General features: G+C 36.8%; 1 protein-coding gene across 1 annotated transcript; it reads right to left on the reverse strand.

Moving 5' to 3' along the window:
- Positions 1-30232: 30232 nt before the first annotated feature.
- RNPC3 (RNA binding region (RNP1, RRM) containing 3) lies at positions 30233-56465 on the reverse strand. The gene is made up of 15 exons (XM_068965690.1): positions 56274-56465; positions 55078-55125; positions 49885-50003; positions 48906-48989; positions 48369-48480; positions 47240-47308; positions 45302-45444; positions 40464-40589; positions 37672-37823; positions 35587-35748; positions 34445-34539; positions 34299-34357; positions 32102-32234; positions 31332-31403; positions 30233-30348 (listed from the first exon to the last, which is right to left on the reverse strand). Exons 1-14 carry the CDS (start codon positions 56463-56465, stop codon positions 31344-31346), a joined length of 1554 nt encoding a protein of 517 aa, XP_068821791.1. The 3' UTR covers positions 30233-30348; positions 31332-31343.
- Positions 56466-72089: the final 15624 nt, after the last annotated feature.

Raw genomic sequence — 72089 nt, forward strand, 5'->3', positions numbered from 1 at the left:
AGAAACACACAACCTATTAAGACTGAATCAGGAAGAAATAGAAAATCTGAACAGACTAACAGCAAGTAAAGAAAGTGAATCAGTAATCAAAGCCCTTCTAAAACCCAAACCCCAGGACCAGACAATTTCACTGGCAAATTCTACTGAACATTTTTAGAAGAATTAACACCATCCCTTCTTGAAACTCTTCCAGAAAATTGAGAAGGAGTACCTTCAACTTATCCCACGAGGCCCATGTTATCCTGATATCAAAGTCACCCAAGAACACCACAAGAAAAGAAAACTAGAGGACAGTATCTCTGTATATAGATGTAAAAATTCTCAACAAAATATTAGCAAATTCAATTAAAGAATACGTTAAAATGCATATACATCATGATCAAGTAAGATTTATCCCTGGGATGCAAGAATGGTTCAACATACACAATAAATGTAACTTTTTAAGAAAATTAAAGACAAATATCTCAATCATCTCACTGGATATAGAAGAATCATCTGACAAAACACAACATCCTTTCATGATAAAAATACTCCACAGATTAGGCATAGAAGGAATATACCTCAACATAATAAAGGCCCTATACAAGAAACACACAACTAACATTATACAAAAAGGAAAAAAATTGAAAGCTTTTCATCTAAGATCAGTAACAAGACAAAGAGGTCCTCTTTTATCACTCTTATTTAATACAGCAGAAGTTCTAACTGGAGCAATTTGGTGAGACAAAGAAACAAAAGATATTCACATCCAAAAAGAATAAGTAAAACTGTAGTTTTTTGCAAATAATATGGGCTTGTACATTGAAAATCTCAAAGACTCAGCCAAAGAAAGTATTGTAACTAGTCAGCAATTTCAGTAAAGTTGCAAGATATAAAATCAACATACAGAAATCAATTATATTTCTATACATTGATTTAATCATGCAACATCTAAAAAATGAAATCTATCTCATTCAAAATAACAAAATATTTAGGAATAATTTTAACCAAGAAAGTGAAACATCGGTACAATAAAAATCATCAGTTTGCTGAAAGAAACTGAAGAAGACACAAACACATGAAAAAATATCCTGTGTTCATGGTTCGGAAGAATTAATGTTACTAAAATACCCATACTACCCAAATCCACCTATAGATTCAACACAATTCCCATCAAATGTCAATAACTTTCTGTATAGAAACAGAAGAAAGCAATCTTAAAATCTATATGGATCCCCTGCTGCTGCTAAGTCGCTTCAGTCGTATCCGACTCTGTGTGACCCCATAGACGGCAGCCCACCAGGCCCTCCTGTCCCTGGGATTCTCCAGGCAAGAACACTGGAGTGGGTTGCCATTTCCTTCTCCAATGCATGAAAGTGAAAAGTCAAAGTGAAGTCACCCAGTCGTGTCCGACTCTTCTCGACCCCATGGACTACAGCCTACAAGGCTCCTCTGTCCATGGGATTTTCCAGGCAAGAGTACTGGAGTGGGGTGCCATTGCCTTCTCCGGTATGGATCCCCAAGAAACCCTAAATAACAAAAACAGTACTGAGGAAAAAAGAACAAAACTGAAGGTATCACATTTCCTGATTTTAAATCAGCTATAAATCTATAGTAATAAAAACAAAAAACAGTAGAAAATGGCACAAAAATAGACTAGTGGAGTGGATCAGAAAGCCCAAAATTTAAACCTCTAAATATACAGTCGACTATTATTTCAAAGGAGAACAAAGAACACCCAAGGAGAAAGGATAGTCTCTGCAACATCTGGTATTGGAAAACTGGATAAACACACAGAGAACAATAAAATTATATCTCTATGTTGCAACCAATGGGAGCTCAATAAAGATTTATGGAACTTTTGAAAAGATTACAATAGATATTTCTATCACACCTCACAATTCTCTTCGTAGTCAACTCATCTACCCAGACCTGGCCCCTTGGCAACCATTCACCAGGTTATCCAATTCACTAGCTGTTCTATAATTTTAATTTTATATTATTATATAAAAATGTAGCCACATAGTATGTGATTTTCTGAGTCTGGTTTATTTTACCAAACATGATGAACTTGAGATAAATCCATACAATTCCATGATCAGTTGTCAATATTTTATATAGATGTAGAAAAACAATTGAAAAACTTTCGGGTTGTTTCCAATTTGGAGGATGATGAATAAAGCAGGCTATTTATTTATAGGCAGGTTTTTTTAATTGTTATAAACACATACATAAAAATTTACCATTAATTTTTAAGCATAGTTCATTAGTATTAAATTCAAACATAACATTGTACAACCATTGCCACCACTGATTTACATAACTCTTTTTATCTTGTAAAATTGAAATTCTGTACCAATTCAACTCCCCATTCCTCCATCCTTGTGTCCAACTCTTTGTTACCCCATGGACTGCAGCATGTCAGGCTCCTCACCTCCACTGTCTCCTGTAGTTTGCTCAGATTCATGTGCAGTGAGTTAGTGATGCTATCTAACCATCACATACTCTACAGTCACCTTCTCCTTTAGTCTACAGTCTTTCCCAGCATCAGAGTACTTTTCAATGAGTCAGCTCTTTGCATCAGGTAGCCAAAGTATTGGGACTTCAGCTTCAGCAATAATCCTTCCAATAAGTACTCAGGGGTGATTTCCTTTAGGATTGACTGGTTTGCTCTCCTTGCAGTCAAAGGGACTCTTAAGAGTCTTCTCCAATACCACAAATAAAAAGCATAAATTCTTCAGCTCTCAGCCTTCTTTATGGACTAATTTTACATCTGGACATGATAATTGGAAAAAAAAAAACTATAGTTATGACTATATGGACTCTTGTTGGCAAAGTGATGCCTCTGCTTTTCTATACTCTGTTTGTCATAGCTTTCCTTCCAAGGAAGAAGTGACTTTTTATTTCATAGCTGCAGTCATAGTCCACAGTGATTTTGGAAACCAAGAATATAAAATCTGTCACTGCTTCCACTGTTTCCCCTTCTACTTTCCATGAACTGATGTGGCCAGATGCAATTTTCTTATTATTATTTTTTTAACTATAGAGTTTCAAGCAAACTTTTTCATTCTTCACTTTCATCTTCATCAAGAAGGCCTTTAGTTCATCTTCACTGTCTACCATTAGAATGATATCATCTGCATATCTGAGGTTGTTGCCATTTCTCCTGGCAATCTTGATTCCAGCTTGTGATTCATCTAGCCCAGCATTTTGCATGATTTACTGTGCATACAAGTTAAATAAGCATGTGACATTATACAGTCTTGTCATAATTCTTTCCTAATTTTGAACCAGTCAGTTGTTCCATGTTGGGTTCTGTTTTTTCTTGACCTGCATACAGATTTTTCAGGAAACAGGTAAGGTGGTCTGCTACTCCCATCTCTTGAAGAATTTTCCCAATTTGTTCCAATGCACACAGTCAAAGGCTTTAGGGTAGTCAATGAAACTGAAATAGATATTTTTTCTGTTAACTCCCTTGCTTTCTCCATGATCCAAAGAATGTTGGCAATTTGCTCTCTGGTTCCTTTACCTCTTCACACCCTGTCTTGTTCATCTGGAAGTTCCCAGTTCATGCACTGTCAAAGCCTAGCTTGAAGGATTTTGAGCATAACTGTGCTAAGTTTGTGGTTGGTGGTTTACTTGCTAAATCATGTCTGACTCTTGTGACCCAAAGGACTGTAGCCTGGGAGGCTCCTCTGCCCATGGGATTTTCAAGGCAAGAATACTGCATTAGGCTGCCATTTCCTTTTCCAGGTGATTTTCTTGACCTAGGGATTGAACCCATATCTCCTGCACTGCAGGCAGATTCTTTACTACTGAGTCACCAAGGAAGTCTTTAACCTTGCTATAATGGGAAAGCATGTGAAATGAGCACAACTGTATGGTTGTTTGAACATTCTTTGGCATTTCCCTTCTTAGGGACGGGGATAAAAACTGCCCTTTTCCAGTCCTGTGACTATGGCTGAGTTTTCAAAATTTGCTGGCATACTGAGTGCCACAGAATTGATGCTTTCAAACTGTGGTGTTAGAGAAGACTCTTGTGAGTCCCTTGGACTGCAAGGAGATCCAACCAGTCCATCCTAAAGGAGACCAGTCCTGGGTGTTCATTGGAAGGACTGATGCTGAGACTGAAACTCCAATACTTTGGCCACCTCATGCGAAGAGTTGACTCATTGGAAAAGACTCTGATCCTGGGAGGGATTGGGGGCAGGAGGAGAAGGGGACAACAGAGGATGATATGGCTGGATGCCATCACTGACTTGATGGACATGAGTCTGAGTGAACTCTGGGAGTTGGTGATGGACAGGGAGGACTGGCGTGCTGCAATTCATGGAGTTGCAAAGAGTTGAACACGACTGAGCAACTGAACATAACTGAACTGAGTGCAGTACTTTAACAGCATCATCTTTTAGGATTTGAAATAGCTCAGCTGGAATTTTGTCACCTTCACTATCTTTGTTTTTAGTAATGATTCTTAAGGTTCACTTGACTTCACATTACAGGATGTCTAGGTGAGTGACCACACCATTGTGGTTTTCCAGATCATTAAGACCTTTTTTGGTATAGTTCTTCTGTGTATTTTTGCCATCTCTTGTTAATCACATCTGCTTCAGTTCAGTTCAGTTCAGTTCAGTTCAGTTCAGTTCAGTCTCTCAGTCGTGTCTGACTCTTTACGACCCCATGAATCGCAGCACGCCAGGCCTCCCTGTCCATCACCAACTCCCAGAGTTCACTCAGACTCATGTCCATCAAGTCAGTGATGGCATCCAGCCATATCATCCTCTGTTGTCCCCTTCTCCTCCTGCCCCCAATCCCTCCCAGCATCAGAGTCTTTTCCAGTGAGTCAACTCTTCGCATGAGGTGGGCAAAGTACTGGAGCTTCAGCTTTAGCATCATTCCTTCCAAAGAAATCCCAGGGCTGATCTCCTTCAGAATGGACTGGTTGGATCTCCTTGCAGTCCAAGGGACTCTCAAGAGTCTTCTCCAACACCACAGTTCAAAAGCATCAATTCTTAAGCACTCAGCCTTCTTCACAGTCCAACTCTCACATCCATACATGACTACTGGAAAAACCATAGTCTTGACTAGACAGACCTTAGTCGGCAAAGTAATGTCTCTGTTTTTGAATATGCTATCTAGGTTGCTCATAACTTTTCTTCCAAGGAGTAAGTGTCTTTTAATTTCATGGCTGCAATCACCATGCAGTGATTTGGGAGCCCAAAAAAATAAAGTCTGACACTGTTTCCACTATTTCCCCATCTATTTCCCATGAAGTGATGGGACCGGATGCCATGATCTTCGTTTTCTGAATGTTGAGCTTTAAGATAACTTTTTCGCTCTCCTCTTTCACTTTCATCAAGAGGCTTTTTAGTTCTTCTTCACTTTCTGCCATAAGGGTGGTGTCATCTGCATATCTGAGGTTATTGATATTTCTCCCAGCAATCTTGATTCTAGCTTCTATTTCTTTCAGTCCAGCGTTTCTCATGATGTACTCACCATGTAATATAATAAGCAGGGTGACAATATACAGCCTTGACGCACTCCTTTTCCTATTTGGAACCAGTCTGTTGTTCCATGCTCAGTTCTAACTGTTGCTTCCTGAGCTGTATACAGATTTCTCAAGAGACAGGTCAGGTGGTCTGGTATTCCCATCTCTCTCAGAATTTTCCACAGTTGATTGTGATCCACACAGTCAAAGGCTTTGGCATAGTCAATAAAGCAGAAGTAAATGTTTTTCTGGAACTCTCTTGTTTTTTCCATGATCCAGCAGATGTTTGCAATTTGATCTCTGGTTCCTCTGGCTTTTCTAAAACCAGCTTGAACATCAGGAAGTTCACGGTTCACGTATTGCTGAAGCCTGGCTTGGAGAATTATGAGCATTACTTTACTAGCATGTGAGATGAGTGCAATTAGGTCCTTACAATTTCTAACCTTTATTGTGCCTGTTCTTGTATGAAATGTTCCCTTGATATGTCCAATTTCTTGAAGAAATCTGTAGTATTTCCTATTCTATTGCTTTCCTCTATTTCTTTGTATGGTTCATTTAAGAAGGCGTTCTTATATCTCTTTGCTATTCTGTAGAACTTTGCATTCAGTTGGCTACAGCTTTCCCTTTCTCCCTTCCATTTCATTTCTCTTCTTTCCTCAGCTATTTGTAAAGTCTCCTCAGACAACCAGTTTACCTTCTTGCATTTGTTTTTCTTTAGGACAGTTTTCATCACTGCCTCCTATACAATGTTACAAACTTCTGACCTTAGCTCATCACACACTGTCGGTCAGATCTAATTCCTTGAATCTATGTATCACCTCCACTTCATAATCATAAAGGATGTGAGTCAGGTCATTCCTGAATGGCCTAGTGGTTTCCCCTACTTTCTTCAATTTAAGTCTGAATTTTGCAAGAAAGAGCTCTTGATCTGAGCCACAGTCAGCACATATCTTCTTTTTGTGGACTGTACAGAGCTTCTCCACCTTTGGCTGCAAAGAATATGATCAATCTGATTCCAGTATTGATCTTCTGGTGATGTCCATTTGTAGAGTTGTCTCTTGTGTTGTTGGGAGAGGGTGCCTGCTATGACCAGTGTGTTCTCTTGACAAAACTCTGTTAGCCTTTGCCCTACTCATTTTGTACTTCTAGGCCAAATTTGCTTGTTACTCCAGGTATCTATTGACAACCTACTTTTGTATCCCAGTCCCCTATGATAAAAAGGAAATGTTTTTTAGTGTTAGTTCTAGAACGTGTTGTAAGTCTTCACAGAATCAGTCAACTTCAGCTTCTTCGGCATCAGTGGTTGGACATAGATTTGGATTACTGTGATATTGAATGGTGTGTCTTGAAAACAAACTGAGATCATTCTGTCAGTTTTGAGATTGCACCCAAATACTGCATTTTGGACTCTTCTGTTGACTATGAGGGCTAATCCATTTCTTCTAAGGGATTCTTGCCCACAGTAGTAAATATAATGGTCGTCTGAATTAAATTCGCCCATTTCCATCCATTTTAGTTCACTGATTCTTAAGATGTCAATGTTCCATCTTGCCATCTCCTGCTTATGCGCTCTCTCACTCAGCTGTAACCAAGTCTTTGCTACCCCATGGACTGTAGCCCAACAGGCTCCTCTGTCCATGGAATTTTCTGGGCAAGGATGCTGGAATGGGTTTCCATTTCCTGCTCCAGGATATCTTTCCAACCCAGGGATTGAATCTGGGTCTCCTACATCTCTTGCATTGGAAAGCAGATTCTTTACTGCTGTGCCACCAAGGAAGCCCAGAATACTAGGATGGGTTGCCATTTCCTTTGCCAGGGGATCTTTCTGATTCAGGGATTGAAACTGAATCTCCTGGTTGGCAGGCAGGTTACCACTGAACCACCTGGGAAGCCCATCTCCTGCTTGACTTCATCCCAATTTACCTTGATTCATAGACCTAATACTTCAGATTTCTATGCAATATTGTTTTTTACAGCACTGGAGTTTACTTTCACTGACAGGCACATCCACAACAAAATGTCATTTCTGCATTGGCCCAGTGCTTCGGCCCAGCTGCTTCACTCTTGCTGGAACTTTTGGTAATTGGCCTTTGTTCTTCCCCAGTAGCATACTGGATACCTTCCAATCTGGGGTTGGGGAGGGGGTTCATCTTCTGGCATTGTATTTTTCTGCCCTTTCATACTGTCCATGGGGTTCTCTGGGCAAGAATACTGGAGGAGTTTGTAATTTCCTCCCCCAGAGAACTACATTTTGTCAGAAATCTTCACTATGACCTGTCCATCTTGGATGGCCCTGCATGGCATAGCTCATATGTTCAGTGAATTACACAAGCCCCTTCACCACCACAAGGCTGTAATCCATGAATTGTCTAGTAGTCTCCTCCTTTTCTGGGGTTTAAAGTGAGATTATTATTTCATCTCTTCCAAATCTATCCTACGTTTGTCACTGTTGAATAGCAGCTTCTCCTCTCCAATAAGCCTCTCCATAAAGTCTCTCTAAATGATAGCTTCAAAGTCACAGGTCTGTCACAGAAGTTCCTGACTCCAAATGTATATGCTCTCATTAAATTTTCATTGAGGCTTTCACCTCTGTGTTTCCTTTGGGCTGGGAACCTTACCTTCTTTATCCTTCTGTTGTTAATGACATTTCAGCACTGAGGATGGAATTTTGACCCTTACTAAGATATGTGAAGATGACAGTACTTCAAAAAATACCCAGGAAGCTTTCTGTTCTGAGTGTGGAAACATAACTCCATCTCACTGACAACCACAAGATAGAGAAGCAACTTCAGGGAAGAGAGGTGAGGCTCAGAACCTGTCTAACTGTTCTTTGGATATTAATCCATTATTAGATACATGACTAGCAAATATTTTCTCCCATTCTGTGGGTGGATTTTTTTTCTCTATTGACAGTTCTTTTTTTTTTTTTTTTGACATTCAAGTTTTAAATATAATCATGAAATCCAATTTGACTGGTTTTTGTTACTTGTGTTGTTGGTGGCATATCTAATAAATCATTGTCAAATAAAACAAGACTTGTGAAGTCTTTATCCCATATTTTCTTCTAAGGTTTCATTGTTTTAGCTCTTAAATTTATACCTCTGATCCATTTTGAGATAATTTTTGTATACAGTGTTAGGTAAGTGACCAAGTGCATTCTTTTACATGTGACTATTCAGTTGTTTCAGCACCATTTGTTAAATAGAATAACAGGTCTTGGAAACCTAGTAAAAAACCATTTCACCATTTCATTCATTTCTGGGCTATTTTATTTCATTGGTTTATATGTTTGTTTTTATGATATTATCACATTTTAGGTTTGTAGTAGGTTTTGATATCAAGAACTGTGAGTATTCCAGCTTTGTTCTTCAAAAGATTGTTTTGGCCATTTAGGGTCCCTTAAAATTCCATATAGATTTTATAATGAAATTTCCTATTGCTAAAAAAAAATGGGGGATTTTGATAAGAACTGCATTGAGTCTGTAGATCTCTTTCTATAGAATTTATATTTCAACACCATTAGATCTTCCAATCCATAAATATGGGATGTGTTTCCATTTATTTATATCTTCTTTCTTTCAGCAATGTTTTGTAGTTATTACTGTACAAGCCTTCATCTTCTTTAATAATTCCTAAACATTTTATTCATTTTCATGTTATTTTAAAATTTATTTTAATTGAAAGCTAATTACTTTACAGTATTGTAGTGGTTTTGCCATACATTGACATGAATCAGCCATGGGTGTACATGTGTTCTCCATCCTGAACTCCCCACCCACCTCACTCCCCATCCCATCCTTCTGGGCCATCCCAGTGCACCAGCCCTGAGCACCCTGTCTCATGCACCAAACCTGGATTGGCAATCTGTTTCACATATGATAATATACGTTTCAATGCTATTCTCTCAAATCATCCCACCCTCTCCCTCTGCCACAGAGTCCAAAAGACTGTTCTATACATCTGTGTCTCTTTTGCTGTCTCACATGCAGGGTCATCATTATCATCTTTCTAAATTCCATACATATGCATTAGTATACTGTATTGGTGTTTTTCTTTCTGGCTTACTTCACTCTGTATAATAAGCTCTAGTTCCATCCACCTCATTAGAACTGATTCAAATGTATTTCTTTTAATGGCTGAGTAATACTCCATTGTGTATATGTACCACAGCTTTCTTATCCATTCGTCCGCCAATAGACATCTAGGTTGCTTCCATGTCCTGGCTATTATAAACAGTGCTGCGATGAATACTGGGGTACACGTCTCTTACAATTCTGGTTTCCTCAGTGTGTATGCCCAGTAGTGGGATTGCTGGGTCATATGGTCAGTTCTAGGCTTCCCTGGTGGCTCAGACGGTAAAGCAGCTGCCTACAATGTGGGAGACCCAAGTTCGATCCCTGGGTTGGGAAGATCTCTGGAGAAAGAAATGGCAACCCACTCCAGTATTCTTGCCTGGAAAATCCCATGGATGGTGGAGCCTGGTAGGCTACAATCTATGGGGTCGCAAAGAGTCGGACATGACTGAGCGACTTCACCTTCACCTCATGGTCAGTTCTATTTCCAGTTTTTTTAAGGAATCTCCACACTGTTCTCCATAGTGGCTGTACTAGTTTGCATTCCACCAATAGTGTAAGAGGGTTACCTTTTCTCCACATCCTCTCTAGCATTTATTATTTGTAGACTTTTGGGTAGCAGCCATTCTGACCTGTGTGAGATGGTACCTCATTGTGGTTTTGATTTGTATTTCTTTGATAATGAGTGATGCTGAGCATCTTTTCATGTGTTTGTTAGCCATCTGTATGTCTTCTTTGGAGAAGTGTCTGTTTAGTTCTTTGGCCCATTTTTTGATTGGGCCGTTTATTTTCCTGGAATTGAGCTGCAGGAGTTGCTTTTATATTTTTGAGATTAATTCTTTGTCAGCTGCTTTGTTTGCTATTATTTTCTCCCATTCTGAAGGCTGTCTTTTCACCTTGTTTTATAGCTTCCTTCCTTGTGCAAAAGCTTTTAAGTTTAATTAGGTCCCATTTGTTTATTTTTGCTTTTATTTCCATTACTCTGGGAGGTGAGTCATAGAGGATCCTGCTGTGGTTTATGTTGGAGAGTGTTTTGCCTATGCTTTATTCTAGGAGTTTTATAGTTTCTGGTCTTACTTTCATGCTATTGTAAACTTAATTGTTTCCATGTACAAATTGATCAGTCCTTTTCAGATTGTTCATTATTCGTGTATAGAAATGCAACTGATTTTTGTATGTTGATTTTGTGTGTGTGTGTGGGGTGGGGGGAATCTTCAGGATTTTCTAAATAAGATCATATCTACAATTAAATAGGAAAAAAAAACCAATATCAAAATAGGCAACGGACTGGAACAGATTTTTTTTTTTTCAAATGAGACATACAATGTGCAACAGGTACATGAAAAAATGTGCAACAGGTACATGAAAAGATGTTCAACATAACCAATCAACAGAAAAATGCAAACCAAAATCACAATGAGATCACCCACCTCACACCTGTTTGTATGACTATCATCAAAAAGGAAAGAGGTAGGAAATGTTGGCAAGAATATGAACAGAAGAGAAGGCTTATACTCTGCAGGTGGAAATGTAAACTGGTAGTCACTATGAAGAACAGCATGAGAATTCCTCAAAAACTTAAAATCTATCTACTATATGATCCACTAATTCCACTTTTTGGTATATATTCAAAGTTAAAAAAAATATTTAGAAGAGGTATCTGTACCCCAATGTTCATTGCAATAGAACCTACAGGGCTATCAACAAATCAATGGATCAAGAAAACATGATATAAGTATATATGTATGCACACATACACATAAATACATACACTTATGCATAATATTTCAGTGTGTGTGAATGAGCTTGGAGGCATTAAAGAAACCAGACAGAAGACGACCAAATACTGCATGGTATCATTTCTATTAAAAAAAAAAAGTTGAGCTCATATCCAGAGAGTAGGAAAGTGGCTGCCAGGGGCTGGGTGGTGGGAAATAGGGAAAGTTGGTAAAAGTTACAGACTTTGTTATAAAATGAATAAGGACTAAGGACATGATGTATAATGACTATAGTTGGTAACAATGTAATCTATAATTGAAATTTGCTAAGAGAGTAGTTGGAGAAGGAAATGGCAACCTACTCCAGTGTTCTTGCCTGGAGAATCCCAGGGACGGGGGAGCCTGGTGGGCTGCCCTCTCTGGGGTTGCAGAGTCGGACACGACTTAAGCAGCTTAGCAGCAGCAGCAAAATAAATGTGGATATTCTTTCCCAGTGTATACATATGTTAAATCACTGTGTTGTATACTTTGAGAATATATACTTTGAATTAATATATCAACTATATCTCCCTAAAGCTGGAAAAAAAAAAAAAAGATCAGTGAACAGAAATAATTTTACTTCTTCCTTTTCACTTTGAATTCTTTTTATTCTTTTCTTGCCAGATTGCTCTAGGTACAACTTTCAGCAATACATTGAACAGAAGTGGCAATAGTGGACTTCTTTGACTTGTTTTGGTTCTTAGTGGAAATGCTTTCAGTCTATTGCTATGGAGTATGATGTTATGAGTTTGTCATTTAAGAATATTATTATACTGAGGTAGTTTCCTCTGTTCCCAGTTCATGGAATGCTTTTATCATGAAAGCATATTGAATTATGTCAAATTATTTTCTGTCAATTAAGGTGATAGTGTAGTTTTTGTCCTTCATTCTGTTAGGTTTGATAGATTTTCAGTGCTGAATCATCCTTATATTGCAGTATAAATCCCTTATGGTAATGAGGTAAAATCCTTTTAATATGCTCCTTTTAAGGAGTTTTGCATCAGCATTGAACCAAAGGTATATTGGCCTGCAATCTTCTTTATTTGCAGTGTCTTTCTCTTTATTTGATATTAGAGTAATACTGGTCTCATGGAATTAATCAGGAACCTTTCCCTCCTCTTCAATTTCTGTGAAAAGTTTAAGAAAAATTAGTTTGAATTATTCCTTAAATGCTTGCCAGAAATCAATAGTGAAGCCATAAGGTTCAAGGCTTATCTTTGTTGGGAGATTTGTGATCACTGACTCCATCTCTGTCCTAGTTACAGGTCTATTCAGAATTTCCATTTCTTTGCAGTTTAGTCTTTAGTAAGTTTGTGTTTCTAGGAATTTGTCCATTTTATCTAGTTATATATTTGATTAGTGGAGAATTGTTATAGTACTTTTATAGTCCTTTTTATATCTATAGACTCTGTAATGTAGAATGTCTCCAATTTCATTTTTTAGTGATTTTTTTTTTCCTTTGTTGCTATAGGTATAGGTTTGTCAATTTTGTTGGTCTTTATGAGCAATCAGCTTTTGGTTTTATTGATTTTCTCTATTTAATTCTTTATTTCACTTATCTCGACTCTAATTTTTATTATGTTCTACACTTCCTATTTTGGGTTTAGTTTCTTATTTTTCTAGTCCTTTAAAGTTATAAAACTAACTCATTGATTTGAAATCTTTGTTTTTTAATGTTAGTGAGTGTAACTATAAATTCTCCTCTAAGCACTACTTTTGATACATCCCATAGTTTTGGTCAAAGCAACCAGTCAATCTTTAAGGAAATCAACCCTTGAATATTCATTGGAAGGACTGATGCTGAAACTGAAGCTCCAGTACTTTCGCTCCCTCATGAGAAGAGCTGATTCACTGGAAAAGATTTTGATGCTGGTAAAGATTGAGGGCAAGAGAAGGGGGTGACAGAGGATGAAATGGTTGGATGGCATCACTGACTCAATGGACATGAGTTTGCACAAATTCCAGGAGATAACAAAGAACAGGGAAGCAAAATTGTGCTGCAGTTCATAGGGTCACAAAGAGTTGGACACAGCTTAGCGATGAACAATAGTTTTGGCATGTTGTGTTTCTGCTTTTGTTTCTAAGTACTTCCTAATTTCCCATGTAATTTCTTTGACCACTAGTTGTTCAACAGTGTACTGTTTAATTTCAACAATAGTGTCGATTTTCCAGTTTTTCTTCTTTATTTCTACCATTATCCCATTGTGGTTGGAGAAGATACTTTGTACATCTTTTTACAAATCTATTGAAACTTAATCTGTGGTGTGACATATGGTCTATTCTGGAAAATGTTCCATGGACACTTGAGATAAATATGTATGCTATTGTTGGCTATGGTGTTCTGTATATGGCTGTTAGGCAGGGAGTTACTTAGTCATTTATTTCCTTACTTCTGTTTGACTGAACTACACATTATCATTACCAGAGCCCAGCAGTTTCCAACTGTTATTGTAGAATTATCTGTTATTCTCTTCCAACTGTCAGGTTTTTATTCATATATTTTGATAATCTGTCAGCAGGTCTGTAAATCATAATTATTATAATATAATAATTATATTAAATGTATTATTAATTATATCAATATTAAATAATTGTTATTATATATTATATATTAATATTAAAATATTAATTATATTATATATTATATTATTATATCGCTTTTCTCTTTTGAAATTTGTATTAATGGTTTTGTCTCTTCCAACTTTTTAGACTTAGTCTACTTTGTATATTAGTCTATTTTAATATAGCTACTCCTGCACTTTTTTGCCTTTTATTTGCATGGACTATTATTTTCAAAACTTTCAAACTATTTCACCTTTGGATCTAAAGTGAGTGTTGTGGTTAGCATACACAGTGGATTCCAGTGTTTAAATCCATTTTCTCAATCTTGCTGTTTTGCTGGGAGAGTTTAATTCATTTATACTTTAAAGAGACTATTATTTGGTTTGTTTACTATATGCCTTGTAGTTGTTGTTTTAAGGTGGCGGGGCGGGGGGGAGCTCATTATTTCCTTTAGTGACTTTTCAGTTCAGGTTAGACACTCAGTTGCGTCCAACTCTTTGTGACTGCATGGACTGCCGCACACCAGGCTTCCCTGTCCATCACCAACTCCTGGAGTTTGCTCAAACTCATGTCCATTGAGTGGGTGATACCATCCAACTATCTCATCCTTTGCTATCCCCTTCTCTTCCAACCTTCAATCTTTTCCAGCATCAGGGTCTTTTCCAATGAGTCAGTTCTTTACATCCGGAGAAGGCAATGGCAACCCACTCCAGTACTCTTGCCTGGAAAATCCCATGGATGGAGGAGCCTGGTAGGCTGCAGTCCATGGGGTCGCTAGGAGTCGGACACGACTGAGCGACTTCACTTTCACACATTGGAGAAGGAAAGGCAACCCACTCATTTTCTTGCCTGGAGAATCTCAGGGAAGGGGGAGGCCTGGTGGGCTGCCGTCTATGGGGTCGCACAGAGTCGGACACGACTGAAGTGACTTTGTAGCAGCAGCAGCAGCAGCAGCAGCAGCAGCAGCAGTTCTTTACATCAGGAGGCCAAAGAACTGGAGTTTCATCTTCAGCATCAGTCCTTCCAATGAACACCCAGGACTGATTTGCTTTAGGATTGACTGGTTGGATCTCCATGCTGTCCAAGGGATTCTCAAGAGTCTTCTCCAACACCACAGTTCAAAAGCATCAATTCTTTGGTGCTCAGCTTTCTTTATAGTCCAACTTTCACATCCATACATGACTCCTGAAAAAACCATAGCTTTGACCAGATGGATCTTCACTGGCAAACTAATGTCTCTCTCTACTTTTTAATTTGCTGTTGAGGTTAGTCATAACATTTCTTCCAAGGAGCAAGCGCCTTTTAATTTCATGGCTGTAGTCATCATCTGCAGTGATTTTGCAGCCCCCCAAAATAAAGTCTCTCACTGTTTCCATTGTTTCTCCATCTATTTCCCATGAAATGATGGGACCAGATGTCATGATCTTAGTTTTCTGAATGTTGAGTTTTAAGCCAACTTTTTCACTCTCCTATTTTACTTTCAGCAAGAGGTTCTTTAGTTATTCACTTTCTTGCCATAAGGGTGGTGTCATCTGCATATCTGAGGTTATTGATATTTTTTCTGGCAATCTTGATTCCAGCTTGTGCTTCATCCAGTCCAGCATTATTCATGATGTACTCTGCATCTAAGTTAAATGAGCAGGGTGACAATATACAGCCTTGACGTACTTCTTTCCTGATTTGAACCAGTCTGTTGTTCAATGTCCAGTTCTAACTGTTGCTTCTTGACTTGCTTACTGATTTCTCAGGAGGCAGGTCAGTTGGTCTGGTATTCTGGAATGTGAAGAACATTCCACAGTTTATTGTGATTCACACAATCAAAGGCTTTTGCATAGTCAATAAAGCAGAAGTAGATGCTTTTCTGGAACTCTATTGCTTTTTTGATGATCCAACGGATGTTGGCAGTTTGATATAGGTTCCTTTGCCTTTTTAAAATCTAGCTTGACCATCTTCAAATTCACCATTCATGTACTGTTGAAGCCTGACTTGGAGAATTTTGAGCATTACTTTGCTAGCATGTGAGATGGGTGCAATTGTGCAGTAGTTTGAGCATTCTTTGGCATTGCCTCTCTCTGGGATTCGAATGAAAACTGACCTTTTCCAGTTGTGGCCACTGCTCAGATTTCCAAATGTGCTGACATATTGAGTATAGCACTTCCACAGCATCATCTTTTGGGATATGAAATAGCTCAATTGGAATCCATTACCTCCACTAGCTTTGTTTCTAGTGATGCTTCCTAAGGCCCTCTTGACTTGGCATTCCAGGATGTCTGGCTCTAAGTGAGTGATCACACCATTTGGTTATCTGGTTCATAAAGATCATTTTTGTACAGTTCTTCCGTGTATTCTTGTCACCTCTTCTTAATATGTCCTGCTTGTTAGGTCCATACCATTTCTGTCCTTTATTGTGTCCATATTTGAATGAAGAGTTCCCTTGGTATCTCTAATTTTCTTGAAGAGATCTCTAGTCTTTCCCATTCTGTTGTCTTTCTCTATTTCTTTGCATTGATCACTGAGGAAGGCTTTCCTATCTCTCCTTGCTATTCTTTGGAAATCTGCATTCAAATGGGTGTATGTTTCCTTTTCTCCTTTGCTCTCCACTTCTCTTCTTTTCACAGCTATTTGTAAGACCTCCACAGAGAGCCCTTTTGCTTTTTTGTATTTTTCTTGGGGATGGTCTTGATCCTTGTCTCCTATACAATGTCACAAACCTCCATCCATAGTTCTTCAGGCTCTCTGTCTATCAGATCTAATTTCTTGAATCTACTTGGCACTTCAACTGTATAATTGCAAGCGATTTGATTTGGGTCATACCTGAATGATCTAGCAGTTTTCCCTACTGTCCTCAATTTAAGTCTGAATTTGGTAATAAGAGTTTATGATCTGAGGCACAGTCAGCTGCTGGTCTTCTTTTTGCTGACTGTCTAGAGCTTCTGCATATTTGGCTGCAAATAATATAACCAATCTGATTTCAGTATTGACCAGTTGGTGATGTCCACGTGTAGAGTCTTCTCTTGTGTGGTTGGAACACGGTGTTTGCTATGACCAGTGCATTCTCTTGGCAGAACTCTCTTAGCCTTTGCCCTGCTTCATTCTGTACTCCAAGGCCAAATTTGCCCATTAATCCAGGGAATTCTTGACTTCCTACTTTTGCATCCATTCCCCTATAATGAAGGGGACATCTTTTTTGGGTGTTAGTTCTAAAAGGTCTTGTAGGTCTTCATAGAAACACTGAACTTCAGTTTCTTCAGCATTACTTGTTAGGACATAGACTTGGATTACTGTGACATTTAATGGTTTGCCTTGGAAATGAACAGAAATCCTTTTGTATTTCATGAGACTGCATCCAAGTACTGCATTTTGGACTCTTTTGCTGACTGTGGCTACTCCATTTCTTTTAAGGGATTCTTGCCCACAGTAGTAGATATAATGGTCATCTGAGTTAAGTTCACCCATTCCAGTCCATTTTAGTTTGCTGATTCCTAAAATGCCAATGTTCACTCTTGCCATCTCCTGATTGATCACTTCCAATTTGCTTTGATTCATGGACCTAACATTCCAGGTTCCTATGCAATATTGCTCTTTATAGCATCAGACTTTACTTCCATCACCACTCACATCAACAACTGGGTGTTGTTTTTGCTTTGGCTCTGTCTCTTCATTCTTTCTGGAGTTATATCTCCACTGATCCCCAGTAGCATACTGTGCACCTGCTGACCTGGGGAGTTCATCTTTCAGTGTCCTTGCTTTTTGCCCTTTTCATACTGTTCATGGGGTTCTCAAGGCAAGAATACTGAAGTGGTATGCCATTCCCTTCTCCAGTGGACCACGTTTTATCAGAACTCTCCACCATGTCCCATCCATTTTGGGTGGTCTTGGACAGCATGGCTCATAGTTTGATTTAGACAAGGCTGTGGTTCATATGATCAGATTGGTTATTTTTCTGTGATTGTGTCTCCTCAGGAGATACTCAGACAGTTCTATCTCAGTCTCTGTGTTCTGGTGCACACAAAGTACATTTGATCCCTCTGAGCATCTTTGGCAGGTATGGGGTTAGATTCTAAATGTGATTTCACCCCTCCTAGCATCTTACTGGGGTTTCCCCTTTGTCCTTGGATGTGGGGTTTCTCTTCAAAGTCACTCAGTGCCACACTGCCACCACTCCAGCACAGCAGTGTCTTTTATGTTGACATATTCTGGTAGTAAGGTTTAAATACTTCATTTTTTTGTGTGTATTCCATAGCTCTTTTCCTTGTGGTGGACTTGATGGACGTGAGTCTGAATGAACTCTGGGAGTTGGTGATGGACAGGGAGGCCTGGTGTGCTGCGAACTTAACATACTAGTTATAAATTCTAATTTAATTTATACTAACTTATCTTCCCTGGTGGTTCAGAGTGTAAAGCATCTGCCTGCAATGTGGGAGACCCGGGTTCGATCCCTGGGTTGGGAAGATCTCCTGGAGAAGGAAATGGCAACCCACTCCAGTACTCTTGCCTGGAGAATCCCACGGATGGAGGAGCCTGGTAGTCTACAGCCCATGGGGTCGCAAAGAGTCGGACACAACTGAGTGACTTCACTTACTTTTAACTTCAATAACATATAAAAAATGTCTTTACATTTCTGTTTCCAATCTTCAGTTGTTGAGGTTCCCTGAATTACATCTTTATACACTGTGTGCCCCTAAACATAGACAACTATTTTAAATGCATTAGTCCCTTAAATGAAGTAGAAAACAACATGTAGATTTACAGACCACATTTACAATAATACAAGCTTATTGACTAAACATTTTCTATTCAACATATGTCTATTAAATCCTGTAGATAACAAATGTAGTAATTGACCACTTTTACAATATTAGCTTTTATATTTGTTCCTATATTTCTCTTTATTATGATCTGTATTTATCCATATGGCATTAGTTATGATCTAGTGTCCTTTCATTTGACCCTTGCAATATTTCCATGAGCATTTCTTGCAAGGAAGGTCGAGTGGTAAACTCTCTGAGCTTTATGTAGGAATGTCAATATCTCCTTCACTTTTGAAGAAACAAACAAACAAAATGGTCTTGCCAGATAGGGAATTCCTAGTTGAATTTTTCTTCTTTTAGCACTTTATATCAGCCCACTTCTTTTGGCCTCCTAAGTTCCTGATGGAAAATCTTCTGATAATCTTTTAAAATCCCTTTTAGGTGGGTATTCACTTCTCTGTCTTATGCAATTTTATTATGTCTTGATATGGATTTTTGAGTCAGTTTTATTTGGAATTCATTGAACTTCTTGGATATGTATAACTTTCATTTCATATTCATAACTTTTCATCAGATTTGTTTTCAGCTATTACATCAATTATTCTTTCTCTCCTGTGATTCAGTGTGCCTGCTGGCCTGTTTGATGGTTTTCCACAGGACACTTAGCCTATGTTCATTGGCTCCCCAAAGTGGGAAAACTAAAGAGGAAAGGAAAAAGGGGGGACCTGGCTTATTATTCTCCTGTAAGTCACTTCACTGGGGGTGGTAGAGACAGGAGACATGGCTTACAAACATGGGAGGTGTAACAACCATGGCTGCCAATCTATGCACCTCTGTGATCAAAAGCGGCATAAATAATTATGGCATAGATTCCTCAATATTAAAGAGTTCAGTGTTCTTTTTGCTCACCTTGACTCCTATCAGCAAGGTGCTCCAGGATACATATATGGCTGCCTGCCACATGGTTGGGGTTGGAAGACTGGTTGCTATTACTGTGCTAAGAGCTGAAACTGGCCTAAATTAACAATTTACTGTCCAAGGCTTCATCTGGAAGTTGCAAGCCCTATACTCCAGAATTCCAAAATAGTGACTATAGTGCAACTATATTAGGTGCTAAGTTGGACTCCTGTTACTCCCTACTCCATCATCTTCCCAGAAAACTCTTAGGTATAGATTTTTGTGTGAATATAATTTTTGTTGTTCTTAGATAAATACTCAGAAGTGTGGTGGATAGGTCACATGTTAACATTACTACAAACTCCCTCAAAATGTTTTGTAAAACAGGTTGTACCATTTTGTAATTTCACCAGCAATGTATGAGAGCTGTAGTTGCTCCACATTCTTGACTAATCTTGGTACTATCAGAGTGTATTTTAAGCCATTCTAATAGGTGTGTGGTGCCATCTTATTGTGGTTGTGTTTTGTATTTGTCTAAATAGATCAAATTGCCAACATCTGTGGGATCATCGAAAAAGTAAGAGTTCCAGCAAAACATCTATTTCTGCTTTATTGACTATGCCAAAGCCTTTGAGTGTGTGGATCACAATCAACTGTGGAAAATTCTGAAAGAGATGGGAATACCAGACCACCTGACCTGCCTCTTGAGAAACCTGTATCCAGGTCGGGAAGCAACAGTTAGAACTGGACATGGAACAACAGACTGGTTCCGAATAGGAAAAGGAGTATGTCAAGGCTGTATATTGTCACTCTGCTTATTTAACTTATATGCCAAGTACATCATGAGAAACGCTGGGCTGGAAGAAGCACAAGCTGGCATCAAGATTGCTGGGAGAAATATCAATAACCTCAGGTATTCAGATGACACCACTCTTATGGCAGAAAGTGAAGAACTAAAGAGCCTCTTTGAGTAAAAAAGTTGGCTTAAAGCTCAACATTCAGAAAACGAAGATCATGGCATCCGGTCCCATCACTTCATAGCAAATAGATGGGAAACAGTGGAAACAGTGGCTGACTTTATTTTGGGGGATTCCAAAATCACTGCAGATGGTGAATGCAGCCATGAAATTAAAAGACGCTTACTCCTTGGAAGGAAAGTTATGACCAAACTAGACAGCATGTTAAAAAGCAGAGACATTACTTTGTCAACAAAGGTCCGTCTAATCAAGGCTATGGTTTTTCCAGTAGTCATGTATGGATGTGAGTTGTGACTATAAAGCAAGCTGAGGGCCGAAGAATTGATGCTTTTGAACTGTGGTGTTGGAAAAGCCTTTTGAGAGTTCCTTGGACTGCAAGGAGATCCAACCAGTCCATACTAAAGGACATCAGTCCTGTGTGTTCATTGGAAGGACTGATGTTGAAGCTGAAACTCCAATACTTTGGCCACCTGATGTAAAAAGCTGACTCATCTGAAAAGACCCTGATGCTGGGAAAGATTAAGGGCAGAAGGGGACGATTGAGGATGAGATGGCTGGATGGCATCACCAACTTAATGGACATGAGTTTGGGTAAACTCCGGGAGCTGGTGATGGTCAAGGAGGCCTGGTGTGCCACGGTTCATGGGGTCAGAGTTGAACATGACTGAACAGAACTGAATGGATGATGACGTGAAGTATCATTTCATGTGCTTATTTGTCATCTGTAAATCTTTGGTGTTTACAAATTTATTGATTTTTACAGTTCTTTATATATATCCTGGATATTCTTTTGTCAAATATATGCTCCCCAAAGATTGTCCCCAGTGTGACTGCCTCTTAATTTTTCATAGCATATTCTGAATAAGATTTTTATTGGATAACATCTAATTTATTTTCAATGGAGGAAACTTTTGGTGTTGTATACAGGAATTCCTTTGCAAGCAATGTCACACAGATATTTTTTCCTTTAACTTTTGGTCTGTATTTCAAATAAATTTTGTGTGAAAGAAATTTTTTAAAGGTTTCCCTTTTGTGTGTGTTTGGGGGGGTTCAGGTGTCCAATCACTCCAACATCTTAAAATAGCAATCCTCTCCACCGCACTGTCTTATTTTTGTCAAAAATTAACCTGCCATACATATGAGGGTATATTTGTGGACTTTTCTATTTCAGTGATCTATGCATGTATCCTTCTGCCAAATACACTGCTATTCTAAGTTTATAATAAAACTTAGAAGTATGTAACAAGTTATATAAATTGCTTTTTAATTGTGCTGGACATTCTGGTTGCTGTTTTTCAAAAGAGCTCTGAAAGTCAGTTTAGCAATATCAACAAATTATCCTGCCACAATTTTCAATTTGAAATGAATCTATTTGAGGTGACATCACAATAACCATGACTCTTTCAAGTCATGTATACAGTATAGTTCTGTTTACTTCAGTTCAGTTCAGTTGCTCAGTTGTGTCCGACTCTTTGCGACCCCATGAATCGCAGCACGCCAGGCCTCCCCGTCCATCACCAACTCCTGGAGTTCACTCAGACTCACATCCATCGAGTCAGTGATGCTATCCAGCCATCTCATCCTCTGTCATCCCCTTCTCCTGCCCCCAATCCCTCCCAGCATCAAAGTCTTTTCCAATGAGTCAACTCTTCACATGAGGTGGCCAAAGTACTGGAGTTTCAGCTTTAGCATCATTCCTTCCAAAGAAATCCCAGGGTTATCTCCTTCAGAATGGACTGGTTGCATCTCCCTGCAGTCCAAGGGACTCTCAAGAGTCTTCTCCAACACCACAGTTCAAAAGTATCAATTCTTCGGCGCTCAGCCTTCTTCACAGTCCAACTCTCATATCCATACATGACTACTGGAAAAACCATAGTCTTGACTAGATGGACCTTAGTCGACAAAGTAATGTCTCTGCTTTTGAATATGCTATCTAGGTGTTTACTTAGATCTTTATTTTTTATCAAAATTTGGGGAAGGGTCTTTGGCATAAGTGTTTGGTACACATTTTGGTAGACTTATACCTAATTATTTCAATTCTGGTACTACTGCAAATGTTAATTGTAGAAAAAAATTTCAAGGTCTAGTAGTCCATTGCTAGTTTATTTACTGATTTCTACATATTTACTTTTAATCTTACAATCTTGTTTAACTCAACTGTAGGAGCCTTTAAATTTGGGGGATTTTCTACATAAACAATCATATCACCTCTGTATAGGAATAGTTTTATTTTTAAATTTCCAATTTGTATACTCTTTCTCATTTTATGAACTGGCTGTCAGTGAGATGTTGAATAGTAGTGAGTGTGGCCTTCCTTGTTTCCCCTCCCTTTGGGAAAAACATTTAGCCTTTTGGACTTCTCTGGTGGCTCAGACAGCAAAGCATCTGCCTACAATGCAAAAGACCCGGGTTCAATCCCTGGGTCACGAAGATCCTCTGGAGAAGGAGATCACAACCCATTCCAGTACTCTTGCCTGGGAAGTCCCATGGATGGAGGAGCCTGGAAGACTACAGTTCATGGGGTCACAAAGAATGGGACACGACTGAGTGACTTCACTTCACTTTGAAGAACAATTGGGACTTTGTAAATACTTTTCAGCTTAAGGAAGCTCTTTTCCATTCCCAGTTTACTGAGTTTTTACTAAGAATGGATATTTAGCTTTGTCAAATGCTTTTGTTTCATTTATTAAGATGATCATATGTGTTTTCTTCTTTAGTCTGTTGACAGGATGATTTACATTTATTGATCTCAAAAGGTTCGATTGACTGCCTACTCCAATATAAAGTTCTCTTGGTGATGATTTAAATCCTTTTTACATATGGCTTAATTCAACCTGCTAATATTTTTGTTGCAGATTTTTGCATCTATACCTACGAGAAATAGAAACAGTTTTCTTTTATGACCAAGGTAATGCATGCCTCTCAACATGAATTTGCAAGTGTTTTGTTGTACAGTACTGTTGGTTTCTTCATTTAATGTTTTGCAGAATTCACAAGTGAAGCTCTTCAGGCCTCCAGGGAAACTTTTAACTACAAAGTAAATTTATTAGATACAGAGTTATTCAGAGTTGAGAAGTAGGTTACCTGCTTCTCAAATTAGTTTAATACTTTCAGGAAGTTGGCTCATTTCATCAAAGTTGCCATATTTATGGAAATAAATTTACTAAAAATACTCCACTATCATTTTCTTACAACCTGAGAGGGAAGAGGGGTTTTCCTTTGCAGTCAGGCTAGGACTTTTTCAACTGATCTTCTCAGAAACAAGTTCTGTTTCCAATATTTTCAACTCTTTTCTGTCTACAAGTTCACTGATTTATAATTATTTTCATTATTTCCTTGTTCTGCATTCTGTTTATTCTTTTTCTAGTTCCTTATGGTAGAAGGTTAAATCTTGTTATTTTTCTTTTCTAATATGCCAAATTCTCTCCTTTTAGATGGAGTTCCCAAATTTTGATGTTGAATTTTCATTTTCATTCAAGTAATTTCTCATAAAAAGTCTATCTTGATCCATACATATAACATGGAAATGCATTACTTAATATCTATAAACTTAAATTTTTTTTTCAGATATTTGTTACCAATATCTGATTTTGTTCCTCTAAGATCAGAGAATTGCATGATTTAAGATTCTTAGCTTGCTAATAATAATTATCTTCTAAATTCTACTGCTGGTTAGGTCACTGGGTTGCGCAGGAAGAAAAACCTTACTTTTTTAAAACATAAGAACAGATACACAAACAGTCCAAAAGAGACATAATATTATACTGTGGTATTAAAATTTCATAAGGATGATTAGGAAAAAAAAAGTCTAAAAATTCACAGAAGTAGAAGGGCAAAAAATGGCTAAGAAACACTGGATTAGATGTGTTTCACTATTTTATTTTTCATTTAAGAGCTGATATATTTGTCATACAGCAAAGTGTGAAAAAGTGTAACAGACCCCATACCCCAAGACCCACATTTAATAATGTTAACATTTAGAAAAATATACAAATATCTTTTTTAAAGAAAAATCCAATATATATATAGAGAACAACCCACTCAAATTTCAATCTCTTTCCCCTCCATTTTCTTCCACAGAAAGATATTAAATGTTTTCATAAATAATATGTAACATTTTATGCATCATATTAAGCTCTGAAAAGATTCATGAAAAAGAAATTAATCAGCTGTTCATATTTTCTTCTGGAATTCTTAAATTTTCAAAGATCCCGGTATATAAGTACTAGAGAAGTGGTATATTGATGCCATATCATAATGTAAAAAAAAAAGAAATGTCCTATGTAGTCAAATACCCTTTTACTGATTTCTGATATACATATAAATATACACACATATTTTTAAATATTGTTGTTCCTTTAAATCTTTGTATATTAAATCATAGATACTTCATTGATCTCCCAGTTTTTCCCCATGGTAATAAAACTTAAGCTCAGTGGGTACAGAATCTCTCTTTCCTGGTACTTTTTCAGTATTTGGTGAGTCTTGGTTGTTTATTTTAAATCTCCTATACTATCCTTTGTTTGAATGCTGTATCTCTACTATAGTTTGCTTTTAGGAAATTCCAGTGTACAATATATAGCAGCTTAAGTTATGGGGGTGGGAATTCTATTTCTATTTCTGAGAATCATCAGTTCTGCCTCTTATGTGCCTAACACATGTAGTTTAGCTGTCATCTCTACTGAACAGTCCTACTGAAGTCACGATCTTTTGCTTTACATGCATTAGTAAAAACAATTAAATGTAATAAAGTATCTTATTAACTCACAGTTGAAGTTTATCAAAAAACTTCATTACTCACAAAGGGAAGTGTTCTCTTCTTACAGGGTGTTAAAGATCAAACTACTATACATAAACAGTACAATGTCTTTAAAATTTTAGGTACTTAATAGGTATTGATTCCTTTGTCTTACTTCCTTTCAAATTTCAAAGAATCTCTCAAGACTTTGGTTTTTGAAGGAGTTTCACTTGCACAGCAAATACTTTCCAAATCATCTAAACCAGCAACTTGTATGCTTCGCTGTTGTTGTCTAGTTGCTAAATTGTATCCAACTCTTTTGCAACCCCTTGGACAGTAGCCCGCCAGGCTCCTTTGTCCATGGGATTTCTCCAGGCAAGAATATTGGAGTGAGTTGCCATTTCCTTCTCTAGGGGCTATTCCTGACCCAGGGATCGAACCCACATCTCCTGTATTGCCAGGCAGATTCTTTACCACAAACCACCAGGAAAGCCCAACTTGTATGCTACCTTTTTTTTTTTTTTAATTTGGTGATTTACCTAATCAGGATTATGCTGATTCTGTTAATGACTAAGGTACAGTGAGGAGCCACTTGCATTACTTGAAAGTATATGCCTCCTTAAATTTTACACCCTAGGAACTTCCTTTGCTTTACACTAGTCCAGGCCCTTGTAAAAGGCATAAATGGAAAACAATCACATGGCAAAAAGTTTTATATACTGCATATTGTAGCAAAACATTTGTTTTTAGCTGCCTAATATCTACATTTCTTTTCTGATTTTACAGTGCTATGCTTTTCCTTTAATGAACAAGCCTATTCCCAACTCTCATTTCACATGGTTTATATGAAACTTCACTTCTCGCCTCAGAGGTGATGTGTCTGACCCACACTTGGCCAGTGTGCCAAATCTCTCTGGCAAAAGGAAAAAGGGACTTATTGTTTAAAGTAACTGAAAAATCCAATGACAGACTAGCTATTTGGGCTCTTGCTATGTAAGTTACTTCTCCAGCTCCATAATTTCTAGACAACTTTTCAAATAATCTCTTGCTCCCTAGGTGTGGCAAGGAAGAATCTGGGCATCTCAGTGATAATCAAAGATGACTGAATTACTGAAAATCTCAGAATTTTTTATCACCTTCAGTATCAGGGTGAGTTGAGAATCACCACAACCACCACTATGAGAGCTAATATTTATTGAAAATGTGACACTCTCTCTATACACACACACACACACACACACACAACCATACGCAAGTATTTTATATCCATCTAATGAACTTTATAACAATCCCAAGTTAGGCATTTTTATTACTCCCATGGAAAATGCAAAAAAAAAAAAAAAAAAAAAAAAAAAGCCATAAAGCAACTAAGGCATGGCCACATTTGAATTTTGAACCTATACCTGTAAAACCACTTTAATACACTATTTTTCAGTGAACTATTAAGGGTGAAACTCTCAACACTACAGCAGGATAAGTACTCCAGGGTTTTATTAAGGTTGATTTTAAGAAACATTCTTTTTCGGTAGTGTTTGTGTTAGTCACTCAGTTGTGTCCAACTCTTTGCGACCACATAAACTGTAGCCCTCAAGGCTCCTCTGTCCATGGGATTCTCCAGGCACAAATACTGGAGTGCACTGTCATAAACCTGACAAATTTACACATTCCAAGGAATAATTTAGCTTTTGGCTCACTACCCCTATCATAATTAATGATAATTTCAAAAAATGCATATGATCTTTTTGATATCCAAGTTTCTCAATTTCTTGAATTCATCTCTTTCCATAACCTCACGTTCACTCAACTACCATACTCACATTACAGAAGTCACTAATTACTGTGCTCTAATATTTTCAATCTCAGTCCCTTACTCTACTTCAACCTCCCAAATTTCCTACCTCTAAGAAATAACAACACATCTTCAACCACACTGCAATCTCAATGGATCATACCATTTCTCCATTGCGCCTGAAACACCATTTTCTCAATTTGCTCATTACCAAATTACTTTCCATGTCCCTCCTTCATAATCATTCTTTTGATTATGTCAACACTCTCCCTTCTCCCTTTTTGTTATATTCATGTGAGAAAATACCAACTTTAAAATTCTGACTGTTTACTCAACAGCAGTACAAAGGCTAAATTGGGAAAAACACAAAACCACATTGACTGATCTCAATTAAATTAACAACCATGGACTTCAAGTAGGCACTTTTAAAGTAATATCCAGCAATCCTTCTAAGTGTCTTTTTCTCACTTCCCTAAATATCTATATTTTCTTTCCTCAATCCATTTTTCCCCAAGAGTTCTTTCCTCCACTTCATGACCTTGCTTCCTATTTACTGAGAAAATACAACAAAAATTTACCTGCTCCCATTAGATATACCGAACTGCAAATATCTAGATCTTTATAATCTGTCCTTCCTTCCACTGCTATTAATGAACTGTTTACACACCATCTTTAAAACTAACCCTTCTATTTAAACACCAAATCTATGGTTCCAGTGACATTCCTCTCACTCCTGCATCATGTCTCTGTTTTTTCTCTACTACATTAGACCATACAAATCTGCAATATTTTCAATCTTTATCCCCCTGTATTAACCACCCATTTCACTATTCCCTCAGAAAGCAAGACTCCTTAACAGTTGTCTTTGGAACTCATCTTTCTTGCATCATCAACAGACCTAACATATTTAATCACTCCTTCCTAGCTGGGCTTCTTTCTTCACTTGGGTTTATCTACTCTTAGTCATGTTTTCTTACCACTTGACATCTAAATATTAGATTGTTTCAGGGTTCAAATCTCCATTCTTCTATTTGCTACCTTTAAACTTTTCACTTACCTTATTTCACAAAGCTATGAGTAAAAGGGAAGAAGCTGTGATACACAAGATCATTCCAACAAAGATCTAAGTGACTCTAAGGTAAAACTGTTACTACATACTCACAGAAGAGTATCAACCAGAACAAATTCATTAAAACATATCAATATTTCCTACTTAACATACAGCTGAAATTAATTTTACTAAGGGAACAGAATAATTTTATATAGGAAACATTTATACCACTGAGTGACATGCTGATACACTGGGAGACACAGCAACGAAAAACTGTTAGGGCACGTATACAAATTTCCTAACCTGTGAAAAATCCCCCACCACTTAAGAGAAAAAACAAAATCAAAACAAACATCAAAATCATCAAAACTCAACCAAATAAAACTACTCGGAGAATAATTAGAAAAAAATAAGATTACTATAAAAAAAATTAAGTGCATCAGTATACAAGTAAGAATGAAAAAGGGCAATATTTGTAACCATAAAAGAAAATTTATATTTAGTATTATAAAATTACTTGATAAAAAATTTATGTAATTATCAAATTATACTTTCCTCAACATATAAATAACAAAGAAAAATTAAGATCATTATTTTAATTGGAAAGAAAATAATTTATTATATGAGGAAGATGATTAAAATACATGTGATAGAGCTCTAATAAACCGATTTAAATGCATATAGATTTAATTTTTAAATACACTTTAAAAGCTATTACGCACAGTTCCATAGTCCAGGTGGTCAATTTCATCTCCACAAAGGTGGAAAGTACTTGAGAGATAAAGGAACCTAAAACACCATAAAAATTCATTAAAAATAATGATTACTAAACAGTTTACTAGTTATAAAATAACTAAAAGCTAGAACATTTATATTTTGAAAATTAGTGAATCATGTCAGTGCAACAAAATTTTAATTATCTAACAGCATGTAAACTGATTTATAACATTAAAAAATAAAATATTTAACTGTGTCAATAGAAAAAAGCAACAACAATTTCAATATCTCGTGCTTTTTGTATCTGAGTGATAATGATTAACAACAGAATTTTGCATTGTTTTCATAGTACTATTAGTAGGATTAGTAAGAAAAGGGATGCAAAGACTCTAATGCTGTATTTTCCTACTAATAAAAGTTTAGATGGCTAGGGTGATGTCTTGGATCCATGTAATCAGTTTAATGTAACAAAGCAGTATTTAAATTGGTCAGTCCTCAGAATTAATAAGGGAAAATTAGATTCTTGGTCCTGATTCCAGATATTCTCATCTATCAGTTCCAAGAAAGAGTCCAGGAATCTTAACGTATAAAAATCCTTTCCTCAGTGGTTCTCAACCTTGGTTGCACATTAGAACCAATACTCGGTGAGGTTTGAAAATATTGATATCTATGCAGAAATCTAGGCCAATTAAAACAAAACTCTGGGAAGAAACCCAAGCAACATACTTTTTACTTTATTATTTTTCTTTTTTTTTTTTAAAGTTCTGCAAGTCATTCTAATATGCAGCCAAATTGAGAACCACTGTTTGGGCAGTTCTGATTATCAGCAGGTCTGGAAACCACTGCTCTTACATACCTACCAGAACTGTTTCTTTCCACTTATTGTGCTACCCTGAGTCAACTTTATGTCTTCTCCTCTCTGTTACTCTTTTCTTAATCTTTTTATTTTGTTTAGAAAATGAAAGGGAAAAAAGATACTTCTACTTGCTATCTCAACGGAGATTTCAATAATAAAACCTCAGATGTCTGCTACTCTTATTTGGAATTCACACTGAAATTCAGTTATTTAAAATTTCAAAATATGTACTTTTTATGGGGGTGGGGGGAGGAAACCCTTTTCCCCAAATTTTATAATAGGTTATACAGAATGCCTAAACCACATCATCATGAAAGAGAAAGCATTTATGTTACTGAATTAGACTTAGAAAATATATAAATAGAAGAAGCAAGAATAAAATCTGTGTTAAAGCAAATGTATCCATTCTCCATGTAAATAAGTTGACCTGATTCACTAACTTTCTCTGGAAAAACTACATAACCTAAAGGATAGCATAGAAAATTCAGCAACAAATATAAAAACCACATAAAAGATGTATTCAATCAACACAGATAATTTTAGAAATAATTTCAGTACATTGTAAAAAAAAATTATTGCATAAGCTGGATCAGTGGGATGGGAAGAGACAAAACACTTCTAGGAAAATAAAAAAACACTGCCCCAAAAGGATACGACAAGAAAGGATACACTTTGTATGACAGTATTACAGCAGTATTTACGCAGGGATGCTTCTAAAGAAGAACAGCAGAATGTAGTTTAATTTTTTTCTCATATTTCATGTTAGATTTACAAATAATTTTTTTAAACACACATAGAAAATGGTTTATTTTCATCTGTTCTTCGAAAGTATTTGTAAGACGTCTGACTATACCAGTATAGATACTTTACTACAAAATTCAAATATTCAAGGTGCCTCCCAAAAGGAATAAACATTAGCGTAACTTTCTTTATATAATTTTTTCAGCTTAACCATCAGTAATTTTGGCCCATGTTCTTCCATTATTCTAAAGCAGAAAGATTTAAAACAAAATGAATATAGTTCCACTCATCTTTCTTAAATTGTTGACATAAAATGCTTCATTTTATCATTTTAAATTATCAAATTACTTATGAATTAAAATTACTTATTTGAAAGCTGAAATACTTCATTCCAAAATATATGGACAAATTTCTGTGAGGAGGACAATTAGTAATTAGCAATGCGAATTCTCAGGTCCCACCAAGGGTAACCAACTTGTCCTGACTTGGCAGACATCTTCCCACTGTTAGCATTAAAAAGTCCAGTATCCTAGAAAACCTCTTATTCACAAGAAAACTAGGAAAACTGATTACCCAAGGCCAAACACCCTTGCAGACCTACTGAATCAGAAAGTCTGTGTGGGGGTTAGAGGAAACCCAGAAATCTGTGTTTTATCAAGCTCTCTAGGTGATTACAATACACGTTAAAATTTAAGAAATACTGTTTTTTTCTAAGAAAAGAAAGTAAATTAAGAATAATAAAGATACATTGCCCTTATAAAATTCATTCTCTCCAAATTTAATTTTTTACATACAAATGAACTTTATTGCATAATTGCGCAGTTTAATGAAAATTAACAGCATAGTTAGACAGTCAGAGTGATGGATCCTTTAAAAACATTACTCAGGCTGTTATCCCTTCTTAATTTTCTCTCAAGAAAGTCTTGTGCTTTTAGTATGTTATCACCACACTTACCTTTACTGATTTTTAACACTTTCTTTTTCCTTCTTTAGAATCTTGTTTTGGTCTAGCAGATCGAGCAAATTGCTAATATTTAAAAATTAAGGTTTCCTTCACAAACATGAAAGGAATCTTTTCTAAAGAATTATCAAGAACATCCTAATGTAGGATAGGAGCAGAGTTTTTAATTTCTCTATCTGTCTTCCTACTCAGTCATTCGTCCATATTTCTTGACTGCCTCCTAGTTGTCTATGATCTGGGGGAGAAGCAAAAAATTTTCGCTTTCTTTTATAGTCATTTTTTACACCTATACCTCTGCTCCTTCATTTATTCCACTAATTTCTAGTTTGAAATTGCATTAACTGTGGGAAGCATGATGGCTAATCAATGATACATTGTTATTAAAATTCTTAAACATAAATATGAATTACAATACAATAAAATATAAAATTGAACTACAATGAATCATATCTTCCTTTTAAGGATTCTAATGTACTTCTGGATACTGTATTATCTTTGGTTTAGCATGAGTATATATATTTTAAGTATTAAATAAAATGTTTAGACTTGGATGGATTTTAATAGACTCATTATGCTAATTTTCAAATAAAAATCTAAATAACATTGTCATCTGACTCAAATGTTTGTATTATAAATATTATAACTGAATATTTTCAAGCTGGAATGCAAGCTGTTGAGATTTCCAAAGCATAATATAAAAATTAGTTTTAACTATACCCTTACTGCTGTAAACTCAATCTGGAACCAACTAATTTGAAGGATACAACCACCATAGGTTTTCCAAAAAGAACATATCCATTAGCTTCCTTTAACGCTTTGGCCGCTGCTTTTTCATTTGGAAGTCCAATGAAAGCTTGTCCTTTCATGCGACCTTCTTTCATCAAGCGTATATCAAACCTAGCAGTCAAGGAAGAAAGAATGTTTTGACTTGAAGAATGTCAAAGAATTCTGATGAAGTGAATGGGAATGTGTTAAGTTAAAATTCTGCTATTTCAGAATAAAAATGACTCTACTATCTGATTAGCACATTATTTAGCCTTTTTAAAATTATATTTTATATTGTTTTAAAATTTTTTTCATAAGTAGGTAATATAAGTTTGATGTTATCATTTTTTAACTATCATAAAAGTATATATGATTTTAAAAAATCATATTACTTGCAACTATAAAAGTAAATAAGTTTTTCTCTCATCCCTCTTTTTTAAAAGTTTTATGCAGTCAATTTAATACTGTTTATTCAAGTCACAAAAACAACTATACAACCAAGAATAAAAGGGTTGACAGAAACTATAGAAAAGTAACATGGAATTTCAGAGGAGAAAGGGACCTTATTGATCACCTAGTCAAAAATCACCATTTTACAGACAATGCATACAGAGACTGGGTCAATTCTTCAGTGTTACACTGATAGCTAAAGTTAGGGCCAAAAATACAAAGCAGATTTTGCATTCCAAGTTAGTCTATTATTCCCTAGTGTATTCACCTGTCAACAATTCAGGGGAGGAAACTATACTCTAAACTACTTAAAAAACAAGCTATAATTTACAACTAAAATACTGCCTAGCATTTAGTCTATGAGACTAGCAAAAGCATAAAAAGAAATTTTAAGAATCAAAATGTGCAGCTAAATTTTTTTCTAAAAAATTCACAAGACTAGTCCCACAGGAAACAATTATTAATTTACCATTTTGATGTGTACAGTTTCTCAATACAGAATTATTTTTCCTCTCAAATGCTAATGGGAGGCAATACTGGAAATAGAAAGGATGCATACACATGGTGTGTACACACACACACACACACACATATGTATACATATACACATACACATGCATATATATACAGGCACACACAATAAAACAATACATTTGTGTGTGACATACATACATTTACATACACACACACACAAATGTATATATTTTTAAATTTTTTCCACTTATACAAAAGCAACAACAGGAACAACGGTTACCATTTTGCACGTCCAGTAAAATAAACTTTTGGTATCCCAATAAAAAGAGGTATCTGCCACTAATGAGTATAAATGGACATTTTTAAAACACAGTGCATGCCTATATAAAGAAGTACATTGCCCAGGTTAAGATTTTAAAATATTAATTTTACATTAATTAGTCACTTCTCTATCTAACTTCCATTCAAGAGTCTCCCTCCTTACATTTTCTAATTTTTACTTCTAATTTATATGGCCAAGGTCATACATATTTTAGAGTTAACTAATTATAAAATTTCAAAGAATGAAATTCTAACTTCAAACATTACCTTTTAAATCATTTACAATCATATCCTTTTCTTTTGCACTCATAAAATATAAGTCTTTCCAACTGAAAGAAGGGAAGCTACCACTACAGGAAGAATCTAAAACACTTGGCTTTAGCATCATATACTCCTGGTTTAGTCATTAAAACACTAGTTTTCAAAATCTAATCTTTGGACCAGCAGCTGTGGCATTATCCACAGGCTTTTCAGAAACACAAATTCATCCATCCTATCTCAGCTTAGAAAACCAAACTTTCTAGGGATGGACCAAGGAAATGGTTTTACTAAACTCTTAGGCAGCTTAAAGTTTGAGAACCACTGCTTTAGGGTTAGGAAAGAAGTCTAGAATTTATGATGAAGCCTGTTTCTATAAATGTTTTATTGGAACTCAGTCATTAATATTCATTTATGTATTGTTTAGAGCTGCTTTCATGCTACAAAGACAAAACTGAGTAGTTGCAACAGGCACTGTAATATTTTAATATAAAAATATTAAATTTTTACTCTGTTCATTTAAAAAGAAATTTGCTGAATCGTGATCTAGATGTCTAAAAGATTAATTATGCAACAGATATGAGCAATTTCTTCATATAATTTTAATCACTAAAGGGAATATGATATTTAAAAAGGGTTCATCTCTAACAGATTAAAAACAAAACAAAATTTGAGAATATACATGCCACTTACATTATCCGTTGTGTTTCTGATGAAAAGTCAACATATCTTCCAAAAATAAATTTAAGGTCCTAGAATTTCAACAAAGAAAAGACTAATAAGGAAAACCAGGGGAAAATATGCAAAATAATAAAACAAATTTATAAATTTCAACTTACCTTTTCCTGAACATGTTTAGCTAAATTCTTTACATAAATTCTACAGTTTGGTTCACCAGGTTCGTAACTTCTAAAAACTGAGAGTGTTTCCATTTCTTACATAAAAACAAAGCAAGACAAGGATACAAAATTAAGACAGCTTCATCAATTTTTTGAAGAAAAACTTTAACAGAAATCAAATATAACTGCTAAATAGACAAAATAAGCATTAAGAAAATGTTAAAATCATAGAAATTAATGACAATGTTACTAATGGTATAAAAATACCCATTAAGAATCTAAAGTGATAAATTAAAAAAATTTCAGGCATCTAGAATTACTAAAATATATCCAATAAAATATTTTTATTAAAGCTTAATTTTAAATTATTTGAAAGACTGAGCAAATAAAGATGCTATCAAACATCTGTGTTATTTTTTGATTAAAGTCAATCTCCCAAAGTACCAGACACCAATATATTCAAATGTAAAATAAATTACTCAAGATGTAATTATCAAGTATTTCAGACAAACTGTGGGTTCTGAATCCCTATGTAGCTATTTCTATTCAGTCTCTGAAATGTGTTCCCGACAACTAGATGTTTAAGCAAAAATGCTATTTGGAAGTCTGTTTCCAATTATTATGAAATTATTATGTGTCACATGTCAATCTAAAGCCCCTAAATATTTTTAAATATACTAAAATAGGAAAAATCCATTAGAAGTAAAAAAACTACCATATTAGGATATAAAATTCATAAACACAGGCTTTTAATTACCAAAGAGTTAAAACTATATTTTTAGACAAACAACTGCTTTGCATACATTTCAGATACAGTATTGTGATGGTCTATCAACTGTATCTTAAATACAGAATTCCAGACTGTTGGTCACATTGACTTAAGATGTCATATAAAAGTCTCAGAAATGAAAACATTCTTCCAAACAAATATACTCTGGGAACATTGTATTGAGCGATACTTTCTTCCCTATAAAGTATGAGCACTAAAAACCAAAAGTGATGATTAAAAACATTTAACTGAAGATATGTCTTGAAGTACATGCTTTAGTTATGGTAAATAACATGAAGAGATTTGTTTTGCTTCTGAAGGGCCAAAGAAATGTAAAATAGAAAGTAAGTTCTGGTTTATTTGATGAAATTACCTTCTCGAGAAATTCTGCCCTTTTCCAACTCCCTTCTAGAAATACATTCCGATGGCATTTCATCAGAGTCGTCTTTAATCTCCTCTGTGATGTTCAAATTTGGTTGGGGGAAGATTTTTCCAAATCCTATATTAGATGCATCAGCTTCAGTAGCAGGTAAGTCTAGAGTTAACATTGACATTAGCCATTAAAAATCTCCCCTTCAAAATAGTTTTTCTTCTCCATTTTTAATTTTTAAGATATCTTCTAGCACTAAACCTCTTTAGTGTTTTTCTCAATGCTTTGAAATGGGTGAGCAAACTTTTTCTATAAAGGTTCAAACAGTAAATATTTTAGGTTTTGCAGGCCATATGGTTTTTATTATGACTATTCAACTCTGCCACTATAACATGAAAATCATAAAAAAACACATTTCCATTTGAGGATACTTTAAAAAAAGAAAAAAATCCATCCATTATACCTCTCCCCACCAAAAAAAAAAAAAAAACAAAGGTCAATACTAATGGTGGTCCTACAAGAGGTAAGGAAAAATATGTATTTGCACACTTACTCAATTGGGAAAATTAAAATAATTATAAATTTTTAATTCACAACATAGCAATATAATGAATTTCATTCAGAAAACATCAATTTTAGATTCAGTGAAAGTTAAACTGATTTGGGGTAGAGGGGTGAAAAGGACAAGATTAAACATGTAGTAGAAAAATTCCCAGTTATACTACCTAAAAAGGCAAACAAAACCTTAAAAAAGCTATGAAAATGATGCAAACATGCCACATTTGCATGCCACATTTAGGATCTTAAAAGTCTCCTAATGTGGAAAAACTATTGTTTCAAGAGATCTTCTGTGGCCTGAAGGCATCAGGAAGAAAAGAACCTTTAAAACTGTTTTCATTGTTTATTCACCATTATTCTACATTGATGCAGAATGGGATGACTGCCACGCCCCTCAATAAGGTCTAAGTCTGAGTAAATTATGCTTAAAAAATTAAGAAATTTGTGTCAAAGCATCACTAGCCATCAAATACAGACACTGAAACCAAAAAAAGAGCTATCTGTAAAGGCAACGTGTTCTCACTACCATCAGAGATACAAGACTTAAAACCACCTATTCATTCAGTACATCTGCAACACTTACTAGAACTCTACCCTATATTCATACAAGGGCTTTTAAAGATGTATGTACAAAAATGTACATATCGGAATTTCTGTAATAATAAAAAAATGAAAACTTCAACTTCTATCATTAGAATTTAATGAAATATTGACATAACTCTACCATGGAGTGTAATGCAGCCTCAAAAAGTAACCTATGATGATTATTTTAAAAAAAAAAGAGAGAAAATAAAATGTTTATACACAAGCACAGGATGAGATCTGGAAGGACTATCTTCATATCAAATTACTAACAATGTTTATCACTAAGTAGTCAAACAGGGAAAAGTGGGGTTTGAGGTATTAACTTTTTAAAATTTCACAGGCTTCTGTTCTGATTATATTTTCTATAGGCTGGTATTATTTCTAAAATTTAAAAATTAAAAGAATAAAGAAATGCCACTGTAATATAATATCAAAATAATGTTTGAAATAAGCAGGAAAAAATCTATAATATCAGTATATTATCTTTAAAGTTAAGAATGGTATCTTGTTTAACAACCTTCCATGTCTTTTGGATTAAAAAAAAATTTCATACAAGATTTCACTGCTTGTTTTCCTAACCAGTAATTCAACTGTACTAATAAAACCACAGAGCATCACACATTTAGTAAGCAATGAAAAATAATTCAATACAAGAAACATCACTATTATATTTTTTAAGTAAATAAACATCAGCAAAAACCAGACTAAATTTCACCCTAGAGTTCATTACTAGTAAAAGGTAACACATTTAGCACCAATTTTAGTTTCATTTAAAAAGTTTAAAATGAATAGTATTCCATGACACTAACTAAGGAAGACCTAATTGCACATTTTAAATATACTCACATATACTAAACACAGAAGCATATAAAATTTAATTCTAATACAAAAAACTGATTGAGAAAAATTTTTACATAGCATGTTAAAGAACTAGAATATGCTTACCACAATTTTCTTCTTCACAATTCTGTTGCTTTTCTAAATCTTTCTTAAATGCAGCTTGCATGTCAGTAGATATATGGAATTCAATTTTTTTATTACCTACAGGTTGTGGTTGGTCAAATACATCCGAAGGTAACAACACTGGATGTAAACTGCTGTTTATAAACAATCATAGCATTACTTTGTAATTGCAAACAATTTTGAGAAAAACATTATTTCATATTAACTTTAAATTTAAAAAGCTAATAAAACACACTAGAGGCACTGAACAAAGTAACTTACATTTAATACTTCAAAAATCCTACTTCTCATATGGATATTATTAAATTCTTAGTTTAGACAGGTAAGGAGTTTGAGATTAAAGGATGTTAAATAATTGCATAAAGTCAGTCAGACAAGAGACAGAACTTTAGGACTATTGATTCTAAACATCAGGATATTGGCCAATATGCAAAAAAGTTCATTCTATGTGTAATGTAAGCATTTTATGCACTGTATTCTATATACTACATATAATAAATCTATGTTGGCCAATGGAGTAGCCATAGGCCACAAGTGGCTAATAAGCACTTGAAATCTTGCTTATGTTCTAATCTGTATTTATGTTCTAAGTACAAAATATACACCAGAGTTTGACAACTTTGTGTGGAAAAAAAGAAATGTAAAACATTTCAATAGTGTTTTATATTAATTGTATTTTGAAATAACAGTTCAGGTATAACTGGTTAAGTAAAATACATTATTAAAATAAATTTCATCTTTTAATGTAGTCACTGGAAAATTTAATTGGTTCATATTACAGCTGACCTTTGAACAACTCAAGAGGTTAGGGGCCCTGACCCCAACAGTCAAAAACCTGTATGTATATAACTTCGTCAACATTCCATATCCATGGTTCCTCTGTATTCATGGATCCATATCTGTGGACTTAACCAACCTCGGATCATGTAGTACTGTAGTATTTACTGAAAAAATCTGCATACAAGTGGACCCACACAGTTAAAACCCATGATGTTTAAGGGTCAACTATATTAGTTTTTAACTGTTTGGTGCTGTTATAGGGATTAAAAGCATGGGACTGTGCTGTCAAAACATACATAGGTGGGAAATATGCATCATAATATGTACATTTAACATGAGAAAATAATTCTAAAAAATCCAAAGATTAAAGACCCATTCCTTTAAAAATGTAAAAATATCATTTTAACAAACTTTTCTCCATTTATGAAGTTACTTACAAGTTCAAAGGAAATTTACCTTGTAGAAAAGCTGAACAGAATTAAAACTGAAATTAATGGCAATTTTCATTGATTAAGATATTTAAGTACACAGAAATCCATGGCAAACAGGCTAATAATTTCTACCATAATTTCAAAAAAAATTTGCTCATGCAAAATGTCAGATAATCAGTCAAAAGGGATAATACATTTCAAACAAAATACACAGTAATAAACACTATTTCATTGGCAATTTCTCTATTCTAACACAAAGTTTAAGACATACTGGGAAGTTAATTTATATCTAATAAAATTCTTTCATATTCATTGCCCTGATCATCACCCCACATCAGTATATTTCCTGAAAGCTTACTGTAAGAAGATAAAATCTGAAAGAAATTTTTAATTTTTTAATGTATTAAAACAGCTCCTTCAATGTACTCAAATATCGTTACATAACATTTAAGGCAGGTATCTCCACATCCTTCTAGCTTTCCCTTTCATCATTTCTATTCCTAAGCACCAAACTGCCTTACCTCTAGAAATGTACTTTTTTATTCAAATTGCATCTCTCTTCCCTGACTCATTTTTGTCTCTCCTCCTTCAAGCCCAGCTCAAACTGTCTCCTTTGTCTTAAAGTCTTTCCAGATTTCTTAACTGGCTGTGATTTCTCCTTTCTCACAATCCTTCATTCTCAGTTACATCTTGTTATATCATTTACTATTATAATTGCTAATACAATGGTCATCTGTGCACATGTTTTACTTGCCCATAAGACTATTAACTCACTGTTTGAAAAGGTAGCTCTGAGCTTTGGAAGCATGCTCTAAACCCCAAAATATTTAGCATGGAACTTATCACACATTTAATAAATATTTAAACGTAGGTCCTGTGTGCTAAGCCATGTGAACTTTTACCTGCTAGGGTATTCTGAAGGAAAAAAATGTTTGATATCAGGTAGTGAAGTTAGGAAAAACTAACAAACTTTCATATAAGCACACTGGTGATGCCATTATCAAAACTGTCAGTATAGGAAGAGAAAGACATGATTAAAGTAAATTAATTTTGCTTTGAATAATACCTTAAGTGCATACAAGACATTGAGTATACAAACAAGAAACTGGAAATAAAACTCAGGAGTTTAAATCTAGAGAGAGAGATTTGGAATCTATCAGCTACAACAGGTGAATCATAAAAACTAATGATATTAACAAGCAGTAAAAATATATGAAGGGAAAATGACCACAGACAGGAATATATGGAATCCAATACTTAAAAAGCAAGTAAGTGAGTGAGTGAAAGTCATAAATGAAAAAAGTAGGAAGAAAAAGAGGAAGCGACAGAGTTAAATATGAGAAACAAAAAAATTAAAGGTGGACAATTTTGAAACCTGGCATAGTCAACAGCATCAAATGCTAGTCAACTTTGAGAAAATTAGGGATACTTGTGAATTTGGCAAATAAGAAATCACTGGTAAATGAAATGGACTGATAAAAGTCAGAATGAGAAATGATTTCAGTTAAGCAATTAAAGAAACTATATAAAGAACCCTTATCCAATAATCTAAAACAAAACTACCTGTGTGAAGCAGATGATGGTATATTCAACATATCCTTTATTTTTCTCTTTTTTCTCACATGGCGTTGCTTTACTGGTTTTGGTCTTTTGGGCTGAAAATTTGCCAGTTCCATTAGTTTGGTCATTCTACATTAAGGGAAAGAAAAGTAAAAAAGATTTATGTAAAAGTCCAGTTATTTACCATTGTTTTTGTTAAGCTTAAATTTTTATTTGAGCTTATAAATTATAAAATGATTTACATGGCTTAAGTAGAATCTCTAAGTCATAATTTAAGATACAATTCACTTGACAAAAGCTCAAGTTATGAATCTCCTTGATCAATTCTCATCTTAGCTTGAAGGAACTGGGAATTTACTTAACTGCAACTTGTCAAGTTTTAAAGATATGTTTTATTAAGAAAATTATTAGTTGCCCAAATAAATGACTGTACTTTGTGTCAAAAAGTTAAACAAGATACACTAAATATAATCTATGTAACTTTACTGCTCTTGCCTTGACGGATAGTCAACAGATCTTATAAACATAGTAAAATTATTTTGATTCATATTCTAATTATTAAAGAAAACCTAGGCTTAAATACTTAAGTTAAAAATATTTTGCCCATAATTGTTGGAAAGCATCCTTATATAAACAAGATAACTTACACTGTTCCTGAAAACAGAGTTTTCAAGTATTATACTCTAAAGTAGCTTAATCAACCAAGGGGTGACAATTGATACTTTGTATATAACTTAATCTCTGTTATGGTTATGAATATTTAGCATAGATCTTCTCTAGTCTTTCTTGGCTCTTCCACAGGATCAGATACAATGTTTCCACAAAGCAAGTTCAAAACCATTAGTCACAGTTCTACTTCTCCAAAGTTAAATTTGTGAAATTTGAAAACAAGCACAATAAAATGTAGTTAAGAAGAGTTAAAAAGTTTTAAACCCTTTTTCCTTAAGCAAGAAAAAAATGAAAACACATGCTACAAATTTTTAAAGCCTCTTAAAAACCACGGTTTAACAAAAATTTTATGAATAAATCCAGTTATATGAAACATATATCTATATTCATAAATTGCTCACCAAAAGTACACTAAGCCTCTACAACAGTGCAAGGCATATTTTATGTAAGTAATCAATAATACGAAGTAGCATGTTTTATAATTTCCAAAAGATAACAAAGAAGCATGAAACCAGAGCTTAGCTTAGTTCATTCAAAGGCTTTGTTCTCATGACTTGAAATGAATTAGTTGCAGACTTCCTCACTACATCCCTAAATGGAAATTCAAATAAAACAAAAACAGTTGTGGCCAGCCTATAAAACATTTCTCATTACTATCATTGTTTTCATAAAGAAAATATAATTTACAGAGGTTAATTAATCCACTGTAATACTTTTTTTCTTTATTTAGCAACAAATTAGTCTAACAAAAGCTGCCAGCCTTCATAAATATCTCTATTCAAGACAGATGTTCTATTAACTCCGATTTTGGTAATTTTAACCCCACCTATGCTTTGACTTTTAACTCTTTCACTAGAAAGAGAACGTATAAGGAGCCACACTACTCAGGTGGATGTTGCTTCAGTAACATTCAAATTGCTGGTGATTACTTGTATATGGTGCCTAGATTCTCTGCTTGGATTCTGATTCCTGTCAAAACACTCCCTCTGTAACTGATGGCTTCTGTGTGTATCTGTGATTCACACCATTTGCCTATACAGGTCTTCTAGGCTAGGGGTTGACAAATTACAGCCGAAGGACCGAATCTAGTCATTGTCTGTTTATTTTTAAATAGAAAATTTCACTTGAAGATAGCAACATCAATTCATTTAGGTATCATCCACTGGTGCTTTCCCACGACGAACAGAATTCTGTCTCCCTACAGAAAATGTTTAGCAATTTCTATTTTAGGCTCTGCTGAACATTACTAACAACTTATTGCTCTTTGCCAGAAGCTTTAAATAAAATATATGTAGATCATCAAGAACAACAAGTAAAAGAATAATTCATTTGCAGTAATTATTATGAATATTCTTGTATTCAGTTCAGTTCAGTTCAGTTGCTCAGTCGTGTCCGACTCTTTGCGACCCCATGAATCGCAGCATTCCAGGCCTCCCTGTCCATCACCAACTCCCAGAGTTCACTCAGACTCACATCCATCGAGTCAGTGATGCCATCCAGCCATCTCATCCTCTGTCATCGTCCCCTTCTCCTCCTGCCCCCAATCCCTCCCAGGATCAGAGTCATTTTCAATGAGTCAACTCTTCGCATGAGGCGGCCAAAGTACTGGAGTTTCAGCTTTAGCATCTTTCCTTCCAAAGAAATCCCAGGGCTGATCTCCTTGCAGTCCAAGGGACTCTCAAGAGTCTTCTCCAACACCACAGTTCAAAGGCATCAATTCTGCAGCGCTCAGCCTTCTTCACAGTCCAACTCTCGCATCCATACATGACCACAGGAAAAACCATAGCCTTGACTAGACCGACCTTAGTCAGCAAAGTAATGTCTACTTTTGAATATGCTATCTAGGTTGGTTATAATTTTTCTTCCAAGGAGTAAGCGTCTTTTAATTTCATGCCTGCAATCAACATCTGCAGTGATTTTGGAGTCCCCAAAAATAAAGTCTGACACTGTTTCCACTGTTTCCCCATCTATTTCCCATGAAGTGATAGGACCAGATGCCATGATGTTCGTTTTTTGAATGTTGAGCTTTAAGCCAACTTTTTCACTCTCCTCTTTCACTTTCATCAAGAGGCTTTTCAGTTCCTCTTCACTTTCTGCCATAAGGGTGGTGTCATCTGCATATCTGAGGTTATTGATGTTTCTCCCGGCAATCTTGATTCCAGCTTGTGCTTCTTCCAGCCCAGCGTTTCTCACGATGTACTCTGCATAGAAGTTAAATAAGGAGGGTGACAATATACAGCCTTGATGCACTCCTTTTCCTATTTGGAACCAGTCTGTTGTTCCATGTCCAGTTCTAACTGTTGCTTCCTGACCTGCATACAGATTTCTCAAGAGGCAGGTCAGGTGGTCTGGTATTCCCATCTCTTTCAGAATTTTCCACAGTTGATTGTGATCCACACAGTCAAAGGCTTTGGCATAGAAAATAAAGCAGAAATAGACCTTTTTCTGGAACTCTCTTGCTTTTTCCATTATCCAGTAGATGTTGGCAATTTGATCTCTGGTTCCTCTAAAACCAGCTTGAACATCAGGAAGTTCACGGTTCACATATTGCTGAAGCCTGGCTTGGAGAATTTTGAGCATTACTTTACTAGCGTGTGAGATGAGTGCAACTGTGTGGTAGTTTGAGCATTCTTTGGCATTGCCTTTCTTTGGGATTGGAATGAAAACTGACCTTTTCCAGTCCTGTGGCCACTGCTGAGTTTTCCAAATTTGCTGGCATATTGAGTGCAGCACTTTCACAGCATCATCTTTCAGGATTTGAAATAGCTCAACTGGAATACCATCACCTCCACTAGCTTTGTTCACAGTGATGCTTTCTAAGGTCCACTTGACTTCACATTCCAGGATGTCTGGCTCTAGATGAGTGATCTTTTTTGGGTCGTGAAGATCTTTTTTGTACAGTTCTTCCGTGTATTCTTGCCACCTCTTCTTAATATCTTCTGTTTCTGTTAGGTCCATACCATTTCTGTCCTTTATTGAACCCATTTTTGCATGAAATGTTCCCTTGGTATCTCTAATTTTCTTGAAGAGATCTCTAGTCTTTCCCATTCTGTATATTCTTGTATAAAACTCTATGAAGTTGCTCTAGAAATTACTCTGAGGTAAATAAAGTCCAGGAAAGTAAATTGACAAAACAGAAATACAACCTAACTTTGCTCTCTAAGGTCTTCACAAACATTCAATTAGTGAATAATGAATCACTGTCCCTAAAGGAAATTCAGGATTAGGTTCCTGCCAGCACATGCTCACATTTCATCAACTGATCATTAGACACCTCGTTTACATTTGTTTACTTTTAAGAACATCTTATTTAATATATATTTTTGATTCAGTAACACTGAACTCATAGTCAACCGCACTATAACTCAGGCCTGAACAAAGTTTATCTAACATACAGAATTTTCTCCATAAAACACATCACAGCCTTCTTGATTTTGGAAACCCTAGACTGAGCGACTTCCCTTTCACTTTTCACTTTCATGCATTGGAGAAGGAAATGGCAACCCACTTCAGTGTTCTTGCCTGGAGAATCCCAGGGACGGGGGAGCCTGATGGGCTGCCATCTATGGGGACACACAGAGTCGGACATGACTGAAGTGACTTAGCAGTAGCAGACAGCACTTCAACACCACATTTGGGGGCATTTTAAACAGCAAAACCAACAACAAACAGCACAAAAACGTGAAAAACATAATACATATAAACAGTGAAAAAGACCCTTTTTTACAGTGTAAGAGCTGAAACAAGAAGACAGAATGTCACTTTATTCTACCTCATCAGTGATGTGCATGTCAAATGACTCAAATTTTTCACCATTCTGTACAAGCCCATGTCTGCTAGAAGACTGTAAAAGCACTGCAATTACTGATGTTGAAGTTATAAATAAACTGTAACAAGTGGGCAAGTTCACAAATACAGAATCAATAAAAATGATGATCAATTTTATACCATGATCAGTCAAAAAAATTACTCGTCATGCAAAAATTTTTCCTTAGGCCTTGATTTCTAGTCTCAGGCCTTAATCTATACAGTATGATGGGGAGTTGGAAATGTACAAATGCTAAGGACCCTCAATTAGGAAGAACTATATGCAAAATTTACGAAGAGTAAGAGAATCTCATTCATATATTCCATGTTTACTAGAATCTACACAAATATTTGACATGACATACCTTTGACGGTCTTCATCATCACTGCTTTCATATTCTGATTCTTTACTAGATAATTCCTCATCCTCATCTGGCAAAGGAGGTTCCTCTGGTGGCTGAGGAGATGTAGCTGGAAGAGGTGCATGTAATGGCATATAGTCCTCATACTAAGTAAAAACAAAAAATAATATGGTAATCTATGATGTTTACAGATTAGAAAACTATTTCCATTCAGATACATGATTCTCACATTTCTCTATTCCTCATGGTTTTCTTTTACACATTCAACATATATTGATGGAACACTTGCCTTAGTAGACTTTAGTAGATCACAAAACTTGTTTCTTCTGCCTTGGCACCTAGCCGCAGTAAATTTCCAAACTTCCCTTGCAGTTAGATTTCACCCGAGTTTTAGTCAATGAAAAGGTAAGCATAAAGACTTCTCACACATAAAACTCTCTCGTTTCTTTATCTGCAGGCTGCACGTTAACGTCCTCACCAACCAGGGAATGCACATAGTGCAGATTAACTTGGATCTTTTTAGTGATTCAGGAAAGAACACCATTCTGCCCTACTTTTGGAATGAACCTGGCATGAGCAAGAGATAATCTGAATTGTGTTAAGTGACTAAGATTTGAGTTTTGTTAACAGCAGCTAGTATAATTTTAACTATTATCCTGGCAATATACCAGGCATTGAGGTTTTAGAGTTACAAAGAAAAATTATGAAGCCAATATAGACATTAGAAAAGCATCAATGCACAATACAAAAGCAAATGTTCTATTTGTTAGCCTTCTAAAATAATTTCTCATTACTGTTATCTAAAAAAGTACTAAGGGGACATTTATACAATGGAATATTACTCAGCCATTAAAGAGAATGAAGCAATGTCACTTGAGGTGACACAGATGGACCTAGAAACTGTCTTACTGAATGAAGTTAAGTCAGAAAAAGACAAATATCATATGATATTGCTTATACATGGAATCTAAAAAAAATGGTACAATGAACTTATTTAGAAAACAGAAATAAAAGAGTTACAAACATGACTTAAGAATCACTCATACATCTGAACAAACTTATGATTACCAGGAGGGAAGTGAGGGAGGGATAAATTGGGAGATCGGGATTGACATATACACACTACTATACATAATATACATAAGAACCTACTGTATAGCATAGGAAACCACTCAATAACCTACAATGGTCTATATAGAGAAAAGAATCTAAAAACGAGAGCTATACGTATAAATATTAATATAACTGATGTAGGTATGACTGCACACCTGAAATACAGCACTGTAAATTATATTCCAATTAATAAAAAATAAAAACAAAAAACGAAGTACTGAGTATTACAGCAAAATAATAAAATTGCTAAAATTACTGAAGAGCAGACATAACCTACCAACAAAATTATTGATAGATTTGCATAGTAAATTCTAATAAAAAAATTATCAACCTTTTTTATCTTCTCCAAATTTAACTTACTAGCAATAAAACCAGAAAAATGGAAATTTTAGACAATTCAGCTTGTTAAATGTAACTATCTTGTAGGATAGCACAATGTTCTAGATCAAAGGACTGAATAACCCTAAGAGAAATGATGGCCTCTATTACCAAAAACATTGCTTTAATATTCTGGGGAATTCCCTGGCTATTTAGTGGTTAGGATTCCATGCTTCAACTGCAGGGGTCATGGGTTCAATTTCTGATCACAGAACTAAGATCCCACATGCTGCATAGCATGGCCAAGAAAGAAAAAATTAAAAAAAAAAAGTTCTGGCTCTTTCCCAGTTTCAGTTCTCCACAGGACTATTATTACATTAACTTTGTATTTGTTCTTCATTTTAAGTACACGTTAGAGGTCACTGGCACAACATTTGTAAAATTTAGCCTCAATAATCTCACCACAAGAAGCGAAATTTTGAATGTTGAAAATTCCAAGAGCTTTCTTACCATGGGAGGCCGGGTAGTAATTGGTCCAAAAGGTGTAGGCAAATTCATTTTATTCATAAGATGAAGCACCTTAATAAAAGGGATAAAACATTTAAAATCAAATAGAAAAATCATGATTCAACTCACATCTGATACTGTACTTAAAAACTCTGCAATAACACTAGTGATTAATTTAGTGCAAAGGAAGGGTCACCTCTTGCCTTTATAATACCAGGAAAGGGCTAAACTGGTATCTCTCAGGCACTGGTGTATCTTAGAAGACCAACCTTCCTAAAATATTTATCAATTGTACAAAATGCCATTATTCTCATTATATTCTTACAATGTGAAATTTACTAAAGTGTTTGTCCCTTGATTATTGTGAATTATGAAACATAGAGGAGCATAATAAAGAAAATCATCATCTATATTTTGTACCTAAAAGTATCTTTTATTGTCAATATTTCTAAGCATTTACTGAGGGATTCTCTGTATCTTTTCCTCTAAGAAAGGAAAAAGCATATGCTAAAGTAATGAAGAATTACCAGAAATTGCATTTCCCAAATTAGCTTATGCTTATTAGTATTATTAATAATAAGCATAGTATTTTTACACTATAGTTTATAAAAACCCTTAATTGAATGTAGTAATTTTTTCACTACCTTCTGCAGTAGACTGAATGTTTATGTCCCTCTCAAAAATTCATATGTTAAATCCTAACCTGTAATGGTATGGTATTAAGACATGAGGCTTTTGTGAAGTTATTAGGTCATAAGGGTAGAACTCCCATAAATGGGATTAGTGTACCTTATAAAAAGCAAACTGAAAGCTCTCTCACGCTCTTTCAGCTACATGAGATTACAAAGAGAAAATGGCCATCTTCCACCCAGAAGAGGGCCCTCACCAGAACCTGACTATACTGGCACACTGGAATACAACTTCCAACCTCCAGACTGTGAGAAATAATTTTCTATTATTTAAAAAACGCCCAGATCATGGTACTTAGCTATAACAGCCCAATCTAAGGCATCTTTAACATTCTGAAATATAATCACCCCTATAGGAATTAGTCTGATTAATACAACTAATACAACTATTTTTTAAAAAGTACGAGAAAGTATTTACTTTGAGAAATGTTTATTCTACTTACCTGTACATAGAACTTAGGCACACTTGCCAAAGCATTTACTATATTTGCTAGGATTGTACTTGAAGGTGGTGGGTACATATACTTGAGGCATGAATTTAGAGGAAAAGTCAGCCTAAAAAAAATACTTAAAATGCTTATTGTGTTTTAGTTAAGATTCATACCAATAATTCATTTTAGGTAACCTAATAACATACAAATTGCTCAAATGATTCAGTAAATCTAAGAGTACTCTGTTCCTAAAAGATCTAGATGATTACATTTAAAGAGCAAGTTGCCTTCTCTCTGCATTATAGAATATAGCATTTCTTTTCAGAGCTTATCTTACAACTTTGAACATTTTAATGGAACCAAATTCAGTTACAAACTCTTAATGCTCAATGTTTAATCAACACACTAAAAATCTTCATTATATATACTAAAATATCCTCTAAAAATACCTTATTTGACAACACACACACACATACCCCACATACACACAAACCTACCTATCCAAAATAAAACCAAAAGACACAATGAAATACAAACAAAAATGCTAACCCATGGTTTGGTGCAATTCCATTTTCTATGGTTAAACAATCAAGTTCTTTCTTTTCTTTATCATCTTCCACAGGATCATCAGACCTAAGAAATATGGAATCAAAATTGATGTTATCTATAGAAGAAACAGAATGACTAAAATGACACTATCTTTTCAAACACAGAATTATAAAAACAGCTGCAAAAGTACAATTTTCAGCTATTAAGTAAATACCAATGAAAAAGAAAACTAATTCCAGATATTATATAAGGCAAGCCACATTTTCATTTATTCTTCATAACAACGACACAAAGATGGTATGATTAATCTTACTGACAGCCCTCACTCACAAAAATTGAAGTTCACAGGTATAAAATAGTGGCACACAAATGTCTTTAATGTGCATTAGCAAGGGTTTCTTAAAAACCAGACCACTGGGGCCTATCCTCCTCCCCAGCCCCAACAACCCAAATTTCTGATTCAGTAGGACTAGGTTAAGGACAAACAATCTTTCCTTCAGTCAAGATTCTCGATAATGCAGCTGGTGCAGGGATTGTACTATGAAAACCACTGGTGTAAAGCAACTTATAAAGGTTATATAGCTACAAAGAATCACAGCTAGGAATCAAGGCTGTGCCTATTAATGATACCTTGCTATATATTAGGACTTTATACTAGTTACCTTCCCTCCACTTATAGTTGAACGCTTTCACCCTACTCTCTTTTCACTTCACACTGGTTAAGGCCTAATATTAAATCAATACTCAGGTTACTAATGCATAATTAGGAACAAACAAATGTATTGCTTTCAAGCACTAGATTTAGTAGAAAGATACAATCATTTACTGTTTCAGATTATTTACTTGCTAGTCTGAAAATAATCTAATAGCAATACAACTCCTTAAAAAAATTAGTAATTTTTTAATTTAAAATTTTTTTTAAATAAATTAAAAAAATAATAATAAACTTTTAAAAGGCTAGGAAAACCTATCTACATACCTTTTCTTTTTTTCAGTTCCCAAAGAGGGACATGGTGAATGAACTCGATCTTGCTCTTTTGCAAATTCAACAACTAAAGTATGACCCAAAAGTTTCAGTTGATGAAGTCTTGTCAATGCCTTCAGTTGGAAGAACAAAAGAGTAAAATAATTAATAACTGTACCTATGTTATCTGTTAGAGACCACATACAAAGTAATTTATACACTTTTTTGTTAATGCTGATAACATTTCCTTGGCTATTTTTCACCCATTTCTAATGTCAGGCTGCCAAGCCTTCATTACTCATTAGGCAATCACTTCCAATCACTTAGCAAAACTAAGATCTGGTTAAATCCAACTTTACCTGTGCTAATGCAGCAGAAAATGTTTAGAAAAACAAACATAATGAACTGGGCTGGTGTCACTTTAAATTCACAATCACAACCACAAATCTGAGGGCAACCTTAATGAAGCCAACCAGTTACATACTACATTCTCAGTTCATTTTTTTCTACCAATCTCTAAGATAATATTTTGCACTATTTCCTTCTTCCTTAACTTCATGATAGTCCTGTCCCATTCTTTTAGCCTTGGATATCGCTTCCTACTTTAAGAAAAATGAAGCTACAAAATGAGAACTTCAGATTCCAAACCCTAATTTCTCATCTACCATCTTCTGAATCCACATATTCTACCTTCTATCTGTTATCACATATCAACGATCCATGTTCTTATTTAAATCTAGTTGACTTGTATATGCTTTCCTTGTAGCTCAGACGCTAAAGTGACTGTCTGCAATGTGGGAGACCTGGGTTCAATCCCGGAGTCAGGAAGATTCTCTGCGGAAGGAAATGGCAACCCACTCCAGTACTCTTGCCTGGAAAATTCCATGGATGGGGAGCCTAGCAGGCTACATTCCATGGGATCAGAGAGTCAGACACGACTGAGCAACTTCACTTCACTTGTATACTAAATCCTAGCCCCTCTTCTTCTTCTGGAACTGTACAGGCTGTGTTCCTACCTACATTGCCAATTTTCTGTCCTCTATGGGATTGTCCACAACAGTATACAAACACAGTCTGATTTCTCCCATCCTAAAAGTATTTTTTCCTCATCTACTGATCCCACTTATCATTATTCCCCCCTTTCCCCTCCCTCCCCTTACTTTTACAGTAAAGCTCCTCAAGAAATATCTATGCTCTCTATCTAAAATTCCTCTCCTCCCATCCAGTTTCAAACTCACTCCAATCAGGTTTATGGCTTAATCACTCCACTGACACTGCTTGTCATAAACAAATTCTGTACTACCACACCAATGGTCAACTCTCAATCTTCATTTTATAGTATTTAACACAATCACTCCCTCCTTGATACATGTTCTTCACTTGGAGTCTAGACATTATAACTTCCCTACAGTTTTCTTCCATGCTTATTGTGTTTTACTCCTCAATCACTTTGGTTTATGCTGTCTTGAACTCTTAATGTTGGTATACTCCAGAGATCTATTTTTGGATCTAATCCAGTACCCTAAATTTAAAGACCGTCTCTATGCTGATAATTTCCCAATTTATAATTTCAGCCAAAATCTCTGTCCTTAAGTCAAGGAACATATATCCAAACTATTGGATAGCTTCTCTTAATTTTAAACATTTTAAAACTAACACTCCAGGAATTGAATCTTCTCTCCCCACCCTCAGCTCAAATGTTTCCCATCTGGAAACTTTCAATGGAAACTCCCTTCTTTCATTTACTCATGTCAAAAATCTTTCAATAACCCTTAACACCTCTTTCCCATGTTGCATAACCAAGCCATCAAAAATTGGTATTTGCTTCTGCTTCCAAATTAACCTAGAATCTAACTACTCCTTACCATCTCCACTGCTACCACCATGGTCCAAACAACCATAATCTCTGGACTGAACTAGCAGTATAATCTTTTAACACATTTTTTCTGTTTCTACTCTTCCCTGCCTTCCATCTATTCTCAACACAAAGTGTTGAGTTCAACTTTCTTCCTCTCAAAATGTGTCACACATTCTCTTCAAAGTTATAGCTTTTAATTTTTAATGTTAACTAGTCCTCTGCTGCTGCTGCTAAGTCGCTTCAGTCACGTCCAACTCTGTGCGACCCCATAGACAGCAGCCCACCAGGCTCCTTCGTCCCTGGGATTCTCCAGGCAAGAACACTGGAGTGGGTTGCTATGTCCTTCCCCAATGCATGAAAGTGAAAAGTGAAAGTGAAGTTGCTCAGTCGTGTCCGACTCTTAGTGACCCCATGGACTGCAGCCTATCAGGCTCTCCCGTCCATGGGATTTTCCAGGCAAGAGTAATGGAGTGTGCTGCCATTGTCTTCTCCCAACTAGTCCTCATAGCTTTCTAAATATAAGTCAAATTATGATGCTCTTTTGCTCACAGTACTACAATGGCACCCAATTTTATTCAGCAAAATCTAATGTACTTAGAAGGCACATGTCATGGCCCTCTCTAACTTCTCTGACCTCAAATTCAATTTCTCCCCCCATTTTTTATACCTTGGTCACAAGCTAGTGCATTTTACTTATTTCCCTTACTGCAATTCACTTCCCCAGATTCATTCCTTAGCTAACTTCCTTCACTTCTTTCCAAATGTTGGTCAACCCTAACTACCTTAACTGTAGCTTAACCCTCTCAACCCAGCATTCCTGATCCTGTTTTTTTTTTTCAAATAGCATTTCTCATTTTCTAAAATACTAAAAAACTTACTAAGTTTATTATTTATGGTCTGTCTCTCCATTCAAGAACATGAGTTCAAATGAGGGCATAAATCTGTGTTTTATTTACTGATAGATCCCAAGATTTAAAGGAGCATCCAGCACATAGTAGGTACTGTGTATTTTTTGAACAAATGGAACTTTAGGGCTTACCTGAGACTAATTTTATTTTACCATTTTTATGCATTCTTATTTGACTCCATTATACAAACCAAGTTTCTAAATATTTTAATAATTTTCAAGTCCTTAATTCAATCTAGACCTCTTCACTGTCAACGAACCTTTGATTATCTGAAATACAGCTGAATTACTTCAAGTTTCTTCCACTCAAAATGTGTTACACATTGTCTTCAAAGTTATACTTTTAATTTTTAATGTTAACTAGTCCTCATAGCTTTCTCAGTTACTTATTATAAACATTTCTCTCCCTTTGTTTTAAAAAACTATCAATCAGGTGCACTATAACCTAAAAACTCTATCACTGCTACTATCTTCTCATTCCTTCCTTTCGATACAAACATTTCCCAAAGATAATGATGGGTTCCATGTCCTCTCCTCCAAGTTAATCTTGACTCTAAAACAATGTGGTTCATTACCATATTTTACCAACAATATTTTAAAACTGTATTTCAAAAGGTCTTTTTTGAAAAAAATGTTTTCCTATATTTTAATATATACAATGTGAAAGTCTTCTGTAATTCCATCCAGAGAGAAAGACATTTATTATCTGGTATATAGCTCTGCTACATTTTGTTCTAGGCATACACTAATACACATAGTAGTACTTTTCAACTCCAAGGTTCCATAGTATGTATTTCCCAACTTTGTTTATTAATCTATCTGGGTTACATTCTTGATCAGTACATATTCTTTTGACTTCATTTTTCTGAGGGTTGTAGTCCAGTGTATGGATACACTACAATTTAAAGTGTCCTTTCCCCTTATTAAGAATTTAGTCATTTCTACAGTTTCCCAATAAAAAGTACTTTACTATTAGACTTTTAATTCTTCACCGTGTGTCATCAGAGGATCTTATCTTCTTAAAACTCTCTTCTCTTTGCATCCATGAGAATCTGTTTTCTAGTTCTACTTCCTTTTTAACTTCTCCTTCCCTCCCTGTCTTCTTTGCTGATTCTTCTTCCTTTGGGCAACCATATTTATTCACTTTGTTGAAGAAATTCCATTTTTAAGCCTACCTCCACTCTAGACCCATATTTTTAATTGCTTTTTAAAATATTTCCACAGAAGTAGCCCACTGACTCCTCAAAGTCAATAGATAACATATGAATTCATTACATACCTTTGAAAACATTCTCTGAGTCTTGCCCCTCATATCAGCTAATGTAATAACCCAATAACTCAGTCTGAAAATCTTCACGTGTTCCCTCTCAACCATATCTACAAACACAATCTCTACCCAATGTATATCTACTTCTTCTTTTGTCTTCTTACTTCCTTATTCAGATCTTTTCTCCTGCCTTGGCCATTGTAACAGTTCTCTTGTCCAGCCTTTCCTTTTGATTTTTCTATGTCTAATCTTTTTCCTTATCTAATCCATTACATGAACTCTATAAGATATCTTTCATAAAGCTGACTATATTACTGGTCAGCTTACATTTATCAAGTACCTTAAGAATAACTACTAAACAAAATTCAATCCCTCCCTCCCCTCAACCCAAATTTAGACTTTCCAAGTCCTATTTCAATTTCAACCCTCAGCTTTTGCTCCACTTAGAACTTTCCATGGTCCACAGTTTTCTTTAGCGGTCTCAGAACATGGAACGCCCATTTCCCTTTGTTTTCATCTCAAGACCCAACTAATCATTAAAGGTCTACCTCAAAGGTCACCTCCTTTGCAAATGATCCCCTAGGATTATACATTCTCTATTTAATGCTTAAAGCATCTTGCCTTACAACTTTTATGTCTAAAGGATGTTTGCATCCTTCAAAGCTTGTCATTTTTAATTATATAAAAAGTTACAGTTCAATTTTTATTCATTTTCCTGTTAATCTATTCCATAACATCATAAGGAAAAACCCCAATGAACTTTTTGGTCAACTCATAATAGTGTTATGCCCAAATATCTACACTTTGGGCAAAATCTGCCAACTGACAAGCTGCACGCAGCCAATGAGGCAAATTCTGGAAATACAAACCTTTTTGCTTTTAAAAGGGCTTCCTTGGTGGCTCAGTTGGTAAAGAATCCACCTGCAATGCAGGAGGCCCTGGGTTCGATCCCTGGGTTGGGAAGATCCTCCAGAGAAGGAAAAGGCTGCCCACTCCAGTATTCTAACCTGGAGAATTCCATGGACTATACAGGCCACCGGTCCCAAAGAGTAGGAAAGGACTGAGCGACTTTCACTTACTTCACCTTGCTTTTAAAAACTATAGTTTAGCCTAATGTTTCATTTTTTAACTATGCCTGAAAGTTGGTAATAAGTAACAGAAAAGAAGAAGTCATACCTTTACAGCTGTTTTTTCATTAGGGAAAGTAGCAAAAGCTGTATGTTTCTGAAAAACAATTAAGGTACAAATTATTTCAAATATAATTTCAATTTCTCATAAGACTGTCTGATATTTTACCAGCTGACAGTGATTTGACACACTAATAAAATCACAGAAAAGGCAGGAAATCAAGATCATTTAACTGATTGTGAATTTCAGAACAGTGTTTTTAAATCAGTTTAGGATCAGACTTCTTTGAAATGAAAGCCTTGCGCACACACAGCATGTTTTAAATATATTTTCAAGTACTTCAACAGTCCGTAAGTTTAAAAACCTCTACTATCCAGGGAAGTCCACTCTTAAACTATCCAAAATCATAAAATATGTTCCATATATAACGCATCCAAAGATCTAAACTTTTCGCTATATGGCCAAATGCAAAGTTTAAATGGGTCTTTCTTTTAACTCAATTCACAACCTTGGCTGCATATTAAAATCACCTAGGGAGACAAACTATTGATGTCCTGTCCCGTCATAGATCATCTGGCAGAAATTTAATAACATTACCGTCACTATTTTAATGAAGAGCAATCATGTAAAACATCTTCAGGTATAATGGAAAATAAAGTTATTTTGTACATTCCTGGGTTGGATTTTTGATAGTTTTAAATTATCACTCCCTGAAAGATTACGTTATACAATATTTATGAAGAACATCTTCCTCAAAAATCTAGCAGAAATCCTGTAACTAGCTTACTCAAGTTGCCGACTTCTATAATTTCTCCTCTATTTTGATGAACGTCTTAACGCTGGCTTATAAGCAAACCAAGAATTTTAAGTTTCCCTTTGTTACATATTTTTGAAAGTACTCTTGAGTTTAAGAGAAATACTTCTAAATTCCGAGGAGTTTCGAGATTCCCAGGGTGGGTGAGAAAAGGACTATAACAAAGGTTACTTTTCATTCTTTCTGCTTTGCCTTTCTCAATCTCCCTTCTCCGCAGCGCGGCGACTAATCGAGGCACAAACCAATTAAAACTTGATTTGGGACGAAAGATATTTTGATATGAAAGAAGACAGACTGGGAAGGGGAAGAGGAAGCCTCCATTCCACAAGCGCATCTTCCCCACTCTCCTTTTTCCTTCTGTCAGAACGTCCCTTCCCCACGTCACCGGCCTAGGACCTTCCCCGGAAACTAGGGATTCCCGCGCTCTTACCAGACGCCCCTTATCGGATAGGACGCGCACGGACTGCGCCCCGAAATACTTCAGCAAGTCCTCTTTCTCCTCAGCGGTAAGCTCGGCTGGCAGGTGTCTCACTAGAAGGGTTCGGTCGCCCCGCGAGGGAGAAAGCGAAACAGAACTCTGGCATCCTCTGGACATCGGAAGCGGCTGTTCTGGGGCCGCCATTCTCATACAGACTCAGCACCTAGGAAGCCGCTGAGGAAACCGCAGTAATCAAAAGAAGCGGAGCTAAAAGAGTCTTCTTCCACTCCGCGCTAAGGATTCTGGAAGCAAGGAAATAACGCGAGAGACGGTCGCCTTCTCGCGAGATCTGCACCACGGACGGATGACAACTTTTCGGAAACAAGTTCCTTAGATTGAAAGGGGAAGTTCCAGTGATAGCAAACCAAAATGATTCAAATTCCAGATAGCTGCTGATGATGTTTTAAACAAAAATTCCCCCGAGAGAGGTGTGAGGATTAAAATATGGTAAAGTACGACGGACTTCAGCCGCCTTTTCCGAGGAGGAAGTAACCCCAAGGGCAGAAGGACTTACTGCTGCGCATGTGCGAGCGGGGCGCCTGTCTGGGCGTGGCACCGGGGCGGTCCCGAAAGGCGCTTGTTAGGTTTGTAATTCTGGCAGGTTTCCAAGAGCTTGTGATTGGCTGACAAATATAGGGTGTTTGTCCGCGGCGTTGGGATGGTAATACCTGAAGGTTGCAAGTTTGTTTTTCGGCTCAATAGCCTTCGCATAGCCAGGCTAACTCAGTTTTAAGGATGGAAAAATTGAGACACAAACCGTGTTTTGTTGTGTTGAATCATAGGACACAGCAGCCTGATAAGATATGGCCATTGTTCCCTTTGATGAAACTAGCGGCCTCTGGGGCTTAGTGAGAAAAGAATCCGCCTGCCAGTGCAGGAAACACAGGTTGGATCCCTGGATTGGGAAGATCCCCTGGATTGGGAAGATCCCCTGGATTGGGAAGATCCCCTGGAGGAGGAAATGGCAACCCTCTCCAGTATTCCGTTAGATTCTCCCGTGAGGACAGAGGATACTCTCAGGTTACAGTCCTTAGGGTCGCACAGAATTGGACAGGACTGGCATGCAGGAAGAGATACCCTAACATCAGTCCCTAGTTTACAGTTGAAGACTCTGATGTGTACAAGGAGGTGTAAATCACACAGCTAGTAAATGAGAGAGCTGAAATTTGACCCTGCTAGTAAGACTGGACTTTACCCTATTCTGTCCTGTTTCTGAATGGAGTGAAGCTGAGATGTTTTTGAGGATTCTAGGTAGAGGTATTTTAGGTGAAGCTACCACAGTCTGGAGGTTTAAGGTGCCTCTTACTGCTCTTTTTAATTTGATACTTGATCAGATGATAACTATATAGCAATAAACAGTATACCAAAGTTTGGCTCCTATGGAAAACGGATTGGGGAGCTGGGAAGGGTAAAACGAATAAAAACTAGAGAAACCATGACGAACCCATCCACAAAATGTCATGTATGGAGAGCCAGACCATGAGGGCCCTGTGGATTAGTTCGGAGTCTTGATTATCTGAAAATCAATTGGAAACTGACACAATTTTTTTAGTAGAGCCCTGTGTAAATATGTATGTAATGATTACATTTTAGATATGAAAATTTCTCTGGTTGCAATATGAAAAATGGAGTAGAAGCAGGAAGACTAATTGGGCTACTGCAGCAGCCTGGGCAAAAGACACTTAAAAATAGTATGGTAACAGTTGTTGTTTAGTCGCTAAGTCATGTCCAACTCTTGCAACCCCATGGATATAGCCCACCAGGCTCCTCTGTCCATGGGATTTCCCAGGCAATAATACTGGGGTTGGTTGCTATTTCCTTCTCCAGAGGTCTTCCTAACCCAGGGATGAAACCCTCCTCTCCTTCATTGGCAGATGGGTTCTTTATCACTGAGCCAACAGGGAAGCCCTTAGTAACAGTAGATATGGAGAAAACAAACAGAAATTGGGATATGTTTTGGAAGTAAAATTAATAGATTTGCAGATGAAAAAGGGTAGTTACACATAAGTTTGGGGTTTTGGCTTAAGTCCCAAACCATCTAGGTGAATGAGGATAAGAAGAGTTCCTAAATTGCACCTAGTTTAGGGACTGTAGGGGAGAAAGGAAAACATTAAATAACCGATTCAGTATCCATTTTAAAAGTAGGTAGTTGGATGTGTCGGAGAAGGCAATGGCACCCTACTCCAGCACTCTTGCCTGGTGGAGGAGCCTGGTGGACTGCAATCCATAGGGTCAGTAAGAGTAGGACACGACTGAGTGACTTCACTTTCACTTTTCACTTTCATGGATTGGAAAAGGAAATGGCAACCCACTCCAGTGTTCTTGCCTGGAGAATCCCAGGGACGGGGGAGACTGGTGGGCTGCTGTCTATGGGGTTGCACAGAGTTGGAAATGACTGCAGCGACTTAGCAGCAGCAGCAGCAGCAGTTAGATGTGTAAGTATGGCATTCTGGAGAAACAGCAACACTGGGTACATATGTAGCATCAGGACATATATTTATATCCAAGATGTAAGAGTGTAGGTAGAGAGAAACGGGACCAGTATTGATCCATGGGGAATGCCAGTGTTGAGAATTGAGAGGAGGAAGAACAAAGCAATCCTTTCTCTTGGCACTGATGTTCTAGTAGTAAAGACGGACTGAAACATGTGGATAAGTAAGTAAATGGGTTCCTTTTGGATAATAAATAAGTGGAGAAGACTCTACACATGGACATCACCAGATGGTCAACACTGAAATCAGATTGATTATATTCTTTGCAGCCAAAGATGGAGAAGCTCTATACAGTCAACAAAAACAAGACCAGGAGCTGACTGTGGCTCAGATCATGAACTCCTTATTACCAAATTCAGACTCAAATCGAAGAAAGTAGGGAAAACCGCTAGACCATTCAGGTATGACCTAAATCAAATCCCTTATGATTATACAGTGGAGGTGAGAAATAGATTTAAGGGCCTAGATCTGATAGATAGAGTGCCTGATGAACTATGGAATGAGGTTCGTGACATTGTACAGGAGACAGGGATCAAGACCATCTGCATGGAAAAGAAATGCAAAAAAGCAAAATGGCTGTCTGGGGAGGCCTTACAAATAGCTGTGAAAAGGAGAGAGGCAAAAAGCAAAGGAGAAAAGAAAAGATATAAGCATCTGAATGCAGAATTCCAAAGAATAGTAAGGAGAGATAAGACAGCCTTCTTCAGCCATCAATGCAAAGCAATAGAAGAAAACAACAGAATGGGAAAGACCAGAGATCTCTTCAAGAAAATTAGAGATACCAAGGGAATATTTCATGCAAAGATGGGCTCGATAAAGGACAGAAATGGTACGGACCTAACAGAAGCAGAAGATATTAAGAAGAGGTGGCAAGAATACATGGAAGAACTGTACAAAAAAGATCTTCATGACCCAGATAATCATGATGGTGTGATCAGTCTTCTAGAACCAGACATCCTGGAATGTGAAGTCAAGTGGGCCTTAGAAAGCATCACTACGAACAAAGCTAGAGGAGGTGATGGAATTCCAGTTGAGCTATTTCAAATCCTGAAAGATAATGCTGTGAAAGTGCTGCACTCAATATGCCAGCAAATTTGGAAAACTCAGCAGTGGCCACAGGACTGGAAAAGGTTAGTTTTCATTCCAATCCCAAAGAAAGGCATTGCCAAAGAATGCTCAAACTACCGCACAGTGGTACTCATCTCACATGCTAGTGAAGTAATGCTCAAAATTCTCCAAGCCAGGCTTCAGCAATACGTGAACCGTGAACTCCCTGATCTTTAAGCTGGTTTTAGAAAAGGCAGAGGAACCAGAGATCAAATTGCCAACATATGCTGGATCATGGAAAAAGCAAGAGAGTTCTAGAAAAACATCTACTTCTGCTTTATTGACTATGCCAAAGCCTTTGACTGTGTGGATCACAATCAACTGTGGAAAATTCTGAAAGAGATGGAAATACCAGACCACCTGACCTGCCTCTTGAGAAATCTGTATGCAGGTCAGGAATCAACAGTTAGAACTGGACATGGAAAACAGACTGGTTCCAAATAGGAAAAGGAGTAGCTCAAGGCTGTATATTGTCACCCTGCTTATTTAACTTCTATGCAGAGTACATCATGAGAAACGCTGGGCTGGAAGAAACACAAGCTGGAATCAAGATTTCCAGGAGAAATATCAATAACCTCAGATATGCAGATGACAGCACCCTTATGGCAGAAAGTGAAAGGAACTTAAAAGCCTCTTGATGAAAGTGAAAGAGGAGAGTGAAAAAGTTATCTTAAAGCTCAACATTCAGAAAACTGAGATCATGGCATCTGGTCCCATCACTTCATGGGAAATAGATGGGGAAAGAGTGGAAACAGTGTCAGACTTTATTTTGGAGGGGCTACAAAATCACCGCAGATGGTGACTGCAGTCATGAAATTAAGACGCTTACTCCTTGGAAGAAAAGTTATGACCAACCTAGATAGCATATTCAAAAGCAGAGACATTAATTTGCCGACTAAGGTCCGTCTAGTCAAGGCTATGGTTTTTCCTGTGGTCATGTATGGATGTGAGAGTTGGACTGTGAAGAAGGCTGAGCACCGAAGAATTGATGCTTTTGAACTGTGGTGTTGGAGAAGACTCTTGAGAGTCCCTTGGACTGCAAGGAGATCCAACCAGTCCATTCTGAGGGAGATCAACCCTGGGATTTCTTGGAGGGAATGATGCTGAAGCTGAATCTCCAGTACTTTGCCCACCTCATGCGAAGTGTTGACTCATTGGAAAGACTCTGATGCTGGGAGGGATTGGGGGCAGTAGGAGAAAGGACAACTGAGAATGAGATGGCTGGATGGCATCACGGACTCGATGGACATGAGTCTGAGTGAACTCTGGGAGATGGTGATGAACAGGGAGGCCTGGCATGCTGCGATTCATGGGGTCGCAATGAGTCGGACATGACTGAACGACTGAACTGACTGAACTTGAGTGAGAAAGGAAAAAAAAAAAAAAAAACAGCCGAGGTTGAGAGAGAAACGGAGTGGTGTGCTCAGTTGCTAAGTCATGTCCGACCATTTGCAGCCCTGTGGATTGTAACCCACTGGGCTCCTCTGTCTATTGGAATTTCCAGGCAAGAATACTGTAGTGGGTTGCCAGTTCCTCCTTCAGGGAGCTTTCCAACTCAGGGATTGAACCTTCATCTCCTGTGTCTCTTGCCTTGGCAGGCCTATTCTTTACTCAGTCACCTGGGAACCCCAAACTGATTGGAGCATGCTGCCTTAAACACTATCTTTGCATGCTTTCTCCAGCATCTTTTACAGTTATCATATATAATTAGCATATGAGGTGTGTGTGTGTGTTAGTCACTCAGTCATGTCTGACTCTCTGTTACTCCATGGACTGTAGCCTGCCAGGCTCCTCAGTCTATGGGATTTTCTAGGCAAGAATACTGAAGTGGAGTGCCGTTTCCTTTTCCAGGGGATCTTTCCAACTTAGGGATTGAACCTAGGTCTCCTGTATTGCAGGCAGTCTCTTAACTGTCGGAGCCACCAAGGAAGCCCCAGCATATGGTAGGCATATGTATATATTTGTTCAATGAATGAATTCATGAATGAATGAACTTTAATATTATCACTTTCTCCTATGCTGCTGCTGTTGCTGCTGCTGCTAAGTCACTTCAGTCGTGTCCGACTCTCTGCGACCCCATAGACGGCAGCCCACCAGGCTCCCCCATCCCTGGGATTCTCCAGACAAGAACACTGGAGTGAGTAGCCATTTACTTCTCCGACGCATGAAAGTGAAAAGTGAAAGTGAAGTTGCTCACTCGTGTCTGGCTCCTAGCGACCCCATTGACTGCAGCCCACCAGGCTCCTTGATCCATGGGATTTTCCAGACAAGAGTACTGGAGTGGGGTGCCATTGCTAGTCAGTAATAACTACATGAATCATTAAGATGAGTTTAATTGTCTTTACTATAATTGAGCTATCACAACTCAGTGAGATAAGAACATGACAGAATTTTATTTTCTCTATACTTAACTGCTTTTTGTGGTACTCAATCAAATACACCTTATCCTTCCCTTGACAATAACTCAGGCGGATTTCATAATATCTTGGTCACCCTCGGTTACTAACAGTCCAAGTTGGTTTGAAATATCAACTTCAAACTCTAATATGTTCACAATTCTTACTCTCTCCTCTTATAAGGCTTGACCTGAGGGATAGGAGGAAGATGTAATTTGCTTTCATTTCTTTCATGTTTAAATGGAAATGGCTGTGGTCTGCTTTGAGTTGTGCTTTTCTCATTTCCTTTTCTTGATATAGCCCAGAGGTTCCCAAACTTTTCTCAGCTTATGGTACCCTTATTGTTTTAGTAATTTTTTCATATCATCCCTCAGTGCTTCCTTATTGCCTATTATCCCTCTTTTTTTTTTCTTTTTTTTTTTTAAGATCTTAGTTGCAACAGGTAAGTTCTTAGTTGTGGCATGTTGGATCTAGTTTCTTGATGTGGAAATGCCCCCCTGGATTGAGAGAGCAGAGTCTTAGCCACTGGGCCACCAGGGAAGTCCCACCTTTTGATTTTTAAGAAGCACTGCCACCTGGGAAGACTCAGTAAGGTTCAGCAATTATTCCATGTTATTTCTCTACATTTTCCAACTCCCTTGTTAGGTGGGACTGTACAATTCATTCTGGTCAGTGGGCTACTAATGAAAGCAACATGTGTCAATTCCAAACTATATTATAGAAGAGATGTGAAAGCAGTGATTGTGGGGGCTATATATTAAGGTCAAAGAGCTGTGAGGTAACCACTGCATAACCTACCTGGTCACCATATCAAAGGTGCTTGACTCTCTCCAAATTTTGCATAAGTAAAAAATAGCTTTTATTAACTTTTATTGAATAAATACACTGTTAGTTTAGGGCTAGTTAATTTTTTTCCATGGTAAAGCCTATTCTTTTACCATTAAAAATATACTCTGTGATAGCTCATTTTATGTGTCAGTTTGACTGACCATAAGGTACCCAGATGAAACATTATTTGTGGGTGTGTAGCTGAGGGTGTTTCTAGATGAGATTAACATTTGCCTTGGTGAACTCAGTAGAGTAGATTGCTCTCCCTAATATGGATGGGCATCATATAATCCACTGAGGGCCAGAATACTACAGAAGGTGGAGAAAAGAAGAATCATCCCCTTTTTCATGCCTCACTGATTATGCTGAGACATCTCATCTTCAACAATCAGACTGGGTTCTGCAGCATTAACTCCCCTTGGTTCTTAGGCTTTCAAACTTACGCTGAATTACACCACCAGCTTTTCTGGATCTCCAGTTTGCAGATGACACATCATGGGACTTTTCAGCCTCCATAGTCACATAAGCCAATTTTTCATGCTGCTGCTGCTGCTGCTGCTGCTGTCTCTTCAGTCATGTCCGACTCTGTGTGACCCCATAGACAGCAGCCCCCCAGGCTCCCCCATCCCTGGGATTCTCCAGGCAAGAACACTGGAGTGGGTTGCCATTTCCTTCTCCAATGCATGAAAGTGAAAAGTGAAAGTGAAGTCACTCAGTCGTGTCCTGCTCTTGGCCACCCCATGGACTGCAGCCTACCAGGCTCCTCCATCCATGGGAGTTTCCAGACAAGAGTACTGGAGTGGGTTGTCATTGCCTTCTCAGAATTCTTCATAATAAATATATATATTTCTATTTTTAAAATATAAATAAATACATATTTTAATTTATAAATAAATGATATTATATATATTTTTTATAAAATATAAATATATATTGTGTTGGCCAAAATGTTTGTTCAAATGTTCCATGTTACAGAAAAACCCAAACTTTATGACCAACCCAATAATAAATATAAAATATAATTTTATTTTTATTCAAGTATGAAAATACATTCATAAATCATATACTTAATTTTATATATTTTTAAATTTATTATATATGTGTAATATTATATATAATATATTCCTCAATATGTTTTTGTTACAAAAGCCACAGTGATTCTGTTATGCCCTTGGAACTCTCCAGTGGCCTTTCCTCTCACTTAGACTAAAAGGTAAAGTTCTTCCTTTGATTTGTAAGAGCTTATGTGATCTGGCTTCTTCAAGGTAGTATTTAATACTTTTCAAATTTCATCTGTTCTTTTCCTCCTCTTTCACACCATACTATAGACATATGAACCTTCTCTCTGTTCTTGAGTTCTTCAGACCTGTGACTAAGATCTTTATATTAGCTAAAACTTTGAAAAATGTTTTTCCCTCAGAGATCTGCATTTTGGCTCCCTAATTTTCTTCATGTGTTCAAATGTTACATTTTCACTATATTGTTCCTTGTCCATCAACACTATCTCTGCACTTTCTGTTCTTTGTGTTGCAGCTGCTGAAATACAGAAAACTAGATTTTTCAACGGAGAAGGCAATGGCACCCCACTCCAGTACTCTTGCCTGGAAAATCCCATGGATGGAGGAGACTGGTAGGCTGCAGTCCATGGGGTCGCGAAGAGTTGGACAAGACTGAGCGACTTCATTTTCACTTTTCGCTTTCATGCATTGGAAAAGGAAGTGGCAACCCACTCCAGTGTTCTTGCCTGGAGAGTTTTAGGGACAGGGGAGCCTGGTGGGCTGCTGTCCATGGGGTCGCACAGAATTGGACATGACTAAAGCGACTTAGCAGCAGCAGCAGCAGATTTTTCAATGCTTTTGTTGTTTACTGCTGTGTAATAAAACATGCCAAAACTCTGTTGTTTAATACAACCACCACCAAAGACTTATCCTTTTCCTAAGGCAGAATTTATTTTTATAATTCAAATCATCATATATACATTTTCTTATAGTTAACTGAGTGTGTGTATGATTTCCCTCTTCCTAGTAAACTTGAAAATAGGAATTGCTATATTGTTCTCTGTATCCCCTAAGCATTAACGTATGCCTTCAGTTTAGTCGCTCAGTTGTGTCCGACTCTTTGTGATCCCATGGAGTGCAGTAGCCAGGCTTCACTGTCCCTCACCAACTTTTGGAGTTTACTCAAACTCATGTCCATTAAGTTGGTGATGCCATCCAACCATCTCATCCTCTGTTATCCCCTTCTCCTTCCACCTTCAATCTTTCCCAGCATCAGGGTCTTTTCCAGTGAGTCAGTTCTTTGCATCAGGTAGCCAAAGTATTGGAGTTTCAGCTGCAACATCAGTCCTTCCAATGAATATTCAGAACTGATTTCTTTTAGGATGGACTGGTTTGATCTCCTTGTTGTCCAAGGGACTCTCAATAGTCTTCTCCAACACCACAGTTCAAGAGCATCAGTTCTTTGGTACTCAGCTTTCTTTATAGTCCAACTTTCACATCTATATATGACTACTGAAAAAGCCATAGCTTTGACTAGATGGACTCTTTTGGCAAAGTAACATTTCTGCTTTTTAATATCCTGTCTAGGTTGGTCAGAACTTTTCTTCAAGGAGCAAGTATCTTTTAATTTCATGGCTGTAGTCACCATCTGCAGTGATTTTTGGAGCCCCCCAAAATAAAGTCTGCCACTGTTTCACCATCTATTTGCAATGAAGTGATGGGACTGGATGCCATGATCTTAGTTTTCTTAATGTTGAGTTTTAAACCAGCTTTTTCATTCTCCTTTTTCACTTTTATCAAGAGGCTTTTTAGTTCCTTTTCTCTTTCTGCCATAAGGTGGTGTTATCTGCATATCTGAGGTTATTGATATTTCTCCCGGCAATCTTGATTCCAGAGCTTGTGCTTTATCCAGCCCAGCGTTTCTGCATATAAGTTAACTAAGCAGGGTGACAATATACAGCCTTGATGTACACCTTTCCCAATTTAGAACCAGTCTGTTGTTCCATGTCCAGTTTTAACTGTTGCTTCCTGACCTGCATACAGATTTCTCAAGAAATAGGTCAGGTGGTCTGGTATTCCCATCTCTTTCAGAATTTTCCACAGTTTGTTGTGATCTGCAGAAAGACTTTGGCATAGTCAATAAAAGAAGTAGATGTTTTTCTGGAACTCTATTACTTTTTTGATGATCCAACGGATGTTGCCAATTTGATATATGGTTCCTCTGCCTTTTCTAAATCCAGCTTGAACATCTGGAAGTTTGCAGTTCTAGTCCTGTAGGTACTGCTGACTTTTCCAAATTTGGTGGCATATTGAGTGCAACACTTTCACAACTTTGTCTTTTAAGATTTGAAATAGCTCAGCTGGAATTCTATCACCTCCACTAGCTTTGTTCTCACTGATGCTTCCTAAGGCCCATTTGACTTCACATTCCAGGATGTCTGGCTCTAGGTCAGTGATCATACCATTATGATTATCTGGGTCATGAAGATCTTGTGTATAGTTCTACTATGTATTCTTGCCACCTTTTCTTAAAATCTTCTGCTTCTGTGAGGTCCATACCATTTCTGTCCTTAATTGTGCCCGTCTTTTAAGAGTTCCCTTGGTATCTCTAATTTTCTTGAAGAGATCCCTAGTCTTTCCTTTCTATTGTTTTCCTCTATTTCTTTGTATTGATCGCGGAGGAAGGCTTTCTTATCTCTCCTTGCTATTCTTTGGAATTCTGCATTCAGATGGGTATATCTTTCCTTTTCTCCTTTGCCTTTTGCTTCTCTTCTTTTCTCAGCTATTTGTAAGGCCTCCTCAGATGACCGTTTTACCTTTTTGCATTTCTTTTTCTTGGGGATGGTCTTGATCCCTGCCTCCTTACAATGTCATGAACTTCCATGCATAGTTCTTCAGGCACTTTGTCTATCATATCTAATCCCTTGAATCTATTTCTGTCTGCTGCTGCTGCTGCTGCTAAGTCGCTTCAGATGATGTGTGTATCTCATGGATAGCCTATGTAGATTTACTTCTGGGTAAAATAAGCCTTTTAACCAGCTGTGAAATCTTATGTTGGCATGCATATGAAGGTAAATTTTGTCATAGCTTTCAGAAGAGTAAATCCTTAACCTTTGCTTAAGTAAAATATAAATGCACCTTTTCATCTAGCAATTCTGTTTTCAGAATTTACATTAGATAGCTTGGGCTGCCACAAAAAAGATACCATAAACTGAGTGGGTTACCTAAAGAAATTTATTTCCTTACAGTTTTGGAAGCTGAAAGTCCAGGATCAGTGTCAGCATTGTCAAGTTTTTGTGATAACTCTTTTCCTGGCTGGCCTTCTAGCTGTGTTCTCACATGGTAGAAGAGAGAGGGAGAGGGAGATAGAGTGAATGTTCTGGTATAACTCTTAAAAGGGCATAATCCCATCATGAGGGCCCCACCTTCATGAGTTCATCTTAACCTAATTACATATATATATTTTAATTAATTATATATGTTTCTGAGACCCAAATCAAGCTTTTCTTTGTGACCTAACAACTTACACCTGTCACTTAACAGCTTAGTTTACTCAGTAATAAGTAAACTAGCTTTGTGCACATGAACCTTCAGTTCAGTTCAGTTCAGTTGCTCAGTCATGTCCGACTCTTTGCAACCCCATAGACTGCAGCATGCCAGGCTTCCCTGTCCATCACCAAATCCCAGAGGTTGCCCAAACTCATGTTCATCGAGTTGGTGATGCCATCCAACCATCTCTTCCTTTTTCATCCGCTTACACATATATAATTCTACTAGTCTCTTTATGGATTTAATGTTTCTCTTTTGAGATAAATGAGTTCAAGTCTCTGGAAGTAATATGGAATAAAAATATAACTTAAAATAATTTTGTGATCTGTTTTTGAAAAACCTTTGCCTTGTATAATCATCTACCTTTGTATTATGAATATGTGGGTACTGACCTCTGTTCACAACATGTACATTTCCCGTAATTCCAATTTGTTGACATAACTAAGTTCTAAATAAACTTTATCTGCCATTTCTTCAAGATATAAATCATGGCAATAAATATATATGTATTTTACATCTTCAAACATGTTTTATTGTATCTGCATTCCCTGACATGTCCTAAAGTTTGATTTTAAAAATGAACTATTATTTATCATTGAGTCTAGTTAAAATAGTAATCTCAGTTCTAAGCTTATATATACCCTTCTCTGTGGAAATCTGTAGTGAAGAAGCTAGGATAATCTTTTCTTTCAGTGTTCCTTCACCTCCTCTTTCTGCTTTAAGAGCCCCTGGAAAAAGACATAGTTCTTTCTTGGCTCTTGGTTTCCTCTTTGTGGCAGATATCCTAGTATATGGGTCATTTTGGTGGACCTTTAAAGGGAAAGATCTCTGCCATACAACTTCATGGTATTGATGGTTCCCTGATGACTCAGAAGGTAAAGAATCTGCCTGCAATGCTAGAGACCTGGATTTAATCCCTGGGTTGGGAAGATCCCCTTGAGAAGAGAATGGTAGCCCACTTGCATGGAGAAATCCATGGATAGATGAGCCTGATGGGCTACAGTCCATTGAGTAACAAAGAGCAACTAACACTCCACTCCACTTCTAGCTGACTACTTATGATTCCCCTTCAGTTACTGCTTCTAATCACTTGCAGCCATTCATTCAAGCAAATGACCCTGTTGGATAGACGCTATCCACAAGTAATCCAGCTATTTCCTACAGTGATTTGCTGGCTTAAATGTCAGTTACTTTCTAGGAAGTTTCAGCATTCTTATGACTAGCTCACAAGTGGTCTGAGCAAATGGCAGATGTCTCCACTCACCTCTAAACTGCTGTTCTTCTCATTCATTCATTCCCAAGACAGGCATGTGACTGCTTCAGCAACTCAGTTCAGTTCAGTTCAGTAGCTCAGTCATGTCCAACTCTTTGCGACCCCATGAATCACAGCATGCCGGGCCTCCCTGTCCATCACCAACTCCTGGAGTTCACTCAAACTCATGTCCATTGAGTCAGTGATGCCATCCAGCCATCTCATCCTCTATCATCCTCTGCTCCTCCCGCTCCCAATCCCTCCCAGCATCAGGGTCTTTTCCAATGAGTCAACTCTTCACGTGAGGTGGCTGAAGTATTGGACTTTCAGCTTTAGCATCAGTCCTTCTAATGAACACCCAGGACTGATCTCCTTTAGGATGGACTGGTTGGATCTCCTTGCAGTCCAAGGGACTCTCAAGAGCTTTCTTAAATTGAACTTCAACATTTTAGGGAAAAGTAGCATTTTAAGATTGTGCTCTAATAAATGAAATAATAATGTTAAGAGCTATGCACAAAGGTGAAAAACTGTAAAATAAATGAAGAAAAACCTCTTTGTTAATTAACTCCAGTGATGTACCACTGAAAAAACTTTATTCCCTAAAATAATAGACAACAAGAAACTTTGCTTTTTTGCAATCACGTTAGTGAGATGGGAACACCTCATATTTCCTCAGGAATAAACTGTGTGGCTACTTTGATACAGAGAAGTAGCCTCAATTTCCTACCCAAGTGTAAAAGTCAGATAATGTGTTCTCAGATACAATTGTTTGTTTTGAGGTAAAGCATGCATGTTTGTGGGCTTCCCTAGTGGCTCAGTTGGTAAAGAATCTGCCTGTAATGTGGGAGACCTGGGTTTGATCCCTGGGTTGGGAAGATCTCCTGGAGGAGAGCATGGCAACCCACTCGAATATTCTTGCCTGAACAATCCCCAGGGCAGAGTAGCCTGGCAGGCTGCAAAGAGTTGGACAGGACCTAGTGACTAAGCACAAACACAAGCACAAGCACATCCATGTTTGTATGCACTAAATACATTCCCATATTCTGTAGTTACACGTAATTGTCACTAGATGGCAGACTTGTCATAGACAAGGCAAATGTGCTGGTATTAAGCCCTCAGACTGAAGGATGAGGGCCCAAAATTGGGGCAAATGTCATATACGTGTTTGTAAGGTTGGTGAGATGAAAGGAATCTGAAAGTTTAAGCATAAAATAAGAATTGCATATATTTTATTCAGCTTCATTTCATTGTATACTTTACCCTCTGACTAGCTCATCTTTTTATATAGTAATGCATTTTAGCATTTCTATCATTCCACCAATCTCTTATTATTATATTTATAATTTTTCTTAAAATGTTTGTTAAAGTTGTCTGTTAAAAACAATGTTTAAAAAGGTCTCTTAGTTAATCTCAGTTCAGTTCAGTCGTTCAGTCATGTCTGACTCGTTGCAACCGCATGAACTGCAGCATGCCAGGCCTCCCTGTCCATCATCAACTCGGGGAGTTTACCCAAACTCATGTCCCTTAAGTCCAGGATGCCATCCAACCATGTCATCCTCTGTCGTCCCATTCTTCTCCTGCCTTCAATCTTTCCCAGCATCAGGGTCTTTTCAAATGAATTAGTTCTTCGCATCAGGTGGTCAAAGTACTGGAGTTTCAGCTTCAACATCAGTCCTTCCAATGGACACCGAGGACTGATCTTGAGGATGGACTCGTTTGATCTCCTTGCTGTCCAAGAGACTCTCAAGAGGCTTCTCCAACACCACAGTTCAAAAGCATCAATTCTTTGGCACTCAGCTTTGTTTAGTCCAACTCTCACATCCATACATGACTACTGCAAAAACCATACCCTTGACTAGACGGACCTTTGTTGACAAGGTAATGTCTCTGCTTTTTAATATGCTGTCTAGGTTGGTCATAAGTCTCCTTCCAAAGATTAAGCGTCTTTTAATTTCATGCCTGCATTCACCATCTGCAGTGATTTTGGAGCCAAAAAAAATAAAGTCAGCCACTGTTTCCACATCTATTTGCCATAAAGTGATGGGACTGGTTACCACGATATTATTTTTCTGAATGTTGAGCTTTAAGCCAGCTTTTTCACTTTCCTCTTTCACTTTCATCAAGTGGCTCTTTAGTTTTTCTTCACTTTCTGCCATAAGGGTGGTCTCATCAGCATATCTGAGGTTATTGATATTTCTCCTGGAAATCTTGATTCCAACTTGTGCTTCTTCCAGCCCAGCATTTCTCATGATATACTCTGCATAGAAGTTAAATAAGCAGGGTGACAATATACAGCCTTGAGCTACTCCTTTTCCTATTTGGAACCAGTCTGTTGTTCCATGTCCAGTTCTCACTGTTGCTTCCTGACCTGCATACAGGTTTCTCAAGAGGCAGGTCAAGTGGTCTGGTATTCCCACATGTTTCAGAATTTTCCACAGTTGATTGTGATCCACACAGTCAAAGGCTTTGGCATAGTCAATAAAGCAGAAATAGATGTTTTTCTGGAAGTCTCTTGCTTTTTTGATGATCCAGTGGATGTTGGCAATTTGATCTCTTGTTCATTGCCTTTTCTAAATACAGCTGGAACATCTGGAAGTTCACATATTGCTGAAGCCTGGCTTGAAGAATTTTGAGCATTGCTTTACTAGCATGTGAAATGAGTGCAATTATGTAGTAGTTTGAGCATTCTTTGGCATTGCCTTTCTTTGGGATTGGAAGGAAAACTGACCTTTTCCAGTCCTGTGGCCACTGCTGAGTTTTCCAATTTGCTGGCATATTGAGTGCAGTACTTTCACAGCAACATCTTTCAGAATTTGAAATAGCTCAACTGGAATTCCATCACCTCCACTCGCTTTGTTTGTAGTGATGCTTTCTAAGGCCCACTTGACTTCACATTCCAGGGTGTCTGGCTCTAGGTGAGTGATCACACCATCATCATTATTTGGGTTGTGAAAATCTTTTTTGTACAGTTCTTCTGTGTATTCTTGCACCTCTTCTTAAAATCTTCTGCTTCTGTTAGGTCCATACCATTTCTGTCCTTTATTGAGCACATCTTTGTGTGAAATGTTCTGTTGGTATCTCTAATTTTTTGGAGAGGTCTCTAGTATTTCCCATGGAGAAGGAAATGGCAACCCACTCCAGTGTTC

Source organism: Capricornis sumatraensis, chromosome 2, assembly GCF_032405125.1.
Source record: "Capricornis sumatraensis isolate serow.1 chromosome 2, serow.2, whole genome shotgun sequence".
NCBI classification, from domain to species: domain Eukaryota; kingdom Metazoa; phylum Chordata; class Mammalia; order Artiodactyla; family Bovidae; genus Capricornis; species Capricornis sumatraensis.

Coding starts and splice junctions, on each gene's coding strand:
- RNPC3 (XM_068965690.1), bottom strand. CDS start 56,465: ATGGCGGCCCCAGAACAGCCGCTTCCGATGTCCAGAGGATGCCAGAGT. Junction 45,445..47,239: donor TTACTACCCGGCCTCCCATG/GTAAGAAAGCTC, acceptor GTTTTTACTTAG/TATGAGGACTATATGCCATT. Junction 35,749..37,671: donor TTGTGAAGAAGAAAATTGTG/GTAAGCATATTC, acceptor TGTTAACTCTAG/ACTTACCTGCTACTGAAGCT.